Below are 64,665 nucleotides of genomic sequence, written 5' to 3' on the forward strand. Positions count from 1 at the left end.
TTTCTCTCTTTCTACATCCCATTCCATCTCTCTCTCTCTCTCTCCCTCTCTCTCTCCCTCTCTTTCCACATGCCTTTCACCCCATCAGCGGTGGGGTCGCTGCGAGGTCGGCAGGAAAAAGTAGGCGCCCTTGTGGTGCTGCGCTGCACTGCTCTCTGCTCCCTCTGCTGATGAAACGAAAGCCCAACCTGCCAACCTCCCTCCCTCCCTCCCTCTCTCTCTCTCTCTCCCCTCACTCCATTTATTCTCATTCTCCTCTTATCTCCTCCATACATTCTTCCCCCTTCCACATTCCTCATCCCCCCTACCCTCCCTCTCCCCCTCCCCCTCCCCCTCCTTCCTTCCCTCCATCCACCCCAAAATGGAGTCACGCTAGTGATGTGGGTTGGTTCCTGTGGCGTCTGGAAGATGGAGAGCCCCTCCCTGTTGTAAGAGAGAGCGTTCTGCCATAGCGGGGGGGGGGAAACTTACTGTGATTCCCACATATTTACCCTGATTTACACTGAGAGAGAGGTGATTTACCACGGTCTGAGATGCATGGCAGTGGTTCTCACCCTGATGTATGGTGCTGGGAGATGTGAGGGCTGGTTGACGGGATGGATCTGTCTCGATCACATCAGAAATAAGACCTTTGTAGTCTGAGCTAGTTCAGTGGGAGAGCAGAGTGAATGTTAAGATTGATTGGAATTTGGTTGCTTATGGGTACATTGTGTGACTGTGTGTAATAAAGGGTATGTTTGTTTGTATGTAATGATGATGTACATATATATTGTACACTGAATATAAATGTATTTGAGAGTATTCAAGTGTGCGTCAGTCTGTGTTTGAGTTGATATCCATTCTTGGCTCCCTCAAAGTCATGCTATGCTGTGCTAAGCCATACGGCTCAGTTTGAGAAACACCAGAGAGAGAGAAAATGTACGTAAAGCCAGAATCCCATTCAACCCAAAGCCTCACTGATCCCCCATACAGCCCTATAGGTCAAGAGTTCAAGGTCAGAATTTAGTTACATCATCAACATAAAGCTTGAATGAAGAAGATGAAGCCAAATTGTCTCCAAAAACATACTTTTGCTTAACCTTGCCTGTAGCCCTTTAAATTAAGAGAAGTAACGGAATTTCTAAGGAGGTGTTTGTTTTCTCGCTGTTCAGATGATGCATCCATTTACATTCATTTATAGTGGTTCACTCCCTCTGACTGCTCCCAGCATTGAACTGCAGCAATATTCAGCACCACAGAACATTAACCCTATGATTACCGCTCTAACATACGACATACATCCATCTCTACATGTCAATATTCATTGCCTTCTCCTCTTGTTATGTTTCCTAACGCCAACCCCACCTCCTCCTTGACATTCCTAGAACCCCCCCTCCTCCCTCACCCCCCGCTGCCCCCTTAACCAAATCAACCTGGTGCTTTCCACCGTCAAGCCCGTCACAGCGCGGCTTACAGATGGTAGTTTAAGCGTCACGCCGATCCGAAGTATTGACCATAGCGACGGAGTCAAAATAAGTTCAATTGAGCGGGGATGATGGGTAATGGGTTAGGATGAGGCATGGGGCCAAGGTCTTCCCCCTGGAATAGGCTGGCTTGGGCTGGAACACAGTGGGGGGGTTTAACATGGAGGAGAGGGAAAGAGGGGAAAGGGGGAGTGAAGAGAAGAGGAAGTGATGGACCATAGGGGCTAGATGGAGTAGTTTTGAGGGAAGCAGGGGAGAGAGAGTGTGTGGGGGTTGGGAGGGGGTGGGGAGGGGGAGGGGGTGACTAGTAGTCACGAAGTGCAAACCGTACGCTCCCAAACTAACGTCGTCAATGTGTGTACTCTGCATGAACTCTCTCGGCCTCTGTGAAAAAGAGCAGGAGAGGGTGAAAGGGAGAGCGAGCGAGCGAGAGGTAGAGTGTGAACAAGAGGGAGTGAGGGAGCGAGAAAAGGAGAGAGAGGAGAGAGAGGGATAGCGAGAGGGCATACATCAGTGCCTGGGTGCGTTGGCTCGGTGCATCTGGTGATGAAGAAGCATATTAAAAAGGCAGTGATGATCATCAGAAAGCCCTTTTCTCTAGCAGTGGGGGAATGTAGAGAGAGCAGCGCACAGATGGGCCGGGGAGATGTTAAAACTGCCTGTCACAGCGGAGAGCGGGAGCTGCAGGAGAGATGGAGAGAGGGAGCGAGAGAGCAGAGGAGGAGGGGGAATGTGAAAAGGAGAAAGAGAGAAGTTGAGGAGGAAAGAAGGGAATGGAAGGAATGGAGTAGGAAGAAGGAAAGAGAAAAAGAGAAAGGGACTGTGTGTGTGTGTGTGTGTGTGTGTGTGTGTGTGTGTGTGTGTGTGTGTGTGTGTGTGTGTGTGTGTGTGTGTGTGTGTGTGTGTGTGTGTGTGTGGCTCATCATCTTTTCTGCACTTGTTTAATTAGCCATCTTCATGCGACCTCTCTTCTGAGAGTTGGGGCGCCCTCTGGTGTATGTATCTGTCATTACAACCAGAGTCCCGCGTTCTGTTTGCTGCATTGGGGTGCTGGGGTTTGTAGCTGTGTGCAGAAATAGAAGACATTAGGAAACAGCTTTCCCTCCCTAAGTCTTAACCTTATCCCATAAGGGTAGTTGAGTCCAAAAATGACTTTAGATCAATCTGTTCCCATGTATTCACACGCATAATAGAGAAACGTGATCGTATACAAACCTAAGCAAAGTTTTAAATGATGATGTTTTTGTCAAATATTATATTTGTTTGGGCTTCTTACTGTCAATTTTCAGTCTACAAAATATTTGTAATTATGTTCTGGCCCCCCGACCATCCGCTCAAGACAAAATCGGACCTTAGGGTATCCATGCAGCTTTAATCAACCTTGCTCTGAAGCACCACCTGGTGGCCAAAAGCAGCAAAGCATATAGCTGTAAAGCATTCAGTATCGGACAGAGGAGGTATGTTATGGTTCCATTAACGCCTGGGGTGGGAGATTCGTATTAAAGCCTGCTATAAGTAGTGGCTCGGTTTATGGCTTAGACAAGCCAACTGAGATAATAATGTATTGATTTTCTTCTTCATTGTACGACCGTGCAAGCCCTCGACACTCTAGACTAGATAGTATACTACAGGGTAGGGGGAGTGGGGGACAAAGTGATATACTCTCCCAAGGGCACATAGGCTGAGTATGCACTCTGATCTGGTAGTGCTCTGCTTGTAAATATTGTTATGTTTGGGAAATGTTTATATAGTATTGCTGTAACTATACCCAAAGAGGGCAGAAACACTAGGTAAATTGATTGTGTGTGGACACATTCTCATTTACCATTACTGCTCTTGTGACCAATGACTGATTCAGAGGGGTTGTGTTAAATGCAGAAGTTTCCTTTCCATGGGATCTGTAGTGAGAGAGTCAGCACCTCGTTTTAACATCTCACCCAAAGAACAGTTTATATTTGTTTCAACTTGTACTTTAACTGCCACTAGGACACACGTAAATCATCCAATACTACCTCCCCTATTGATACAGCAACATTTTACATGAACCCAATCTCATAAAGCTGCCTTAAAAAATGGGATAACAGTTCTCACAAGCAGTCATGATATTCAATTGAAATACCCCTTGAAACTCAATATTAGGAAGGTGTTCCTAATGTTTGGTATACTCAGTGTACACTACTATACAAATGACAGAAAACCCTATAGTCTGCTTTGCCTATGAAGATGGTGCCACGGCTTCCCATGGGCTGTAGTGTGCCAGAACCCTTTACTTCAGTATCTTGTTAGGCGAAAAAAATCTTTATCATTTTAATTGCAATTGTTCTACATGTGTATTTTATTGTGTCAGTGACCACTCTCAGTATTTGTTGAAAGAGAGCACTCAACACTTTTATCCACAAGGTGGGAGCATTGAATAACCTTTGGAACTCATCCTTCCACATTAACCAGTGTTGACAATGCAATGGCATGTTGAGAGGATGTGCACTGTTTTCCAATACTAATTCATGTGTTAGTTACTTTCCTCATCTCCTGCAGTGCCTCTTGCCCCTTGATGGGTACAAAGTAGGGTTTTTGAGCAAAAAAACTGAGACAGTGTGGTGATGTCATAAAGGTATCCCAACATCATGACAACATGCAGTAATCAAAAGAAAACATAGAATTTGAATTCAAACTGAAATCATCCTAGAACACAATGTCACAAACAACATATTCCAACAACACCAAACATTCTACATTCTAAGAGTGGACCAAAAACTACTTTCTACACCAAATCCAACAGTTCTACTTTGCTACCAAAGAGAAAAGACTCACTGCAATTTTGTGCAAAACATTTGAAGGATTCTTTCAGTCTAATTTCAAGGAAACAGATAATAAGTAAGACTATTATTATCATAAATTAGAGCTTTGAGATTTGCCATTTATCCATAACTCTAGCTTCAGTCTCTAAACTGCCATAGCTGACGGGTAGTGTTGTGTGTCTCTCTGTGTGTCAAAGGATGGATTCATATACATCCTATCAGCTTTGGGGTCCTCTCTCTGCTTTTGAGAAGTCCCTGTGTGGAATGTGGTGGAGCTCGGCCCTGGATGAGCCTTCAGTCGACAACTCATCGGTCTGGGACCTCCATCCTGTCAACACCACTGATTGGCCAGAGAGCAATGAAGTGACCTCAGAGTTTGACCAGGTTGAGCGTGCCATCAAGAGGCCCTCGCCCCTGGCTTTCAGCCGGCCTGTAAAAGGCCTCAGGGAGATGAGCCTCTCTCTCAGCCTCCACTGCTTCAGTGACTGGGCATTAAGCCCCACTGACCAGCACTATGAAGACCTCTGCTCCCTGTCCCACAACCACACTCCATGAGAGCTCTAGCCTAGATTTAACTATAACAGATATATTCAATAAAACATAATTGTTCTTTTTACAGTAACATCTGTTTTGTGCCTTTCATTTAGTAGCTCTTATAGTCAGAATGATGATATTCAGATACATTTCATTTTTATAATTTACATTATACGGTATTATAAACTGGGTGGTTTGGGTTCTAGAAGGCGCTGCAGTGGATAGCAGCTGCCTTACAGGCTCCTGACCAATTCTGCTATTTTATGTGGGGTGTTTTACGCTGATCTTAACTTTTTTTGTACATAATGTCGGCGCCATCAATTCCTACGACCGAAAAAAGCTTCTGGACATCAGAGCAGCGATCATTAACCTTAATTTGGACTAACATTTCTACTTCAACAAGTCAGTAGGTCTGGACGTTCTGCTTACTCTAAAGTGGAAGCGGCGGCGAAAATGAGGCAGGCAAGCTGGCACCCTGATGAGACTACATCGGCGAGGAAGCCATTGCCCTCTGTTCTATTGGCTAACGAGCAATCACTTGAGAATAAACTGGATAAGCTCTGTTCGAGACCATCCTATTAATGGGACCTGAAAACCTGTAATATCATATGTTTCTCAGAGTTGTGGCTGAACGAGGACATGGATATACTGTACATCTTGCTGGTTTTTCTATGCAAGACCGGACAGCAGACTCGGGTAAGAGGAAGGGAGGAGGGGTGTGTCTCTTTGTTAACAACAGCTGGTGCACAATCTCAAATTTTGGCTGGCCTAGAGCATGGTCAAGCAAATTAATGTTTCCGACATTTTCGGACTACTAAACAACTATTGATTTAGAACAATGGACAATTACTACCATTTCAACTTCAACATTTCAACATCATCTAATCATCTAATCACCTATACTTAGTCTAATACAGTGACAACTAAAATACACCAAAAATGATTTAGTCCAATCAATGTAAGCTGAATATGATGTGGCTGTCCATGGTACTGATTTGTGTGTGGGTGTGTGTGTGTGTGTGTGTGCGTGTGCGTGAGTGCGTGAGTGCGTGCAAGTAGAAAAAACATGTTGACTCACCCTATTTGTAGAGAAACGGCAATGGCATCCTCCTCTTTCATGTTGCCTAAACGGTCTATGACTGTCATACAGTACACACTTTTAGTTTTTGTTGTCCTAAGATACCTGGCTAAAATGCTTGCTAGCTAGCCTAACTTCCTTTCATGGGCAACGATGCACCAGGCCAGCTTAACATTAACCTAATACATCTAGCTACATGATGAACTTCCATCCTCTCAGGCCAGGGGCACAATGTATGAATTAATAGTTGGATTAGATTTGCCGTTATAATCATTGGCCAGTACGGAGAATTAAGTAAAACCGCAAGTCCAAATCCCTATCTCCATCTATGGCTAATTTAGGAAAGGGCCAATTTTAGCTAGCTAGCCACCGGAGGACAATGACCTAAAGAGATGCAACAATTCAAGTTTCTTTCTGTCAATTCAGTTTGGCTTCTGGTGTGATGTGATTGGTGTGAAGCCAAATCCAAACTGGCTTCCCTTGACACTTTTTTTTGGGTGCGCCAGGACCATTCACAGCTGAGCTCATTCAGTTTAGCTCAACGCTGATTGTCTTTTATCATTTATAGTTTTTTATCAAGGGAGGCCAAATGCTTGCTGGCTTCCCTTGCATTCAATGCTACAGGCGGCAACAATGTAATACTCTTTTTGACCAGACAGCATCAGATAGATGGGCTACACATACAGAGACAGAGGGGCGCTGTTTCGTTTGCTCAGATGCTTTCTCCAGTGAGATACATTCAGTTTCTTGCGAATTGAAGGAAATGTATGAAACACAGAGAGACTAAAGATAAATAATAGTGTATTTTTTGGGGAAGCCTGGCTTTCCTTGGCATCCATGAATACACGCCACTGCTAATCCGGACGCTTATAAGAAATCCCGCTACGATCTCCGACAAGCCATCAAACAGGCAAAGCGTCAGTACAGGGCTAAGATCAAATCCTACTACGCCAACTCTGATGCTTGACGGATGTTTCAGGGCTTGCAAACTATAACGGATTACAAAGGGAAACCCAGTCGTGAGCTGCCCAGCGACGCGAGACTACCAGATGAGATAAATGCCTTCTATGCTCGCTTCAAGGCAAACAACACTGAACCATGTGTCACGTTGTTGATGTGGATGCGGTGGTGAAGTCAGGCGCAGGACACAGAGGATAAGTCAACACGACTTTACTGAGACTCATGCACAATACAAAATAACTTTCAGTTATTTGAAAAGGAAATAATCTCCCAAATGTCACTATTTCTAAAACAAGCCATAGAAAGTTGGTTGCAATTTCAATTTAATCCTCCAGAAACGACAGAACAAATAATGCAACAAATATTGTGGTTAAATTCAAATATACTAATTGACAAAAAACCTTTATTTTTTGACAGAATGTTTAAAAAAGGTATAATCTTCGTAAATGATATCATCGGTAGGACTGGTGGAGTTATGTCGCACATGCAGCTAACAAAAACATATGGAAATGTCTGCTCTACCCAAAATTACAACCAAATAATTGCAGCCTTACCGCAAAAGTGGAAGAGGAAAGTTGAAGGGGAGAAAGTAAGGAACTTGTCTGTCGGCCTTGCATTAAAGAACATAATTGGTTAAGGAAAACTGTGATAAATAAAAAAGTATATCAGTTTCACTTAAGGACCAAAGGATTGACAGCCGTCCCATATAGATTGCAAAATAGTTGGGAAGAGATCTTTGACGTACCGATCCCATGGCATAGTGTTTATGAACTGACACGCAAAAACGACACCGGATTCAAAAATTAGAATCTTTCAATTTAAATTATTATATAAAATTCTTGCTACCAATAGAATGTTATTTATATGGGGGATACAATCTTCCCAGCTCTGCAGATTTTGCTGTGAAGAGATAGAATCATTAGATCATTTGTTTTGGTTCTGTCCATTTGTAGCTTGTTTTTGGACACAGGTCCAGGAATGGCTAAAGGATTGCAATATTTACCTGGAACTAACCTTGCAGATAGCATTACTGGGTGATCTGAAAAGTCATAGTCAATCAATCAATAATATAATAATACTTTTAGCAAAAATGTTTATTTTTAATTCACAATCTGTAGAAGCAATGAGAATAGAAAGGTTCAGAACTTTTATAAAACATCACAGTACGGTTGAAATATATATGGCAAATAGAAATCCTATATGGATGGTGTTAAGAGATAGATGGGAGGTATTGAATAGAGTTGAAGGATGGGACTAATAACAAATAACAACAAATAATAACAAAGATAGCTAATAATGTAAGCATACTGTGTCCATAATAAGTATATAGGTTGTATGTTGGGAGCTTTTGGGAAAGAGCACAGTTAGAAGGATATGGCATTTAGAAGCAAACCGGATGGACATCATGAAAATGATCGGAGAGGTTGAGAGTAGAAGAAGTTCAGGAGCAAAAAAAATTAAATAAATATATATATATATATATATATATATATATATATATAGAGTTATTGTAAAATTAACTCTGTCCATAAGGTGTAGATAGTAAGTATAGACCGGAAGTAGAGGCCTGGGCGTTGTTGTTCACTAATTTACTCCAAGTAGGGAAAGGATGGTGGGGTTGAAAAGTAATAAAGGGGAATATATATATAAAAAAATAAAAATAAACATGGGGGATTGGAAGTGATGCAGACAATTACATTGATAGAAGATACAATCTATCTGCAATATTAAGCTGATCCATTCCCCCCCAAAAATAAAAAAATAAAATAAAAAAATAATAAAAATAAAAATAATAAAAATAAAGTAAATGGCCTCGAAAACACCGGAGGCGAACTAATACGCGCAATGCGTAAAATACTCAAAAAGTACCGAACCTTGACACCAAACGACAGGCGGACAATAACACACAACTGCAAACAAAACCAAAGGAAACTTATAGGTGACATAATCAATACAGAAGACGAAACAGGTGCGACCAACTAGACAAGACCAAACAAACATCGAGAACATACAAGCGGTAGTAGCTAGTACTCCGGGGACGACGAACGCCGAAGCCTGCCCGAGCAAGGAGGAGGAGCAGCCTCGACGGTATTCGTGACAGTACCCCCCCCTTGACGCGCGGCTCCAGCCGTGCGCCGACCCCGGCCTCGGGGACGGCCAGGAGGACGTGGAGCAGGGTGCGTAGGATGACTACGATGGAACTCAGTCAGGAGGGATGGATCTAGAATGTCCCTCCTAGGCACCCAGCACCGTTCCTCCGGACCGTACCCCTCCCACTCCACGAGATATTGTAGACCCCCCATCCGACGTCTCGAATCCACGATGGACCGGACTGAGTACGCCGGAGCCCCCTCGATGTCCAGTGGGGGCGGAGGAGTCTCTCTTATCTAACTGTCCTGGAGTGGACCAGCTACCACCGGCCTGAGGAGAGACACATGGAACGAGGGGTTAATGTGATAATCATTAGGCAGTTGTAACTTGTAACATACCTCGTTCAATCTCCTCAGGACTTTAAATGGCCCCACAAACCGCCGACCAAGCTTCTGGCAGGGCAGGCGAAGGGGCAGGTTTCGAGTCAAGAGCCAGACTCGATCTCCAGGTGCGTATACTGGACCCTCACTGCGGTGGAGATCGGCGCTCGCCTTCTGCCTACGGATAGCCCGCTGCAGATGTACGTGTGCAGCGTTCCACGTCTCCTCCGAGCGCCGAAACCACTCATCCACCGCAGGAGCCTCGATCTGGCTCTGATGCCATGGTGCCAGAACCGGCTGATACCCTAACACACACTGGAAAGGGGTCAGGTTAGTAGAGGAGTGGCGAAGAGAGTTCTGGGCCATCTCTGCCCAGGGGATATACCCCGACCACTCCTCCTGCCGGCCCTGGCAATACGATCTCAGAAACCTACCCACATCCTTGTTCACTCTCTCCACCTGCCCATTACTCTCAGGGTGGAAACCCGAGGTAAGGCTAACCGAGACCCCCAAGCGTTCCATGAACGCCCTCCAGACTCTAGAGGTGAATTGGGGACCCCGATCAGACACTATATCCTCGGGAACCCCTTAGTGCCGGAAGACGTGGGTCAACAAAGCCTCAGCGGTCTGTAGGGCAGTAGGGAGACCCGGCATTGGGATGAGACGACAGGCCTTAGAGAACCGGTCCACAACGACCAGAATAGTGGTATTCCCCTGAGAGGGGGGAAGGTCCGTGACAAAGTCTACCGAGAGGTGAGACCACGGCCGTTGTGAAACGGGCAGGGGTTGTAACTTCCCCCTGGGCAGGTGTCTAGGCGCCTTACACTGAGCGCACACCGAGCAGGAGGAGACATAAATCCTCACGTCCCTAGCCAATGTTGGCCACCAGTACTTAACACTAAGGCAGTGCACTGTCCGGCCAATACCTGGATGTCCAGAGGAGGGTGACGTATGAGCCCAATATATGAGACGATCACGGATCTCGAGCGGAACGTACGTCCGCCCCACCGGACACTCTGTAGGAGTAGGGTCGGTGCGTAACGCCCGCTCGATTTCCGCATCGACCTCCCACACCACCGGTGCCACCAGACAAGACTCCTTACCCCTAGCCATATGTATACTGAACAAAAATATAAACGCAACATGTAAAGTGTTGGTCACATGTTTCATGAGCTGAAATAAAAAATCAGAGACATTTTCCATACGCACAAAAAGCTTATTTCTCTCAAATGTTGTGCACAAGTTTGTTTACATCCCTGTTAGTGAGCATTTCTCCTTTTCCAAGATAATCCATCCAACTGACAGGTGTGGCATATCAAGAAGCTTTTATGTTTTATAGCAATTGTTTTATAGCATGTTTTATAGCAATTGTCTGATTGGGAACAACCATTGTCTATCAATTACATAATCTACAATTATTTCAATTTGGCATTGGAAGTTTTATTGAAACAGTCAGTAATACAGGAGTCAAATGGCATAAGGAGTCTCATCAGATCAGATGTTATCGGCAAGCCAGAGCCATCTGTGGAAAGTAAAACAAAGATATAAGTGCAAACAGAATAAATGTATCATTCAACATGTTTCCACCTGAGGCGAGGAACCTTGGGTCGTCTCCTCCAATGGGGTTTTAGGAGGCACGATGGTCAGTCCTTGCATCCATAGCTCTGCCTATGAATTTGAGAGTGGTAACATTTCTCCATCTCCATCCCTCAACTTTTTAATTAAACAGGGACGGGGAAAACGCTTTGTTATTGTTTGAACTGCTGATTGCCACTTGAATAAACACATAAATGATCATACACTTGCTATTCTGGATGCAGTGGAGGCTGCTGAGGGGAGGACGGCTCATAATAATATCTGGAACGGAGCAAATGGAATGGCATCAAACACCTGGAAACCATGTGTTTGATACCATTCCACTGATTCTGCTCCAGCCATTACCACGAGCCCGTTCTCCCCAATTAAGGTGCCACCAACCTCCTGTGGCATACAAGTATGTTTAAGCATACATGACTGTTGGGAGTGTAGTGCCATACCTTTAGCTCCCTGGTGCAGCAGAGCTGACACACTAAAGATTAAGTTGGGGCAGTTGTCTTGACCACCCTCTGGCTGTTCTCTAGACAGTGGTAGCGGCTGGAAGGTGTCCCAGACACTGTTTGTGGCCACATCACCTCCCTCAGAACCAGTGAAGATCTCCAGGCTCTTACAGTGGTGCATCAGCATAATCTATACAGAGGGCAGAACAATACAGGAGATGGAATTAGATTTAGTATGTAGTTGAAGTCACAACTTAAAATCCTTGTACAATCCTTAGACATTGGTAAAAAGGTCAACAAACGTAAGGCACTGGAGTTTGAAGAAGGTGGAGCGATACATACACTACCGGTCAAACGTTTTAGAACACCAACTCATTCAAGGGTTTTTCTTCATTTTTACTATTTTCTACATTGTAGAATAATAGTGAAGACATCAAAACTATGAAATAAATACATATGGAATCATGTAGTATCCAAAAAAGTTTGTTAAACAAATCAAAATATATTTTATATTTGAGATTCTTCAAATAGCCACCCTTTGCCTTGATGACAGCTTTGCACACGCTTTGCATTCTCTCAACCAGCTTCACTTGGAATGCTTTTCCAACAGTGTTGAAGGAGTTTCCACATATGCTGAGCACTTGTTGGCAGCTTTTCCTTCACTCTGCGGTCCGACTCATCCCAAACCATGTCAATTTGGTTGAGGTCGGGGGATTGTGGAGGCCAGGTCATTTGATGCAGCACTCCATCAATCTCCTTCTTGGTAAAATAGCCCTTACACAGCCTGGAGGTGTGTTGGGTCATTGTCCTGTTGAAAAACAAATGATAGTCCCACTAAGCCCAAACCAGATGGGATGGCGTATCGCTGCAGAATGCTGTGGTAGCCATGCTGGTTAAGTGTGCCTTGAATTCTAAATAAATCACAGACACTGTCACCAGCAAAGCACCCCCACACCATAAAACCTCCTCCTCCATGCTTTACGGGGGGAAATACACATGCGGCGGTCATCCGTTCACCCACACTGTGTCTCACAAAGACACAGCGAGTAGATTTGGACTCCAGACCTAAGGATACATTTCCACCGGTCTAATGTTCATTGCTCGTGTTTCTTGGCCCAAGCAAGTCTCTTCTTATTATTGGTGTCCTTTAGTAGGGGGTTATTTGCAGCAATTCAACCATGAAGGCCTGATTCACACAGTCTCCTCTGAACAGTTGATGTTGAGATGTATCTGTTACTTGAACTCTGTGAAGCATTTATTTGGGTTGCAATTTCTGAGGCTGATAACTCTAATGAACTTATCCTCTGCAGCAGAGGTAACTCTGGGTCTTCCATTCCTGTGGCGGTCCTCATGAGAGCCAGTTTCATCATAGCGCTTGATGGTTTTTGCGACTGCACTTGAAGAAACTTTCAAACTTCTTAAAATGTTCCGTATTGACTGACCTTCATGTCTTAAAGTCATGATGGACTGTCGTTTCTCTTTTCTTATTTGAGCTGTTCTTGCCATAATATGGACTTGGTCTTTTACCAAATAGGGCTATCTTCTGTATACCCCACTACCTTTTCACAACACAACTGATTGGCTCAAATGCATTAAGAAGGAAAGAAATTCCACAAATTAACTTTTAAGAAGGCACACCTGTTAATTGAAATGCATTCCAGGTGACAACCTCATGAAGCTGGTTGAGAGAATGCAAAGAGTGTGCAAAGCTGTCATCAAGGCAAAGGGTGGCTATTTGAAGAATCTCAAATATAAAATATATTTTGATTTGTTTAACACTTTTTTGGTTACTACATGATTCCATATGTGTTATTTCATAGTTTTGATGTCTTCACTGTTATTTTACAATGTAGAAAATAGTAAAAATAAAGAAAAACCCTTGAATGAGTAGGTGTTATAAAACTTTTGACTGGTAGTGTACTGTATGTGCTGAATTGTGTAAGGCATAAGATGAGTTGGTGACTCACTGGTCCAAACTTGGCGTCCTCTGCCTCATTGGTTTAGTGGTCTAGGGAGATGAAGCCTGATGAGTTCTCTCTACACACACACTGACCTGTCTCCTGAGAATAACTGGAGTGAGAGAGAGAGGAAAATAAGATGCCAGAAAATGTCAGAATTCAATTGGAGTCTAAAGGTGTTAACATCTTAATGTTGCATTCAAGGTGACAGTTCATTTTAAGACTGCTGTGGCTGTATCAAAAGAGGCAACTATGGATGATCATTTAGCCAAATAAGTGATAACACACAATTTGAGACTGGACTGAGCCGAGCTGTAGGGCAATTCCATGGAACAGAGTGATGCTGACACTCAGATTTTTCACTTTTAAATGTATGTCAAACAAAAAACAATGATTTCAAAGTGAAACAAACCATACAACTTTTAACAATTTGCATTAATTGGTTTGTTTACCATACATTTTAAAGTGAAAAATCTGAGTTTCAGCATTACTCTGTAACTGTGGAATTTCCCTGTACCAATCCACGCCATATGTCAGTCGGCATGGCTCAGTATTGAACAGCTTGCTGTCATTTAATGCCCAACCCAACACTTTGAGATTCATTGTTTAACAATGACTATCACATACATTCAGAATATAACCATTTTTCTAACCAAGACAGCAGCTGGTCATCATCCTCTCTATGTGACAAATGTCCTATGGCACAATGCCTCCATAGAGCGTCAAATAAATTTGAGGCTCTCAGTACCACTAATGATTAAGTTAAGGGAGTGATTGGTGGATGTCATGGTTACCTGCAGGAAATCCCCAGAGTGCTGTGCATAGAGGAGAGCCAAGGCAACCTACTTGGAACAGAATGGACTCCTGTATCTCCCGTCTTTGTCAGCTGAGCTTGAACAAATTCACCACTACATTTTAGTGACAGTGGACCTGCATGGAAAGAGGGATGGCGAGAGAGAAATGGTTTAGGGTCATTCTCATTTATTGTAACTGCACAAAAACTGACAGAGTGAAAGTTATAAAATCTTTATTTCAGTCAGATTGTATCTTAAAGTATGTGGTTAGCGGTTTGCAATATTGGCTATTATTTGGTTAAGAGCCTGACCTCTCTTGGCTCCCCCTCCTCAATCACTGACCTCTTCCACAGACCTCTTCCCCTGTCTGTTCTCACCCTGCCTCTCACCCCTCTTCCGCCACTCAGTCATGCTGATCTTCCAAGCCCTCCTCCTTTACTAAACCCCTCCTCAACGTCGGTACAATGCTCTTAGTTAAACCAGAGACAGTATAGAAAACTAAACTAAAGTTTCTCTACTGAAAAACAATCAAACGTACCTCTTTATTATTGTCAGCTATCGTTCACCTTTCACTGTCACCTTTTATCTCTATGGTCAAAAATCCAGTTAGAAAGCAGTCAAGCCGTGATTGGTCCAAAAACCTGACCAAGTGCGTTTCAGTAGACTGCTCAAGGCTATGTTCATTGGCTAGAATTTCACCCTGTTATAAAATGATAGTACGCAGTTGTGAGTGCAAAATGGACTTTGGAGAGCAAACTGGAAACTTGGTGTGAGAGGGAGAAAAGACATCCATGTAGGGACGCAGCGTATTTGTGAGTGCGGTAATTTCTGCGTCTTGACATGTAGTAAGTATTTCTTCAGGACTGTGGGGGGCACATCGACTCAGTACTGGTACTCCCTGTATATAGCCATGTTATTGTTATTCGTTATTAACTGTGTATTTATTCCTCGTGTTACGATTTCTATATTTAAAAAATATATTTTATGTTTCTCTTTAACTCTGCATTGTTGGAAAAGGACCCGTAAGTAAGCATTTCACTGTAAGTTTATACCTAGTGTTTATGAAGCATGTGACAAATAAAATTTGATTTGGATCCTGGATGCTGATTGGCTGAAATAGCATTTCAGCCGTGTGTATATCAGACAATATACTACGGCTATGCAAAAATACAACAACAATATTTATGTTGGTAACCAGTTTATAATAGCAATAATGCACCTCTGGGGGTTGTGGTACTCTATATTGCCAATATACCACAGCTAAGGGCTGTTGTTATGTGTGACGCGGAGTGCCTGGATACAGCCCTTAGCTGTGGTATATTGGCAATATAGTGTACCATATACCACACCCCCTCGGGCCTTATTGCTTAATTATAATAGTAATTCCAATGGTAGCACATAATCTCTTGAAAGGTTGATCTCATGCTGTTATCACTGTATGTAGACTGTAAACACTTTTTTCTACAACAAATCACTTTCTCCCTCTTTCTTTTTCTCTCTTCATCGGACCCTCTCATTTCCTATTACTCTGTTTCTCTATATCTACCCCTCTTTGTCTCCCTCTGTCTCTTTCTCACTCCCCCCCCTCCTCCCCCCCTCTCTCATACACAGGGCAACTGGTCCTAGTGAGTAATGGGGTAATTAGACCAATCATGCTGCAGAGACACAAGATGAATTCTGTGTGCTTTTCTCTTTTGTTCTCCGCTAAAAACCCAATCAGGTTTCTTTCCTCAACATTACCTGAGAAAGACCCTCTCACCCCTTATCCCCCTCCCTCCCCACCCTTCCCTTCACCCATTCTCTCTCTATACCCTCTTTCATCCTACTGGGGTATACTTCACCCCTCTCAACCTCGGTTATCCTCTCCTCTTTCAGTAAGATCTTAAACGTTTCCTTGTCCTCGTTTCCTCCCAGTTCGTTCACAACTTATTTCAATTTTTGTTCACCTATTTCCTCTATTGTGAACCGAGATTAATGGTTGAAAATAGATAAAGAGAGAGAGAATGTTATTTTTTATTTTATTTTTTGACTGTTTTTCAACAGAACATTGTGGCAAGTGGCAGCAACATGCTGAATTGTGAGTACAACTTCCATTTGAATATAAAAATTGCCAATACTAACTAAAACACAATCATCAACTACATAGACTAAGGACATGGACCAGACAATCGGAGCAGTTCTTTGGCCAGCATATCATCGAGACATTATTATTTTATTTTTTTAAATATATACAGTATACAGTTGAAGTCGGAAGTTTACATACACCTTAGCCAAATACATTAAAACTCAGTTTTTCACATTTCCTGACATTTAATCCTAGTAAATATTCCCTGTCTTAGGTCAGTTAGGATCACCACTTTATTTTAAGAATGTGAAATGTCAGAATAATAGTAGAGAGAATGATTTATTTCAGCTTTTATTTATTTCATCACATTCCCAGTGGGTCAGAAGTTTACATACACTCAATTAGTATTTGGTAGCATTGCCTTTAAATTGTTTAACTTGGGTCAAACGTTTCAGGTAGCCTTCCACAAGCTTCCCACAATAAGTTGGGTGAATTTTGGCCCATTCCTCCGGACAGAGCTGGAATAACTGAATCAGGTTTGTAGGCCTCCTTGCTCGCACACGCTTTTTCAGTTCTGCCCACTATTTTCTATAGGATTGAGGTCAGGGCTTTGTGATGGCCACTCCAATACCTTGACTTTGTTATCCTTAAGCCATTTTGCCACAACTTTGGAAGGATGATTGGGGTCATTGTCCATTTAGAAGACCCATTTGCGACCAAGCTTTAACTTCTTGACTGATGTCTTGAGATGTTGCTTCAAAATATCCACATAATTTTCCTTCTTCATGATGCCATCTATTTTGTGAAGTGCACCAGTCCCTCCTGCAGCAAAGCACCCCCACAGCATGATGCTACCACCCCCGTGCTTCACGGTTGGGTTGGTATTCTTCGGCTTGCAAGGACCCCCTTTTTCCTCCAAACATAACGATGGTCATTATGGCCAAACAGTTCTATTTTTGTTTAATCAGACCAGAGGACATTTCTCCAAAAAGTACGATCTTTGTCCCCATGTGCAGTTGCAAACCGTAGTCTGGCTTTTTTATGGCGGTTTTGGAGCAGTGGCTTCTTCCTTGCTGAGCGGCCTTTCCGGTTATGTCGATATAGGACTCGTTTTACTGTGGATATAGATACTTTTGTACCGGTTTCCTCCAGCATCTTCACAAGGTCCTTTGCTGTTGTTCTGGGATTGATTTGCACTTTTCGCACCAAAGTATGTTCATCTCTAGGAGACAGAACGCATCTCCTTCCTGAGCGGAATGACGGCTGCGTGGTCCCATGGTGTTTATACTTGCGTATTATTGTTTGTACAGATGAACGTGGTACCTTCAGGCATTTGGAAATTGCTCCCAAAGATGAACCAGACTTATGGAGGTCTACCATTTTTTTCTGAGGTCTTGGCTGATTTTTTTTTATTTTCCCATGATGTCAAGCAAAGAGGCACTGTGTTTGAAGGTAGGCCTTGAAATACATCCACAGGTACACCTCCAATTGACTCAAATGATGTCAACTAGCCTATCAGAAGCTTCTAAAGCCATTACATCATTTTCTGGAATTTTCTAAGCTGTTTAAAGGCACAGTCAACTTAGTGTATGTAAACTTCTGACCCACTGGAATTGTGATACAGTGAATTATAAGTGAAATAATCTGTCTGTAAACAATTGTTGGAAAAATTACTTGTGTCATGCACAAGGTAGATGTCCTAACCGACTTGACAAAACTATACAGTAGTTTGTTAACAAGACATTTGTGGAGTGGTTGAAAAACAAGTTTTAATGACTTCAACCTAAGTGTATGTAATCTTCCGACTTCAACTGTACCATGAGAGTTAGGATTTGTTGAAAGTTCCCACCAAAGTCACCTCCTTCCTACATGTAATGATGTAATAGACTTGGGGTCCTGGGTGAATAATGGGCTCCCTGTTAAAAGGGGTTGCTATTGGCTAATGAAGCTGAACGTGTTGTCTGTCCTGTCCTCCACCCCCTCCGCATCTCCTTCCTCTCCCCACTTACTCATACTTCTAATGCAGACACCATATGTGTGCATGTGTTTGTGTACATGCAAAAGGGGGTAGGGGTGCATATGTGTGTTTGGAGGGGGAATAGGTGTGTTTGCATGCATGTGTGTGCGTGTGTGTGTGTGTGTATGTGTGTGTGGTGTGTATTCATGTATTTGAAGAACACATATGTTACCCAGCCTCAGGATACAGGGTACATGATCACACCACTTGTCATCCTGCCTGACCCTTAACGCTTCGCCACACAGTCAAATCAATTCAGGATCTACATAAACAAATATACATTATACTGTCCACCTGCCCATATAGACCAATGAGTTCATTCTTTCTCCTCTATTTTAATCGTATCCAATTGATTAAATTAACGGTTTTGATGGGAAATGGAGAGACATTTGCATTTCCATTCAAAAAGTACAGGTATAGTTGGACAGCTAATTTTTTGTGTGTCAAATGAACAAAGAGGATATGACCCTATGTGTGTTGACAAGATCACATACTGTAGATGTGGGAGAGCAGCAGAAGAGATCCTGTTTAATGGCTTTTGTTCGTGCAGATACAAATAATCATCATCATACACACAAACACATACACACACACGTTGGATACAGTGTCAGCTGCAAGGCCAAGCTCTGCAGCAGTGTAGTCTTGTTTTTAACAAAACTTTGACTGGTGCGTGTGCAGGTAATGCAAGCTTTTTACTGATATTTTGTTAGTACGCATCACTGCCCAGCTCTAAATCATTTACACATTAATGTTGTGTTTTTTCATCTGTTCCTTTTTATTTACATGACAACATAATGAATGCACATTTTGTTGTCTATCTCTGGAAGCATTGTTTTTCTGGGCTATTGACTGTTAACTATTATGATTAATCAAACAATTAACAGGATTGCTTCTAATGATATCCCAGAGGACACAGAGAGGGGGAAATGGCAGCTCTCATGGGTGACATCTTCATCAAAGGTGTGAGTATTTTCACATACAGCAGTTTGTCAGTCGTGACAAAATGTGACATCGAAGATGCTATAACTTCAGAATATGTATGATATAAGTGTCAGTGCAGTCATGCAAGTGCAGTCAGTTAAATATACATCTGGCAATGGAGAAGGAAAAGGGAAAGTCTGCCAGTCGCTTTTCACTAACTGAAGTCAGTGAAGGCTAACCAGCCTACATGAATAGAGAGAGATACATGGAGAGCAAGGTGGGGGGAGACGATTTCAGGCTTCAACAACTGGTTGGTGTCATAGGTTTTTGAATTTTTTATGGTACATTTATGAATCAAGCCTGAAATTCTAGAGTATAGAACCAAAACATTGAAAAATAAAGATAATCAAACATCTTTGAATAATATGTTTATAATAGAGAAAATAAAGAAAAAGAAAATGTGTAAAGACTTCATCTCCCATGGTGCCATACAATAACACGCTGCGTAGCCACGCTCTGCCGGAGTTGGCGGGTACGAGGGAGGCGCTGGATGGCTTTTGTCTGTAGCTTTACGCAAAAACGAGAAGAGTGTCCTTTTAAAATAGATTTTACAAGCTGATATTTACATAAGATAAGCACAATTTTTTTTGGATAAAACATTGGTATCCTACTGCTTTTCATTTGATAAAATTAACTACATTTCCGACAATTCATTCATTAGAGTCAATTCTCTGTAAAGGTAAGTGGCTAGTTACTTCACCATAGCGGTTTCCCCCCACAGCGTTAACCTTCTATTATGCACAATGCTTAATAAACATGTTTCAGCAGGCGAATATATTGACATTGCAATGTGCATGTTGCTACGTTGTTGCATGCGGATTCTGTTTTGAGGATTCAATTGCATTGTTTTCGCGCGAGTTCGTGTAGCTTGCTCGTGCTGTGATTCAGGTCAACATGGACGACTAGTCATTCCGTTTCGAGAGCTGTGGGGGAAAAATTCCTAACACCACCATTTCAAACGGGATCGGCTGATGGCATAGGGAAGGGGTTGGTTAATATATTGCAATTGTCTGTAGCCCTTTTCAGTTCCCGTGTATTTGACCCTGTTGTTACTTTGTTGCTCTGCTTGATTGCCCGTTATTGAAGTAGGAAAACAATTAGGTAGCTACATGTCATTACCCCCTTTCAGGCAGGAATGTGGCTCATCGAATTGGCTACTTATAAAAGAGAGGAAACGTCTTGTAGCAAAGAAATGACTGCTTATGAGACAAATATATTTGCATCGAAACGTGGCCAAATTCGCATCATTGATTGGCTTTGCCTGTTAAGAACATTATAGCCATTAGCGAACTGCAGCGTGCACCTAAGGGCAATGGAATCAGAAATGATCACCTTCTTGAAATTACTTACATTTTGAAACAAACTGTTGAATTGCACATCAAAGCTGGCACTCATAAATGCGTTGATTAGCCTACAAAATATTGGATGACATTGAAAAACTATGTCCTATTAAATTATGTTTTTAATACATTTGTGTTGTCAGTGTTTGTATGATAGTGATGCTTTACCCCTGCTTACACCAATGTTCAGTTAGGAGGGGGTGGGGTAAGCGTTTTATTGGTGTTGTGTTCTATAGGGTAAGAATCAGGGGTGTCTGTGTGCCCCCCCCTTTCTTCCTCCAGACATTCTCTTGTTCTCACCATGTTGTTTTCTGCCAGTGGTTTGTAGTGATTGTGTGCTTTAGTTGATTCGACTGTATGTGGCATAACTGGGCATTGATGTCTAGATTAGAAGCTTGACCCCTTCCCCTGCTGAATCTCATGTAATTTTATGTGCTTAACTGCTTGATTGCTGGTCTGATTGAAATGATTGTGCTTCTGACATGTTAAAACTGTCCTACCATATTGGTAGGTGTGCTTTAGTCTACACCACATCAAGGCAACAGCCCAATGGAATATTCAAGAACTCGTATAGTCCCTACCCCCTGCCTAGATCATGTATTCAAGATGGGTACCAACCCTTAGGGCTCTCCTCTGGGAATCACACCAACGGTGTACCATCATTTAGACTGTCTATTCATAAATATTTCTGGAAATAATAATAATAATAATAATAATATGCCATTTAGCAGACGCTTTTATCCAAAGCGACTTACAGTCATGCGTGCATACATTTTTGTGTATGGGTGGTCCCGGGGATCGAACCCACTACCTTGGCGTTACAAGCGCAGTGCTCTACCAGCTGAGCTACAGAGGACAAACCTAGTGATTCTAGTCAACTATGTGTTTTTCTGTGTATTTGTTTGCATTAGTTGCAGACTTGCAGTACAATCCATGCATGCCAGCTCTTTTAATAGAAACATAATATATTGCCGCTCCATGCGTTTTAGTACTGACCATGTAGTAGGAACTGTAGTCAAATCTTTTTTTATAACTAACCCAAGATAGACCACAGCCTGTTGTTTCCAATAGGCGCATATGAATCATAGTGGGCAGAGCCAAGCAGGAGCTAGCGAGATCCTATTGGTGTGCTCTAGCATGTCTGTTAAGGAAAGGAAAGCCTACTCTGAAGTGCTCGTGCAATAACTCATTTCGCCCTTGCGCGTGCAATAACTAACGCCCGTGCACAGAATTTTTTACAACTTTGGCAAAGGATAAAGTTGACAACGTAGTCCATTCTGTTTGTAACAGATTGTAGTTTTGGCACATAACTGTATTGAGATCAAATGTTTTATAGATGAGAAAATTCGCAGAATGTCGGCCAAAATCCGTCTCGCTCCATCTTCTCCCTCTGCCGACCACTGTGAGCTTCCTCTTATCACCATGTTTGGTGGTGAGTGGAAATGCCAACTGGATGCTTCACATTTATACATCCGATGAAACATCTGTCTCATTGTTCTATCTGTGCTGTAGTAGTATGCATATGTAACAGTTTTGCTTCCGTCCCTCTCCTCGCCCCAACCTGGGCTTGAACCAGGGACCCTCTGCAGACATCGACAACAATCACCCTCAAAGCACCGTTACCCATCGCTCCACAAAAGCCGCAGCCCTTTTGCAAAGCAAGGGAAACGACTACTTCAAGGTCTCAGAGCGAGTGAAGTCACCAATTGAAACGCTACTAGCGCGCACCACTAACTAGCTAGCCATTTCACACCGGATACACATGCATTACGCGTTAGTAATCGATTGACTGTGAGAGATGATACCATGTGTTCTTCTTACCAATGCCATTCTCTCCTGCTTTCTGTGATTTCTCCCTGATGCCTCTGATCCATGCCCCCCCTTCCCATCACCCATGCCTAAGTAACCCCCTCCCCTCTCACCCTGTTTAGCTCTGTTGACAAGGAACCCGCTGGTTCCACTGCCTTCTCCCAGCCCGAAAATGAGCGAGCCTACCACTGCAGCTACAGAACCCCCTAGTGATGTGACCCCCAGTGTTACTACTACTACTGGTGTTACCACTGAAGGTGTAGATCAACTTTCTTCTAATGCAAACGGTAATCCATTGTTTCTGTCTTATGAATGTCATAGGGGTGGGTGGTGGACTGGCCAGCTTTGGCAGAACTTAAACGCCCACGAGTGGAAATTCAATTTTTTTAGGTAAAAGATGATGCCCATAGCTTACCCATGATGTTGCACAAGTATTTAAGTCAATTGCTTTAGTCAAAGTATGATATATTTGGGCTTGAAGTGGGAAATCCGAAGTGGTAACTTCAGATATTTTCTGTGTCAATGCGGTGTGTTTCCCCTTGAGATGACGTGCTAATACTTCTCATTTTTTTCAGGGCTGGGTTTTATTTGAATGTTACCACCAACCAGCATGGCATTGTTTAATAATCAGAAACACCTGCAAAGTTAGGGGTTGTTTTTTCACCTCCACATTTCAAATTATCATAATCCATTGGAGAATTTGTCAAGTTTCACTTTATTTTTTAGCTAGTCTGTATAAATAAAAATAAAAGCGCATTTTATAAATAGTAAAATTGCCTGAAATGCATTTTGGAACCCCAGTCCCCCCGTCGCCCCAAGATGAATGATTTTGACCACTAAAGTTTTGGGTGAATTCGTTTTGCATGGCTCGGTGCCACAGGTGGGCGGGGTTTGCTCATTTTTGACCATTTCATTGGTCCTAAGAAGAAATCTCCGCCCACCTGTGACAAGATGAACTTGCCCATTGCTTCACGACATGCTCCACTGCTTTGATTGGTGCAGCTAGAAACCACAATATCCTATAATGAAAAGGCACCCACGAAAGAAAATTCAAGGAACTTGTTTATATATTTTGTTGTGCTGTTACATTTGTATTGGTGTTTCGTGTCGGATGTGCTTGTCATTTGCGGCATGCATCATGAGCAAAGTTATTGTAGTCTCATTTCACTTCCTCTGTCAGAACCATGAGCACGGGCTGGTTTTGCTTGGCTGTACCGCAGCCAAACCCTGCCACTTTCCGTGTCCATTACAATGTAGAAAAACACATCTCTAGACCTTTCATAGTTATCCATATTACCGGAGCGTCATATTAAAACTTTCTATGGTGGATTAGCGGTCGCAATTTATGGAAAATCCCAGAATTTTTGAGACGGCACTAGATGGCTATGTCAAAGATACTGTTTTCCATCTGTGGCAAAGTTCTCTCTAAATGCTTATGACAAATCCAGCTCCAGAACCAGCCATAGCCACCTGGCTAATCATTTGAATACGGTGTAGTTAAAAAGACGTAGCAACAACAGATAACATTAGCTAGCTAGATAAGGTTAGCATGCTAGCTAGCTACAGTGGGGGGAAAAAAGTATTTAGTCAGCCACCAATTGTGCAAGTTCTCCCACTTAAAAAGATGAGAGGCCTGTAATTTTCATCATAGGTACACGTCAACTATGACAGACAAAATGAGAAAAAAAATTCCAGAAAATCACATTGTAGGATTTTTAATGAATTTATTAGCAAATTATGGTGGAAAATAAGTATTTGGTCAATAACAAAAGTTTCTCAATACTTTGTTATTTACCCTTTGTTGGCAATGACACAGGTCAAACGTTTTCTGTAAGTCTTCACAAGGTTTTCACACACTGTTGCTGGTATTTTGCAGATCTCCTCTAGAGCAGTGATGTTTTGGGGCTGTCGCTGGGCAACACGGACTTTCAACTCCCTCCAAAGATGTTATATGGGGTTGAGATCTGGAGACTGGCTAGGCCACTCCAGGACCTTGAAATGCTTCTTACGAAGCCACTCCTTCATTGCCCGGGCGGTGTGTTTGGGATCATTGTCATGCTGAAAGACCCAGCCACGTTTCATCTTCAATGCCCTTGCTGATGGAAGGAGGTTTTCACTCAAAATCTCACGATACATGGCCCCATTCATTCTTTCCTTTACACGGATCAGTCGTCCTGGTCTCTTTGCAGAAAAACAGCCACAAAGCATGATGTTTCCACCCCCATGCTTCACAGTAGGTATGGTGTTCTTTGGATGCAACTCAGCATTCTTTGTCCTCCAAACACGACGAGTTGAGTTTTTACCAAAAAGTTATATTTTGGTTTCATCTGACCATATGACATTCTCCCAATCCTCTTCTGGATCATCCAAATGCACTCTAGCAAACTTCAGACGGGCCTGGACATGTACTGGCTTAAGCAGGGGGGCACGTCTTGCACTGCAGGATTTGAGTCCCTGGCGGCGTAGTGTGTTACTGATGGTAGGCTTTGTTACTTTGGTCCCAGCTCTCTGCAGGTCATTCACTAGGTCCCCCCGTGTGGTTCTGGGATTTTTGCTCACCGTTCTTGTGATCATTTTGACCCCACGGGGTGAGATCTTGCGTGGAGCCCCAGATCGAGGGAGATTATCAGTGGTCTTGTATGTCTTCCATTTCCTAATAATTGCTCCCACAGTTGATTTCTTCAAACCAAGCTGCTTACCTATTGCAGATTCAGTCTTCCCAGCCTGGTGCAGGTCTACAATTTTGTTTCTGGTGTCCTTTGACAGCTCTTTGGTCTTGGCCATAGTGGAGTTTGGAGTGTGACTGAGGTTGTGGACAGGTGTCTTTTTATACTGATAACAAGTTCAAACAGGTGCCATTAATACAGGTAACGAGTGGAGGACAGAGGAGCCTCTTAAAGAAGAAGTTACAGGTCTGTGAGAGCCAGAAATCTTGCTTGTTTGTAGGTGACCAAATACTTATTTTCCACCATAATTTGCTAATAAATTCATTAAAAATCCTACAATGTGATTTTCTGGAGGAAAAAAATCTCAATTTGTCTGTCATAGTTGACGTGTACCTATGATGAAAATTACAGGCCTCTCTCATCTTTTTAAGTGGGAGAACTTGCACAATTGGTGGCTGACTAAATACTTTTTTCCCCCACTGTATACTGACAGCTGTCAGTGACCATATTTGTTGATGTTTCTCCACTCCATGGGGAAATCACCTCTGGAAGATCTCAATTGCATAATCCTCGCATCCTCGTCTCCTTCTCAAAACCCATTGGAGGATAAGGTCAGAGGGGAGGGACCTTTGGCTTTCTCATCCAATGACTTTTGAGAAGGAGACTAGGAGCGATGACGAAAGCATTATGCAATTGAGAGCATTCCCTCTACGTTCCTTCCCACCTCCAATTTATGAATATGTAATTTATCCTGCGTCATTCTTCTGAGGTAGAATCTAAACAAGCTTTTCCGCTCTAGAACAGGAATTACCTCAATGTTTTTTTTGCGGGGCATCCAAAGGATTCTCTCTGACTTGGCTGCTGACCTTGACAAGATTAAGGGGATATTTAGATTTTAGTCATTTAGCAGACGCTCTTATACAGAGCGACTTACAGTTAGTGAGTGCATACATTTTCATACTGTGTACTATATGTACTAGGCTTGGGCGGTATCCAGATTGTCATACTACCTTCATCCCGATCTTGTGCCATACTGGGATATTCGGTAATACTGGCACTGAACACAGGGGGCGCTGTTTTCAAACTCCACTGATACTCTGTAATCCGAAGGTTAGCAATTCTAACAAGTACATGTACAATTCCATAGAGAATGCGAACAAGCGCATTGCAAACATTTTGTACAGTTTCTGACCTAAACTATACAAGTAACTAAAAAATGCTATTCACAGTTTGCTGCACACACAAAACAAATATTAGCCAGCAAGGCTCTTGATTCAGGAGGGGATTCTCTGCTGTTAGCAAGCGAATGCTTGATTTTGGAAAAGCTAACCACTTAGCTAACTAGCTAACTAGCTACTAAATTAGCAAACCTAATGCACAACTGCAGAGCATTTAGCACATTTTAGGCAGTTAACTTAATAGTTATAAGATATCTAGCTGGCAAACATTTAGCTGTGAATTCCATGCTGCAATTAGATCACCTGGCGCATACTGCACAACAGTGAGTGACTCAAGGCTCCGGTTTCTCGTCTTTGTGTGCTTGTAAACAAACACCAGGTGACTGGGGACTACCATAAGCTTCATAATAATGTGACAGCTGAAATGAAGAACGCAATGTTCTTTATCTCCTAACGTATTGCACAAGTTGACTGCAGGTATTTATTAAAGTAGCTACAAATATTCAAATGTATGAAAACATTTCAAATAAATAGTTTAAACAGTATTGAAAAACCATCCCGTGGCTTTTTCCAAATACCCCAGTATACGGTATACCGCCCAAGCCTAATATGTACTGCACTGTGTCCACCCTCTACACACACACACGCCATTCGCCAACTATGCACTCATCTGTGACTGTTTACTTTGATCGTCATCCTTTACACCATCCTGTACATCCTCTTTCAGATATCCATGAATCGTATAGGTCGTGCCCTTTACTTTTTCAAGGGTGCAGTCCAGCTCTTCGGTGTTATGGTCTAAGCTAGAGGTGGACCATAGTTTCAGAAACCTTGGTAACACTTTTTTTGGATAGTCCATCTGTAGATGCTCTACAGACTATCAGTATCATTTCAACTAATTATCTACTAACCCTAATCTTAACCTTAACCTTTATCCTAACTCTAAACGTAGCCCTAACCCTTATTCTAAACCTAACCTTAGCAAGCAGTTGCTTATCAACAGATAGTTTGTTGATAGTATGACCATCTGTAGAGCATCTACAGATGGACTATCCAGATTATTCAAATAAAGTCTGACCGAAACCTTTCATTGGCTGTGATGCCTCTTATCCTTTGCCCAACCTGTATGTCTATTTGGGCTTCAAATCAGCAGCGATAGTGCATCCCTCTCCAGGACAGTGTATGTATGTACAGTGGGGAAAAAAAGTATTTAGTCAGCTACCAATTGTGCAAGTTCTCCCACTTAAAAAGATGAGAGAGGCCTGTAATTTTCATCATAGGTACACGTCAACTATGACAGACAAAATGAGGGAAAAAAATCCAGAAAATCACATTGTAGGATTTTTTTATGAATTTATTTGCAAATTATGGTGGAAAATAAGTATTTGGTCAATAACAAAAGTTTCTCAATACTTTGTTATATACCCTTCGTTGGCAATGACACAGGTCAAACGTTTTCTGTAAGTCTTCAAAGTTTTCACACACTGTTGCTGGTATTTTGGCCCATTCCTCCATGCAGATCTCCTATAGAGCAGTGATGTTTTGGGGCTTTCGCTGGGCAACACGGACTTTCAACTCCCTCCAAAGATTTTCTATGGGGTTGAGATCTGGAGACTGGCTAGGCCACTCCAGGACCTTGAAATGCTTCTTACGAAGCCACTCCTTCGTTGCTCGGGCGGTGTGTTTGGGATCATTGTCATGCTGAAAGACCCAGCCACGTTTCATCTTCAATGCCCTTGCTGATGGAAGGAGGTTTTCACTCAAAATCTCACGATACATGGCCCCATTCATTCTTTCCTTTACAAGGATCAGTCGTCCTGGTCCCTTTGCAGAAAAACAGCCCCAAAGCATGATGTTTCCACCCCCATGCTTCACAGTAGGTATGGTGTTCTTTGGATGCAACTCAGCATTCTTTGTCCTCCAAACACGACGAGTTGAGTTTTTACCAAAAAGTTCTATTTTGGTTTCATCTGACCATATGACATTCTCCCAATCCTCTTCTGGATCATCCAAATGCACTCTAGCAAACTTCAGACGGGCCTGGACATGTACTGGCTTAAGCAGGGGGACACGTCTGGCACTGCAGGATTTTAGTCCCTGGTGGCGTAGTGTGTTACTGATGGTAGGCTTTGTTACTTTGGTCCCAGCTCTCTGCAGGTCATTCACTAGGTCCCCCCGTGTGGTTCTGGGATTTCTGCTCACCGTTCTTGTGATCATTTTGACCCCACGGGGTGAGATCTTACCGTGGAGCCCCAGATCGAGGGAGATTATCAGTGGTCTTGTATGTCTTCCATTTCCTAATAATTGCTCCCACAGTTGATTTCTTCAAACCAAGCTGCTTACCTATTGCAGATTCAGTCTTCCCAGCCTGCTGCAGGTCTACAATTTTGTTTCTGGTGTCCTTTGACAGCTCTTTGGTCTTGGCCATAGTGGAGTTTGGAGTGTGACTGTTTGAGGTTGTGGACAGGTGTCTTTTAAACTGATAACAAGTTCAAACAGGTGCCATTAATACAGGTAACAAGTGGAGGACAGAGGAGCCTCTTAAAGAAGAAGTTACAGGTCTGTGAGAGCCAGAAATCTTGCTTGTTTGTAGGTGACCAAATACTTATTTTCCACCATAATTTGCTAATAAATTCATTAAAAATCCTACAATGTGATTTTCTGGATTTTTTTTCCTCAATTTGTCTGTCATAGTTGATGTGTACCTATGATGATCTTTTTAAGTGGGAGAACTTGCACAATTGGTGGCTGACTAAATACTTTTTTCCCCCACTGTATGTATGTCCTTGAAATTTTCAATCCTTGGGTCCAGTCCCCATACCGGACACCTTAAAACTACCCCAGGAGCATACTAAACTCATCTAACCCCCTCTAAAAACATGGTCAGTTGGAGGATCTCTCTTTGAATACAGAAACCCATTGCCATGGTTTGGTTGGATTTACAGAGTTACAAAAACACAATTGAAAGTGGATCAGCTGGATATTAGTGATTCAGAGCCAGAGATCTTGAGGCACACAGAAGCCTACATCAGAGAGCCCGTCTCAGCATAATCCTCTACAATTCCATGAACCGTAATGAAGAAACGGTTGGCAAACTGGGTTGTTGATAAAAAGATACGAAGGTTGCCATGCTGGCACTGCTGCTTAATTGCAGAAAAGACACAATTTGTATTTTGATTGGCAAATCAAGTTCAACAGATGATTTGGACTTGAATCCTGCATTTTGGGACGAATTCCATCTGTATAATCTGACTCACTCAACATTTCACATTTACATTTTAGTCATTTAGCAGACGCTCTTATCCAGAGCGACTTACTGTTAGTGAGTGCATACATTTTCATACTGGCCCCCCATGGGAATCGAACCCACAACCCTGGCGTTGCAAGCTCCATGTTCTACCAACTGAGCTACACGGGACTCAACCTGACCATAGTGAAGTGTGCCCATAATTATTGGGGCCTATAGCCGTGAACCAAGGCTTTGGAGTCTAACCAAACTGTTCTGCGCTCCTCCCCTTCACTAGAGCCCCCCAAGGAAGAGGTAAAGTTGGCGGCAACAGCAGGGAAGAAGCAGACCAAGAAGAAGGTGGAGGAGGTGGTAGAGGAAGAAGAGGAGGAATATGTGGTGGAGAAGGTGCTGGACCGACGGGTGGTAAAGGGACGTGTGGAGTTTCTGCTCAAATGGAAAGGCTTCTCAGAGTGAGTTAAGACTTAATGATTAATGCTACAGTCACATAAATTAAATTAGCATACATTACATACAATCCTGTATACATAAGCAATTTTTATTATAATTTTGCATCTCTTTATTGGAACCCATGGGGTAGTGGAGCTTGGGGTAGCTGGGGGTCTTGTCGCAATGCAACAGGAGTTGTCATATGCTCTGAGCCCTCCGGATCTGCAACAGGTCGGGCATATTGGTCACCATTTTCCTCACAGAGCATGTTGTGCAAGGTCTCCACTGTCTCTGGTTTGAGACAAATGGTGGTGTGGAACACTTGCCAGCAGTTGGCAAGTATGCCAAATGAGATCTCCACCGTTCTCTGCGCCCTACTCAGCCAAAAGTTGTAAACTCGCCGTTCCTTCCATTCGTCTGCTGGGAAACTGCTTCATGAGGTACTCCTTGAGCGGGAATGCCTCATCTGCGACCATGCAGTGTGGTGCATCTTGTTGACAGCCAGGTAGTGGTTCTGCTGGTAGGATGCTGGCTGTCCTGTTTTCAAGGGCATGTTGAAGAGGGCATCCCCCAAAAACACCTACATCAGAGACCATACCATTACAGCCAACGTCCACATACAGAAACCTGTACCTGAAAGAGAATGGTTGATGACAATTTTCAACAGAATATTGTACAAGTGGCAGCAACAAGCTGAATTGTGAGTACAATACATTTGAATATTAATTCAATTGGCAAAACTAACTTAAACCCAAACAGCAGATGTAGGCAATGAAAGATGGACAAAAAAAATACATGCTGTCAGCAAGGGTCATGAGGGCAATGGAGAATGTGTTCTTGTAGTATGTAGATCCACTGTTGGGTGGGGTCCGTACAGGGATGTGTTTCCCATCAAGAGGCCCCAAACAACTTGGGAAATTCCAATGTTGGACACTGGAGGTTGGAAACAAAATAAATATGAACTTGAACACAACTGTAACCTATAGCTGGGGAATCAAAGGGGTGAACATTTTTGGGTCCCCTGGACTATAGCACAGAAATATTAAGAGTACAACCTCATGTATGATGAATTACACAATAATTCCCCTCAGCCAAAACTTACCTTTTAGATATTGGTCTTTCAACACCTCCATGAATGGCATTGCAAGTCTCTGGAATTATTTTAAAGACTGTTGCATGTTCAATACGAAATTGGAAGGACAGGCTCTGTAGGTCTCACCTGCACAAAGACACAGATTACCAAATAAGGGTTACAAACCCAAGTAGCTAGTTAAGTTTTCAGCTAACAGACAGACCTCGTGTTTTATTTAGCATTTAAGAGCTCAGAACATTACATGGGCATCCTGAGAAAAATACAACCATGAAGCCAGCTGGCTATGTATGCCTAGATGCTAGCCAACACCAAACATTTGAAAAATAGATACAAGAAACATTTTAAATCATGTTAACTAACTAACGTATTGTTTACATGTTTTGTGTGGCTAGCAAGTGAGCATACATAGTCAGCTAGCTAGTTTTTACTTGTCTTCATGGTTCTCTTTGTCACGCTGACCATCTAATATCAACATCAAACAGTTAAACATTAGGTTAGCTATCACTCACCAGTTGCCAGGAATCGCAGAAATGCTGTCCTTGAAATTAGTGTCTTGCTTCCCGATTTAGAGGGGCCACAAACTCCACTAGCTTACGGAATTGTTCAGGATACAACCGGGAAAGATTCTGGAACTGGGGTACATCACCCAACTCCAGCACCCTACACAAGTTTGCGTAGGCTCCTTTAGGGCCCTAGAAAATCTGTAATTTTTTCTGTTCGGGTTCTCCATATTTAATAGGGCACTACTCTTTGGGCTTGGCACTGCATCAGCCAAGGCCTGCTACCTAATCTCCTTTCCCTTGGTTGGATGTTTTTGCTCTTGTTGGTTGCTCTCGTCTTTCTACAAAAAGTAAATAGCCATCGCAAACACTTCCAGCTTTTTCTGGTCCATGGTGACACAGAGATGGACTTGCTTGGTTGGTCTTCAGCTGCATATTTGGCATCCGTCTGTTTTACTACTTTGTCTTCCAGTGTTGCGGTGGTAGTCCTGCCCCCCCCCTGCCCCTGCCCCTTTTTTTCATGCGCTATTAGGACCACATCGGACTGATCTCAATTGTTATATGGGCCATGGGCTAGGGAATAATTGGTTCTGGGGGGTTTAAATTGACCTTTACATGTAGTGTCTTCTTTTGGAAATTCAAGCTGTTGTAGCCTTTTTAACCTGTATTTGTTTGCCACAGTGAGGACAATACATGGGAACCGCAGGACAACCTGGATTGCCCTGACCTGATTGCTGAGTACATGCAGAATCATCATAACAAAAAAGAAAGTTACAAGAAAGAGTCTGGTGGCAAGAGGAAAGCTGGCGAATCTGACACAGAGGCAGGGGGTGAAGAAGGCAGGCCCAAGAAGAGGAAAGATGAGGTGAGAGCCTGTACTTGGTTTCAATATTAAAGAAAATGCCTGATTCTATATACTGTGATTGTAGCCTTGTACTGAACCTTCTCCCCCTTCTCTCCTTATCCATCACTCTGTCAGGCAGAGAAGCCCAGAGGCTTTGCTCGTGGACTTGACCCCGAACGGATCATTGGAGCCACAGACTCCAGTGGAGAGCTGATGTTCCTCATGAAATGGTGAGTTCTGGGCAGCATTGGGAATTTTACACTTTTCGCTATACGGTACTGGGAGAGTGGAAGGTTTGTCAAATACTAGTTGTCCCCTCCAAAAAAGTGGGACAAAAAAACTGGTTCAAGTGGCTTCACCCTTAAATTCTGTCTCCACAGGAAGAACAGTGATGAGGCGGACCTGGTGCCGGCCAAGGAGGCCAACATTAAATGTCCACAGGTGGTCATCTCCTTCTACGAGGAGCGTCTGACATGGCACTCCTACCCCACCGAGGAGGAAGAGAAGAAGGATGAGAAGAACTAGCCACAGGTCCAGGATGAAGGGGAAGGGGGTTCAGAGGGTGGGGTTTAGAGTGGAGGGGTGGAACAGAGAAGCTGATTAGTTTCAAAACCTTCTTTCTGCAAACCCGGACTGTTGAAACTAAAACAGAGGTTGACAGATGGGTAGGGATGAAGGGAAGACTTGTCAAGGAGGTGGGTTGGGGTTCATGGGTAAATAGAACTCGTAAGTCTCAAGATCATTTAATCAGGCCTCACTTTTGGGTGTTATCAGCTAGGATCATGGGATATGTAGTTTTCAGTCCCTGAGCACTGAATTGTTTCAAAATCACCAGCTTCGCCTCAGAAAAGCTTTTGTCAAGATACACTTTTGAGTTAGCGAGGTACCACTACAGCAGCTGAGTTTACGTAATGAAATGGTCAGATTCCAAAACATGATCCAGCAAAGGTTCTCAGCTAATTCAATTGAAATAGCCAATCTTAATTTCCAGTTTTCTTGCGTGAAATGTTGAAGTTGATTTCTAGTCAGAGCATTATCTTGTACCTACACAAGATAATCGAGCAACTTGCAGTGCTTTTTGTTTCTCTTTCTACTTTTTAAGAAACTCTGTTTTAAGTGTTGGCACCTGCCTTCCTTTGCCATATCATTATCATATAATGTGTAAATAGGTTTTATTTGGTTAGTTTTATTTGGTTTTGAGTGCGATCTAAGAAGAAGGATTCTATTTGAGTGTTTTGGATGTTCAGACTAGAGTTAGTCTGGATTCTGGTCTTTAAGTGTTACGCATAGGAGGTATATACAGTGAGGGGAAAAAAGTATTTGATCCCCTGCTGATTTTGTACGTTTGCCCACTGACAAAGAAATGATCAGTCTATAATTTTAATGGTAGGTTTATTTTAACAATGAGAGACAGAATAACAACAAATAAATCCAGAAAAACTCATGTCAAAAATGTTATAAATTGATTTGCATTTTAATGAGGGAAATAAGTATTTGACCCCCTCTCAATCAGAAAGATTTCTGACTCCCAGGTGTCTTTTATACAGGTAACGAGCTGAGATTAGGAGCACACTCTTAAAGGGAGTGCTCCTAATCTCAGTTTGTTACCTGTATAAAAGACACCTGTCCACAGAAGCAATCAATCAATCAGATTCCAAACTCTCCACAATGGCCAAGACCAAAGAGCTCTCCAAGGATGTCAGGGACAAGATTGTAGACCTACACAAGGCTGGAATGGGCTACAAGACCATCGCCAAGCAGCTTGGTGAGAAGGTGACAACAGTTGGTGCGATTATTCGCAAATGGAAGAAACACAAAATAACTGTCAATCTCCCTCGGCCTGGGGCTCCATGCAAGATCTCACCTCGTAGAGCTACAATGATCATGAAAACGGTAAGGAATCAGCCCAGAACTACACGGGAGGATCTTGTCAATGATCTCAAGGCAGCTGGGACCATAGTCACCAAGAAAACAATTGGTAACACACTACGCCGAGAAGGACTGAAATCCTGCAGCGCCCGGAAGGTCCCCCTGCTCAAGAAAGCACATACAGGGCCGTCTGAAGTTTGCCAATGAACATCTGAATGATACAGAGGAGAACTGGGTGAAAGTGTTGTGGTCAGATGAGACCAAAATCGAGCTCTTTGGCATCAACTCAACTCGCCGTGTTTGGAGGAGGAGGAATGCTGCCTATGACCCCAAGAACACCATCCCCACCATAAAACATGGAGGTGGAAATATTATGATTTGGGGGTGTTTTTCTGCTAAGAGGACAGGACAACTTCACCGCATCAAAGGGACGATGGACGGGGCCATGTACCGTCAAATCTTGGGTGAGAACCTCCTTCCCTCAGCCAGGGCATTGAAAATGGGTCGTGAATCGGTATTCCAGCATGACAATGACCAAAAACACACGGCCAAGGCAACAAAGGAGTGGCTCAAGAAGAAGCACATTAAGGTCCTGGAGTGGCCTAGCCAGTCTCCAGACCTTAATCCCATAGAACATCTGTGGAGGGAGCTGAAGCTTCGAGTTGCCAAACGTCAGCCTCGAAACCTTAATGACTTGGAGAAGATCTGGAAAGAGGAGTGGGACAAAATCCCTCCTGAGATGTGTGCAAACCTGGTGGTCAACTACAAGAAACATCTGACCTCTGTGATTGCCAACAAGGGTTTTGCCACCAAGTACTAAGTCATGTTTTGCAGAGGGGTCAAATACTTATTTCCCTCATTAAAATGCAAATCAATTTATAACATTTTTGACATGCGTCTTTCTGGAATTTTTTGTTGTTATTCTGTCTCTCACTGTTCAAATAAACCTACCATTAAAATTATAGACTGATCATGTCTTTGTCAGTGGGCAAACGTACAAAATCAGAAGGGGATCAAATACTTTTTTCCCTCACTGTAGAGTTGTGAACAATGGTATGGAGCAGGGTTTCCGTTAGGAAAGCGTGGTGCTGGACATTTGACTGGCAGCATTTTAATTTACCGGACATTTGAGAAATGTACCCGACCCCATATGCATTGGGTGCGTAACCTGATTAGGGAGTACAGCCACAGTGCTCAGAATGCATCCTTACCAAATTCCGATGCGCACTTTGAAGATGTTAGAATAACTGTCCACATTTTACTTTTTCTCAGCCAACAAGATGAGTAATGAACAGCAAAATCACTAGCCTATGTCAATCTACTATCCCCCATAGTAGAAGATTTTACCTATTTATTGGTCAGCTTGTCGTTCTGTGCGAGAAAGAAATGGCCTACTCCAAACACTGGGACAGTTGTGGGACGACAGATCCCAAATTCATACAACCAGTAGGCCTAGGCTACATCAATGAATAGGCTAAAAAGCATTATTTTGCAATGTTTTTTGTTGTTGTTTTGTTTTTCATACAATTGGCCGGCGCCAATTTCATTTATTGGCTTTTCACTTTTTTTATCGGCCAAAAGCCGGCTATTACCGGCTAACAGAAACCCTGATATGGAGCTACTAACTTTTTTGTAGAGCACCAATATGACCTATGTAACCTGAGTTGTTTGTGGTCTCGTACCCGTGGCTAATAAGACTTGATTGGTGTGATAACATACCCTCAGAAAACAGGCAACAAGTAAGAAGCTAGAGATGAAGTTGGGAAAGATGGGCATTTACTCAGATTCATCTTTGGTGCAAAGCTTCATTTACTATTAACGCCCACATATTCTGTCCTTATTTCTTGTCGAGCTCTTCCCATGTGCAGTACATGCTCACCATTCATAGGCTTCCTTGCGGTGATTGGGGCTTTTAGGAGGTTTGGTATTGGCGTCAAACTGCACTGTAAATACGTGGATTTGGATTAAGGGGGTGGGAAGGGTTGGGCTCAGTCAAGGCCCATGGTTTTATTTTATTGGCAATCAGTAAAAATTGGCTATGTGGTTGCGAAGATGAGGGATCGACAAAAACAAATAATGATGACATTTTTCTTTTTCTAGCAATGCAACCAACATAAGCCAGTAATTCAAGTGTCAAATCTCTCCCAAGAGGAATACAGAGGTAAATGTAGTGTCTATGCCAGGGCTCTCCAAACCTGTTCCTGGAGAGCTACGGTCCTTTAGGTTTTCGCTACAACCCTAATCTAGTGCACCTGATTCTAATAATTAGCTGGTTGATAAGCAGAATCGGGTAAATTAAAACGGGGGTTGAAGAGAACCTATAGGAGAGTAGCTCTCCAGGAACAGGGTTGGAGAGGCCTGGTTTATGCACATGCACCTCTGTTTTACTAAACCCGTGTTTTAAATAAAGATGATGGGCCCCTAGGTATAGTCGATATTGTGATTCAAAGTAAATACAATGGTTTTAAGGTGGTCTGTTTATAGTATAAAGTAAATATATCCAAAGTGTTGGCAGCCATGTGAATGTAGATCAATTTAGCAACTTATCCATCTCACACAACTGACAAACTGATTATGGCCCTTCTGCCCAGGAAATCGCAAGACCAGATCAAGACGACTTCTCCAACTAAGCTAATTCTACTTTCAGACTTTACTTTTTAGCTCTGATGTTAATTCTCGCTGTGTCTGGACCTGTTATATTAAAATGAGCTGCCAATTAAAGATCTGACACACCTCACAGAGGTGGGTGGGTTATATTCAAGTTTGGTTTGTGGGGCTTCATGTCCCCCTGGCTTAATTGCAGAATTGTTCACTGCTCTACTGCGTCTGAATATCCCTCTTCTGGCATCTTTCAAATCCTAAATCGTTAAGTAATTGATTTAGTCGATTCATCACAGCTAACAATAGCTTGAATTAAAAAGTGTTACACGATTTAACTGATTAATCGTGACTAACATTTAAATGTTGAGGTACTGAAGACTGCCACCAGTACCAGGGGTTTTACAGCCCTGGTTATAGAGCCTGTTGCCTTGAATTGATTTTGAATTGGCATTTTACTGCTCATTTTAACATGACAAGTCTAAGAGTGCTGTATATCTTTTCTAATATACCAGACCGGAATATGTCTATATATATACAGTATATCCTAGTCAAGTGGCTCATATGTAACCTTTTAGTTATTTTGTCTTTGACTCTTTCTCGTGTCTACTGAAGATACATCTCTTGTTGCATGTTTCTTGCTTTCAATCAATGTCACCATTTGCAGTGGTTACTTTTACTTGTTTAAATGTTTTTGGACAATAAATCTTTTTTTTAACAATGGTGTTTCATATAATTTGTCGAAACGAGTTAATTTGTAATTCTTTAGTACGTATAAGTATTCTTAGAAATATCACTCAATCATCAAGGCAAAAGGGATCAAAAAGAGATGTAGGTTGAAAATGCTTTATTCACCCAAAAGTAACATCCCTTGGTTGCAAGCAAGTATTCAAAAGTATGAAACAGAATGGGGTGAGAACACCTCGTAAAACAAAATATTGTTATTTTCAAACCAATAATACAATAAAGCACCTCTAATTCAGTGTTTTTGTTAAATACTTTTCTGTTGATGATATTGGACTCTTGGAAAGTGCTTGACAAAACATAACAGTAGTGTGAAGACACAATCACAGTACTTGTAGTGGCATTTAATACATGTTTTTCCTTATTTTTAACGTTTATGAAAATGTAGTGATATGTTATGCAGCTTTAACAGTTGTATTCCAGTATGATACTGGTGATAATTCATTCAATTTCAACTTGTTACAAATAAGTCCACAACCATATCATAAACACTGTTGTTGGCACTGGGCCTGAGTAGATACTATATCCAGGTACTTTAAACCAATCTATTTTCTGAATATCATTGTAACATTGTCTGCATCATGTTGGCATACAGTCACATCCCCTGAGAACCACAGATAGCTGTGTGGGTAACTAAGGCTTTACTAAAGGCACTATCCAACTCCACTATCTGACAGCTATTATGCACCAGTTAATGGCAACTTGTGTTGTGTTCGATAGGCTTTAGACAGGAGCAAACCCTTTTGGTTCCCTTTTGTTCTCAACCAGGCTCCCGTCTTACCCTTCTTACTTGGGTATACACTCACTGGTCAGTTTATAAGGTACACCGCCCAGTTCATGAAAATGGATCACTCCTACAGACAGTGAGTCTCGTGGCCGAGGCTTGCTATATAAAGCAGGCAGATGGGCATCGAGGCATTCAGTTACTGTTTGGTTAAACGTTAGAATGGGCAACGAGTGACCTAAGCGACTTTGAGCGTGGTATGATCGTCGGTGCCTGGCTCGCCGGATCCAGTATCTCAAACGTCCGCCCTCCTGAGCTTTTCACACACAACGGTGTCTAGGGTTTACTGAGAAGGGTACGACAAACAAAAAACATCCAGTCAGCGGCAGTCCTGTGGACGAAAACAGCTCGTTGATGAGAGAGGTCGAAGGAGAATTGCAAGAATCGTGCAAGCTAACAGGCGGGCCACAAACGGACAAATAACGGCGCAGTACAACAGTGGTGTGCAGAACGGCATCTTGGAACGCACAACTCGTCGATCCTTGTCACGGATGGGCAATTGCAGCAGATGACCACACCGGGTTCCACTCCTATTAGCTAAATACAAGAAGCGGCTCCAGTGGGCATGTCATCACCAACAATGGACAATTGAGGACTGGAAAAACATTGCCTGGTCTGCTGAATCCCAGTTCATGTTGCGTCATGCTCATGGCAGAGTCAGGACTTGGCGTAAGCAACATGAGTCCATGGACCCATCCTGCCTGGTACAGGCTGGTGTAGGTGGTGTACTGGTGTGGGGAATGTTTTTCCTGGCACACATTGAGTCCCTTGATACCAATTGAGCAACAAAGGTTTCCGACACCTTATAGAATCCATGCCCCGAAGATTTTGGGTTGTTCTGGAGGTATAGGGGGGCCCGAGCCGGTACTAGATGTGTACCTAATAAACTGTCCAGTGAGTGATGACTTCAAGGAACCTAGGCCTACCCTCTCAATATATAGGCACCTGAAGACCGGAACAGAAATGTGCCCGCATTGCTTCAAGGGCCCGGTCTTGTAGTTGTCTTTTGGCTAAATGCCTTAGGCTAGCCCTTCCTCCTTGTCACCTTAGTGTTTTATGTACTGTATTTCTTTGGAAGGCTGACACGGTCCTCCCAACAGTTATTTTGCTCCTGAGACAGGTTTTCCCTTTGTTTTTCCAAGACGCTCACAAGATTCTTGCATTATCATATTTGTGCTACATGTCCTTTCCAGCAAATAAACTATCAGAGCAGATTAAACCGATTTAGGAAGACCATTTGCATCCTCTTGCATCATTCCTTTTCAGTTCCCTCTTATTGTGAGAAATTCTTGAATCTCTACAGCCATCCCCTTGTCAATCGACTCCTTGAGTCCTACACCAAACCTGACACCCGACTAATCTTTTCACTTTTTTCTGTCCTTGTGGGGCTTGCGGTTTTGCTCACTGGCTGAAACGTTCCGTGTCGCAAGCAGGACCTGTCCATCATTGCCAAATTGGAGGGTGTAGTCAGTGGCAGGCAAGGGTCTTCCTTGCTCATCCCGCAGACGGGAAAAAACCTCCTGGTACAGACTACTGAGCCGCTGCTTCATTTCCCGGACAGAGCGAAGGTTCTCTGCCTTTTCCTTCAACAGGCGGGCCTTGTGGCGGCATAATCCTTCAACTCCCTCCTCGAGCCCAAACAGGACATCAAGCTTGCGTCGGCGGCAGTTCTGAGCGGCCATCTTGTTTTTGCCCCGCCTGCGAATGTCGCGGATCAGGTTGAGCTGGGCCTCACTGAGACGATGCTTGGTCAGAAGTTCGTTGAACTCCTCCACGGGCAGGTTGACGATGAGATCGTTGGAAAAGGGGATCTTCATGGTGCGAGCCCGGCGCTCATCACGGCCCCAAAGCTTATTGGAAATGTCATGCTCATAGGGTTTGCTGTAACGCGACTTTGGTAGCTTGAGGGATTTTCCCTGCGTGGGAGAGTTGGCCCTAGGCTGGTTGTAGGTATGGTCGTGGCCCACTTTTTCCAGCCAAGGGAGGTTGTTGAAACGCCCAGGCTTCTGGTAGCTTGTGCTGCACATCTTGCCGACTTCTGGGGAGTAGCCTCCCACAGCACCTTCCTCTCGCTCCACAATATCCTCCATGTCAGAGCTGTAGCCCACAGCCCCTTCGTCAGAAAACACAGAAGAGTCAGATGATGAAGAGGACGAAGAAGATGAATAGGATGCCTCCGAACCGCTAGGGGATGCAGGGCTGTGGCTGAAGTTCAGAGAAAGTCCAGAGTCAGAGTCTAGCTCCTCCTCAAGTTGGGAGGCCTGTGTTGCGTTGTAGCCTTCCTCCAGAGCCAGGTCCAGGAAGCTAATCTCATCCAGCAAGGCATCATCCAAGAGGGAGCCGAGTGGGTTAGGCAGGACTGGTTCCTCCAGAAAGAGACTTGACTGAATGGAAGGCATGTGGTTGCCAACTGTGCCATTGAGTGCCAAAGGAAGGGTGGTATCTGTCAGGTCAGATGGGCCAAAGGTCAAGTTAAGGTCAAAGTCAGGTCCGCTGGAGGACTGACTAAGCAGGGATGGCTGGAGTGTGGCCTCCAGGGGAACACTTCCCCCGAAGCTGGGATTGAAGGGGTAACTATCTTGGCTGCTTCCGGGCAGGATTGCCTGATGAAGGCTGACATCCTGGTGAACGGGGTCCATCAAGCTGGAACTCTGAATAGATCCAGATTGCATTACATCTCTGTCAAGGTCCATATCCTTCCAAAATAATACAAGAAGTTGGATTGCTCTCAGGACAAGGGTAGTTCAAAGTTTATACACATTTTGACATATTTAAATAAATAATGATTTTGTGATGTGGATAAAATCAGAAACCACTTAGGACTTACTTCTGGCTCCATGATGGCGAGAATATCATGCCACTGCTGCTCCAAGTCCAGAGAGGGATCCTCATGGGACAGCAGGGGGGACAGAAGAAGCTCTCGGACAGGGGTTGGGTCCTCGCCGCTGGTTTCCCTCAGATCTATGCCAACTGGGTCTGACAGCTAAAAACAGAAACATCACAATGGTCATTCAATGGTCAACAAACCTATCAATGGTCATCTTTTACCCTAGTACCATCAAATAAAACAACTGTACTGTACCTCTATCTCCTCTCCAAAAGGGAAGGTGTCTTCCAAGAGCCGTAGACATTCCTGGAAGGACATTGAGGACTGAGCTTCCAAGCTAGCAAACTGATGGAGAAGAGAACAGGAGTGAGCAGAGAGCTACCTGGATGTTCTGGATGGTGACAATGGTTCCTTTCTTCTGAGCTGAACTGACACAGATGGTGGAGATGATTAGGCTTTTACAGAACATGATATGGCAAGAGGGTAAAACTAAACAGTTGGAACAGCGTGGCTTTATCTGAATCATTTTGTAGTGTGGTATCAAATGTTCATTTCATTTCACTATATTGTATTTCTCCTTAGGTCAAGGAAACTCATGCTCCAGCTACACACCACTGAGGAGTGCAAATGCCTTTGTAATGATATGTGGCTGCCCCTGTTCCCAAAATTAGGTATAGCGGATTAGCAAGACTTTCAGGTCTCTTCTAACCCATAGGAGTGCAAGAGATTGGGGTTAGAAACTGCCATATAAAAGGGCAGGTTTCTGGGTTAGGTTCTTATTTTACACACTTGGGAAGGCTGCTTCCTATCTCCACCTCATCTACACCAAACACCCTATCCCGCTTCACGACGCACAGCCAGGATAGAAAACCCATATTTGTTTTCAAGCAAACGGAGTGTTACTCTTAACCAAAGTGCACGTGTCAGGGCCTCACTCGGTCTCTCAGCTGAGGGGGCAAGTTTCCAATGTTTGGAGAAAGCAGCTCCTATTCCATCTTGAATGCCAGTCTTGCCATGTCTAACATTTCAGCATGTGCGTTTATAACATAATTGAACCAGGATGTCGAAGAACAAGTCCAAGTGTACAGGTATGTATGACATATGGACATTTATAAGCCTCAGGACGGAGTCCCACCTGATCAGATAAATCCTGTGCAAGTTCTCTATTCGCACGGTCGTAAGAGCGTCCACCATCCCTCCAGATTTCTCTCCAGGTGTCCCCCACCAGCTCCTCCTCCTCTCCCTCCTCAGACCTCTGATGGCGTCCATGATAAGAGTGATCCTGCCAAAGCGTATCTGTATCCTGTGAACACACAATAATAATTGAAATGTTAGGTGTAACAATGTTATCTACACCTCTTTATTAAGCATAATAACAATTAAATTATCCCTACATTTTACATTTTAGTCATTTAGCAGACGCTCTTATCCAGAGCGACTTATAGTTTGTGAGTGCATACATTTTCATCCTGGACCCCCGTGGGAAACGAACCCACAACCCTGGCATTGCAAGCGCCATGCTCTACCAACTGAGCTACACAATGCCCTATGTATCCTTGTATGTTTGATTTAAGTTCTCGCTGTACTATTATTAGATAGGACAAAAGGAGTAAGGGGATTGCAGCCACTGCGTTCTATCTACTATTGTTTATTTTTCCATACAGGCCAATACATTAGTAGACATTGCATACAAACAGTGAGATGGCTATGAATAGACTTAACCTTTTCCTTAAGTTGGAGCTTAGAGATACCAACTGCTCCAGTTGTGTCCCTAAACCAGTTCTAAATTTGCAGCTGATCCTCTCGCCCTCCACTGAAAGGGACTATCGGAGTTCGGGATGTTGCCCTTTGTAATGCCCCGATTCTAACCTTACAGTACAGCGACCTGAGTGAAACTGACTAACTAACCGTCTTTGGCCTCTCCTTGGCTGTTTACACTTTGACTGTTTGGAACATTCTGAACTTGTGACCCCTTGAACAGTATTTGACAACATGTTTGACCTCTGACCAGGGGTTGGAAACGAAATTATATACTACACATTAGGAATATTTTGGTAACATGTTGCGCATAGAATTAAAAAAGTATTGTCAGACATTATTCATTCTAATCAGACAGATTTTTTACATGGAAAATATATTGGAGATAATATAAGGCAAGTACTGGAAACAATAGAACACTATGAAAAATCTGGGAAACCAGGCCTGCTATTCATAGCAGACTTCGAAAAGGCATTTGATAAAGTACGACTGGGGTTTATATATAAATGCCTGGAGCATTTCAATTTTGGAGAATCTCTTGTAAAATGGGTTAAAATCATGTACAGTAACCCTAGGTGTAAAATAGTAAATAATGGCTATTTCTCAGAAAGTTTTAAACTGTCAACAGGAGTGAAACAAGGTTGTCCACTATCGGCATATCTATTTATTATGGCCATTGAGATGTTAGCTATTAAAATCAGATCCAATAATAATATCAAGGGATTAGAAATCCAGGGCTTAAAAACAAAGGTGTCATTGTACACTGATGATTAATGTTTTCTTTTAAATCCACAACTTGAATCCCTCCACAGCCTCATAGAAGATCTAGATACATTTTCTAACCTCTCTGGATTACAACCAAATTATGATAAATGTACTATATTACGTATTAGATCCCAAAAAAAAATTACATTGCCATGTAGTTTACCAATAAAATGGTCTGATGGTGATGTGGATATACTCGGAATACATATCCCAAATGAAATAAATGATCTCACTCCAATAAATGTTAATAGAAAGTTAGCAAAAATAGATAAGATTTTGCTACCATGGAAAGGTAAATACAGTGGGGGGAAAAAGTATTTAGTCAGCCACCAATTGTGCAAGTTCTCCCACTTAAAAAGATGAGAGAGGCCTGTAATTTTCATAATATGTACACGTCAACTATGACAGACAAATTTAGAAAAAAATATCCAGAAAATCACATTGTATGATTTTTTATGAATTTATTTGCAAATTATGGTGGAAAATAAGTATTTGGTCACCTACAAACAAGCAAGATTTCTGGCTCTCACAGACCTGTAACTTCTTCTTTAAGAGGCTCCTCTGTCCTCCACTCGTTACCTGTATTAATGGCACCTGTTTGAACTTGTTATCAGTATAAAAGACACCTGTCCACAACCTCAGTCACACTCCAAACTCCACTATGGCCAAGACCAAAGAGCTGTCAAAGGACACCAGAAACAAAATTGTAGACCTGCACCAGGCTGGGAAGACTGAATCTGCAATAGGTAAGCAGCTTGGTTTGAAGAAATCAACTGTGGGAGCAATTATTAGGAAATGGAAGACATACAAGACCACTGATAATCTCCCTCGATCTGGGGCTCCACGCAAGATCTCACCCTGTGGGGTCAAAATGACCACAAGAATGGTGAGCAAAAATCCCAGAACCACACGGGGGGACCTAGTGAATGACCTGCAGAGAGCTGGGACCAAAGTACCAAAGCCTACCATCAGTAACACACTACGCCGCCAGGGACTCAAATCCTGCAGTGCCAGACGTGTCCCCCTGCTTAAGCCAGTAAATGTCCAGGCCCGTCTGAAGTTTGCTAGAGTGCATTAGAGGATTGGGAGAATGTCATATGGTCAGATGAAACCAAAATAGAACTTTTTGGTAAAAACTCAACTCGTCGTGTTTGGAGGACAAAGAATGCTGAGTTGCATCCAAAGAACACCATACCTACTGTGAAGCATGGGAGTGGAAACATCATGCTTTGGGGCTGTTTTTCTGCAAAGGGACCAGGATGACTGATCCGTGTAAAGGAAAGAATGAATGGGGCCATGTATTGTGAGATTTTGAGTGAAAACCTCCTTCCATCAGCAAGGGCATTGAAGATGAAACGTGGCTGGGTCTTTCAGCATGACAATGATCCCAAACACACCGCCCGGGCAACGAAGGAGTGGCTTCGTAAGAAGCATTTCAAGGTCCTGGAGTGGCCAAGCCAGTCTCCAGATCTCAACCCCCATAGAAAATCTTTGGAGGGAGTTGAAAGTCCGTGTTGCCCAGCGACAGCCCCAAAACATAACTGCTCTAGAGGAGATCTGCATGGAGGAATGGGCCAAAATACCAACAACAGTGTGTGAAAACCTTGTGAAGACTTACAGAAAACGTTTGACCTGTGTCATTGCCAACAAAGGGTATATAACAAAGTATTGAGAAACTTTTGTTATTGACCAAATACTTTTTTCCACCATAATTTGCAAATAAATTCATTAAAAATCCTACAATGTGATTTTCTGGATTTTTTTAAGTGGGAGAACTTGCACAATTGGTGGCTGACTAAATACTTTTTTTCCCCACTGTACCTGTCAATTTGTGGAAAAATCATCCTGATTAACTCTTTAGTATTATCCCAGTTTCCCTATTTGCTTATGGCCTTGCCTACGCCTAGCGAATAGTTTTTTTAATTATATGAGAAAAAAATATTCAATTTTATTTGGAACGGCAAGCCAGACAACATTAAACGGGCCTATTTATATAATGAATATGAATTCGGAGGACAGAAATTATTAAATATTAAAGCATTAGACCTATCACTAAAAGCTTCAGTCATACAAAAGTTATACTTAAATCCGAACTGGTTCTCTAGAAAATTAGTAAGATTGTCTCACCCAATGTTCAAGAATGGCCTTTTTCCCTTTATTCAGATTACAACCTCTCACTTTCAGTTATTTGAAAAGGAAATCATCTCCCAAATATCACTATTTCTAAAACAAGCCATAGAAAGTTGGTTCCAATTTCAATTTCAATTTACATCATTTAGCAGACGCTCTTAAATTTAATCCTCCAGAAACAACAGAACAAATAATGCAACAAATATTGTGGTGAAACTCAAATATACTAATTGATAAAAAAAACTTTTTTTTTGACAAAATGTTTAAAAAAGGTATAATCTTCATAAATGATATCATCGGTAGGACTGGTGGAGTTATGTCTCACATGCAGTTAACAAAAACATATGGAAATGTCTGCTCTACACCAAAATTACAAACAAATAATTGCAGCATTACCGCAAAAATGGAAGAGGAAAGTGGAAGGGGGAAAAAGTAAGCTTGTCTGTCGGCCTTGCATTCAAGAACATAATTGGTTAAAGAAAACTGTGATAAATAAAAAAGTATACCAGTTTCATTTAAGGACCAAAGGATTGACAGCCGTTCCATATAGATTGCAAAATAGTTGGGAAGAGATTTTTGACGTACCGATCCCATGGCATAGTGTTTATGAACTGATACGCAAAACGACGCCGGATTCAAAACGTATAATTTTTCTATTTAAATTATTACATACAATTCTTGCTACCAATAGAATGTTATTTATATGGGGGATACAATCTTCCCAGCTCTGCAGATTTTGCAGCGAAGAGACAGAATCATTAGATCATTTGTTTTGGTACTGTCCATTTGTAGCTTGTTTTTGGACACAGGTCCAGGAATGGCTAAAGGATTGCAATATTTACCTGGAGCTAACCCTGCAGATAGCATTGCTGGGTGATCTGAAAAGTCATAGTCAATCGATCAATAATATAAGAATTATTTTAGCAAAAATGTTTATTTTCAATTTACAATCTGTAGAAACAATGTTTGTAAAACATCACAGTACAGTTGAAAAATATATGGCAAATAGAAATCCAATATGGATGGTGTTAAGAGATAGATGGGTGGTGTTGAATTGAGTTGAAGGATGGGACTAATAACAACTGACAACAACAAGATAACTAATGTAAAGCATACTGTGTCCATAATAAGTATATATTGAGAGCTTTTGTAAAAGAGCACAGTTAGAAAGATATGGCATATAGAAGCAAACTGGATGGAAATCATGAAAATGATCGGAGAGGTTGAGGGTAGAGGAAGTTCAGGAGTAAAACCAAACAAAATATGATTATTGTAAAATTGACAGTGTCCATAAAATGTATATAGTACAATGAGGGGAAAAAAGTATTTGATCCCCTGCTGATTTTGTACGTTTGCCCACTGACAAAGACATGATCAAGAGTGTGCTACTAATCTCAGCTCGTTACCTGTGTAAAAGACACCTGGGAGCCAGAAATTTTTCTGATTGAGAGGGGGTCAAATACTTATTTCCGTCATTAAGATGAAAATCAATTTATAACATTTTTGACGTGTTTTTCTGGATTTTATTTTATTTTATTCTGTCTCTCAATGTTCAAATAAACCTATCATTAAAATTATAGACTGATCATTTCTTTGTCAGTGGGCAAACGTACAAAATAAGCAGGGGATCAAATACTTTTTTCCCTCACTGTATGTATAAGCTGGAAGTAGAGGCCTAAGCATTGTTGTTCACTAGTTTACTCCAATTAGGGAAGGGGTGGTGGGGTTGGAAAGTAATAAAGTATAGTGGGGAGAACAAGTATTTGATACACTGCCGATTTTGCAGGTTTTCCTACTTACAAAGCATGTAGAGGTCTGTAATTTTTATCTTAGGTACACTTCAACTGTGAGAGACGGAATCTAAAAAATCCAGAAAATCACATTGTATGATTTTTAAGTAATTAATTTGCATTTTATTGCATGACATAAGTATTTGATACATCAGAAAAGCAGAACTTAATATTTGGTACAGAAACCTTTGTTTGCAATTACAGAGGTCATACGTTTCCTGTAGGTCTTAACCGCAGCAGGGATTTTGGCCCACTCCTCCATACAGACCTTCTCCAGATCCTTCAGGTTTCGGGGCTGTCGCTGGGCAATACGGACTTTCAGCTCCCTCCAAAGATTTTCTATTGGGTTCAGGTCTGGAGACTGGCTAGGCCACTCCAGGACCTTGAGATGCTTCTTACGGAGCCACTCCTTAGTTGCCCTGGCTGTGTGTTTAGGGTCGTTGTCATGCTGGAAGACCCAGCCACGACCCATCTTCAATGCTCTTACTATGTACAGTTGAAGTCGGAAGTTTACATACACCTTAGCCAAATACATTTCAACTCAGTTTTTCACAAGTTCTGACATTTAATCCTAGTAAAAATTCCCTGTCTTAGGTCAGTCAGGATCACCACTTTATTTTAAGAATGTGAAATGTCAGAATAATAGTAGAGAGAATTATTTATTTAAGCTTTTATTTCTTTCATCACATTCCTAGTGGGTCAGAAGTTTACATACACTCAATTAGTATTTGGTAGCATTGCCTTTAAATTGTTTAACTTGGGTCAAACATTTCGGGTAGCCTTCCACAAGCTTCCCACAATAAGTTGGGTGAATTTTGGCCCATTCATCATGAGAGAGCTGGTGTAACTGAGTCAGGTTTGTAGGCCTCCTTGCTCACACACGATTCTTCAGTTCTGCCCACTATTTTCTATAGGATTGAGGTCAGGGCTTTGTGATGGCCACTCCAATACCTTGACTTTGTTGTACTTAAGCCATTTTGCCACAACTTTGGAAGGATGCTTGGGGTCATTGTCCATTTGGAAGACCCATTTGCGACCAAGCTTTAACTTCCTGACTGATGTCTTGAGATGTTGCTTCAATATATCCACATAATTTTCCTTCCTCATGATGCCATCTATTTTGTGAAGTGCACCAGTCCCTCCTGCAGCAAAGCACCCCCACAGCATGATGCTGCCACCCCCATGCTTCACGGTTGGGTTGGTGGATTTTTGTTTCATCAGACCAGAGGACATTTCTCCCAAAAGTACGATCTTTGTCCCCATGTGCAGTTGCAAACCATAGTCTGGCTTTTTTATGTCGGTTTTGGAGCAGTGGCTTCTTCCTTGCTGAGCAGCCTTTCAGGTTATGTCGATATAGGACTCATTTTACTGTGGATATAGGTACTTTTGTACCTGTTTCCTCCAGCATCTTCACAAGGTCCTTTGCTGTTGTTCTGGGATTGATTTGCACTTTTCGCACCAAAGTACGTTCATCTGTAGGAGACAGAACGCATCTCCTTCCTGAGCGGTATGACGGCTGCGTGGTCCATGGTGTTTATACTTGCGTACTATTGTTTGTACAGATGAACGTGGTACCTTCAGGCGTTTGGAAATTGCTCCCAAGGATGAACCAGACTTGTGGAGGTCTACAAAAAAAATTCTGAGGTCTTAGCTGCTTTCTTTTGATTTTCCCATAATGTCAAGCAAAGAGGCGCTGAGTTTGAAGGTAGGCCTTGAAATACATCCACAGGTACACCTCCAATTGACTCAAATGATGTCAATTAGCCTATCAGAAGCTTCTAAAGCCATGACATCATTTTCTGGAATTTTCCAAGCTGTTTAAAGGCACAGTCAACTTAGTGTATGTGAACTTCTGACCCACTGGAATTGTGATACAGTGAATTATAAATGAAATAATCTGTCTGTAAACAATTGTTGGAAAAATTACTTGTGTCATGCACAAAGTAGATGTCCTAACCGACTTGCCAAAACTATAGTTTGTTAACAATACATTTGTGGAGTGGTTGAAAAACTACTTTTAATGACTCCAACCTAAGTGTATGTAAACTTCCGACTTCAACTGTATGTTGTGGGGGGAAAAAAGTATTTAGTCAGCCACCAATTGTACAAGTTCTCCCACTTAAAAAGATGAGAGAGGCCTGTAATTTTCATCATAGGTACACGTCAACTATGACAGACAAAATGAGGAAAAAAAATCCAGAAAATCACATTGTAGGATATTTCATGAATTTATTTGCAAATTATGTTGGAAAATAAGTACTTGGTCAATAACAAAAGTTTCTCAATACTTTGTTATATACCCTTTGTTGGCAATGACACAGGTCAAACGTTTTCTGTAAGTCTTCACAAGGTTTTCACACACTGTTGCTGGTATTTTGGCCCATTCCTCCATGCAGATCTCCTCTAGAGCAGTGATGTTTTGGGGCTGTCGCTGGGCAACACAGACTTTCAACTCCCTCCAAAGATTTTCTATGGGGTTGAGATCTGGAGACTGGCTAGGCCACCCAGGACCTTGAAATGCTTCTTACGAAGCCACTCCTTCTTTGCCCGGGCGGTGTGTTTGGGATCATTGTCATGCTGAAAGACCCAGCCACGTTTCATCTTCAATGCCCTTGCTGATGGAAGGAGGTTTTCACTCAAAATCTCACGATACATGGCCCCATTCATTCTTTCCTTTACACGGATCAGTCGTCCTGGTCCCTTTGCAGAAAAAACAGCCCCAAAGCATGATGTTTCCACCCCCATGCTTCACAGTAGGTATGGTGTTCTTTGGATGCAACTCAGCATTCTTTGTCCTCCAAACACGACGAGTTGAGTTTTTACCAAAAAGTTCTATTTTGGTTTCATCTGACCATATGACATTCTCCCAATCCTCTTCTGGATCATCCAAATGCACTCTAGCAAACTTCAGACGGGCCTGGACATGTACTGGCTTAAGCAGGGGGACACGTCTGGCACTGCAGGATTTGAGTCCCTGGCGACGTAGTGTGTTACTGATGGTAGGCTTTGTTACTTTGGTCCCAGCTCTCTGCAGGTCATTCACTAGGTCACCCTGTGTGGTTCTGGGATTTTTGCTCACCGTTCTTGTGATCATTTTGACCCCACGGGGTGAGATCTTGCGTGGAGCCCCAGATCAAGGGAGATTATCAGTGGTCTTGTATGTCTTCCATTTCCTAATAATTGCTCCCACAGTTGATTTCTTCAAACCAAGCTGCTTACCTATTGCAGATTAAATCTTCCCAGCCTGGTGCAGGTCTACAATTTTGTTTCTGGTGTCCTTTGACAGCTCTTTGGTCTTGGCCATAGTGGAGTTTGGAGTGTGACTGAGGTTGTGGACAGGTGTCTTTTATACTGATAACAAGTTCAAACAGGTGCCAGTAATACAGGTAACGAGTGGAGGACAGAGGAGCCTTTTTTAAGAAGAAGTTACAGGTCTGTGAGAGCCAGAAATCTTGCTTGTTTGTAGGTGACCAAATACTTATTTTCCACCATCATTTGCAAATAAATTCATAAAAAATCCTACAATGTGATTTTCTGGATTTTTTTTCCTCAATTTGTCTGTCATAGTTGAAGTGTACCTATGATGAAAATTACAGGCCTCTCTCATCTTTTTAAGTGGGAGAACTTGCACAATTGGTGGCTGACTAAATACATTTTTCCCCCACTGTATGTGTGTATATATACAGTGCCCTCCACAATTATTGGCACCCCTGTTTAAGATGTGGTCGAGGACTTCCAAAAATTCTCCTTTTTTTTTTAAACAACATAGAACCCAAATGCAAAAAAAGAGAAAAATCCAACCTTTTATTTAAGTACATTACTTTGGTGTAAAAAAAATAAATCACACATTTAGAAAAAAAAAAACTTGAAATCATGTGTCCCACAATTATTGGCACCCCTGATGTTAATACTTTGTACAACCCCCTTTTGCCAACAAGACAGCACTTAATCTCCTCCTATAACATTTCACAAGATTGGAGAACACAGAGAGAGGGATCTTTGACCATTCTTCTTTGCACAATCTTTCTAGATCATCCAGTGTCCTGGGTCCTCTCTTATGCACTCTCCTCTTTAGCTCGCCCCACAGGTTTTCGATTGGGTTGAGGTCTGGGGACTGAGATGGCCATGGGAGGACCTTGAGTTTGTGACTGCTGAACCATTTTTGTGTAGATTTTGCCACATGTTTTGGATCATTATCCTGCTGAAAGACCCAATGACGACCCATATTCAGCTTTCTGGCAGAGGCCATCAGGTTTTTATTTAAAATGTCCTGGTAGTTCAAAGCGTTCATAATGCCATGCACCCTAACAAGGTTCCCAGGGCCTTTGGAAGAGAAACAGGCCCACAGCATCACAGATCCTCCACCATACTTCACGGTGGGCATGAGGTGCTTTTCGGCATACTCATCTTTTGTTTTACGCCAGACCCACTTAGAGTGTGTGTTGCCAAAAAGCTCAATCTTAGTCTCATCTGACCAAAGCACACGATCCCAGTTGAAGTCCCAGTGCCGCTTAGCAAACTCCAGACGTTTACGTTTGTGAGTGTTAGTGAGAAAAGGCTTTTTCCTTGCATGCCTCCCAAACAGCTTGTTGGCATGTAGAGAGCGTCTGATGGTTGTTTTGGAGACTTTGTGACCCCAAGATGCCACTCTTTGATGCAATTCTGTGACAGTGAGCTTAGGACTTTTTTTTACTTCTCTTACCATCCTCCTCACTGTGCGTTGTAGCAAGATAAACTTGGGACCTCTTCCAGCCTTGTTTGTCACTGTTCCAGTTGTTTTAAACTTCTTAATGATTCCTCTGACTGTAGATACGGGCAAGTTAAGGCGAGTGGCTATTTTCTTGTAGCCATTGCCTGACTTATGAAGGTCGACACAAATCTGCCTTACTTGAATGGTGTGTTTTCCATGTCTTTGCCATGTTGACAAATGGGTAAGAGAATTAGGCCTCTGTGTCACGTCATATTTATACCCCAGGGAAACAGGAAGTCATGAATTACTAATTAAAAGTTCCTAGATACCCTGACCAACTTTAGCAACTACAGAAAAATTTATTTAAAAAAAAAAATCAATTAAAATTTTCAGCGGAATTGTTAGGGGTGCCAATAATTGTGGGACACATGATTTCAAGTTATTTTTTTTCTAAATGTGTGATTTTTTTTTAACCACCAAAGTAATGTACTTAAATAAAAGGTTGGATTTTTCAATTTTTTTGCATTTGGGTTCTATGTTGTTTAAAAAAAAAGGAGAATTTTTGGAAGTCCTCGACCACATCTTAAACAGGGGTGCCAATAATAGTGGAGGGCACTGATATATATATATATATATATATATATATATATTTGCGAGAAGAAAAAAAACATATGGGGGATTGGAAGTGATGCAGACAATTACATTGATGGAAGTTACAATCTATCTGCAATATTAAAGCTGATCTACCCCCTAAAAAAAACATAATAACAAAGATAAATAAAAAAAATAATAATATTTTGGTAACAGAAAATAACATTATTAACCGGTTCTCAAGGTTAGAAAATAACGGTTCTGTTCCGGAAGACTAGAGATCACTTTTGTTCCTGGTTCTGTTTCCCTGCTACTCTGGCATCACTCTCATGGGTTTGGATCAATGTGTACCTAAATGTGTTTTCCTCAAGCATAAGCACAACATGAGAAGTGTTAGGTAAGGGGGATGTGAGGTCAAAGGCAGCAGCTCTGGACAGATTTGGGCAGTGGATGGGGTCCATAGGGCTATGTGTAGAGGGCTCTGGGTATAGGGCTATACATATACCTGCTCCTGTCTGAAGAGGTGATCTACTACTAGCCTAAGCTAGTAAACAAGCGTTGCGAAATCAAAGGTGTGAATGTGTGCCAGAATGATGCCACCTCGTGTTACAAAACAAACAAGCTGTGGTCACAGGGCCAATATTCTGAGTGAAACATACCTACAAAGCTATTTGAGCTCTGAGTCCAAGTTTCCAAGACAAACATCTGGGGTCACAGCAGAGCTGGCGGGTCAAGACGTTGTCAGTTTGCCACCTTCCACAATATTGACATGTCACAATATTACTGCCCTGAGAGGCTCAGACAAATGAGCCTGGCAGCACTTCAGTGTTTCATTGAGCAAGTCAAGGTAATAGAGCAGAGATGAGTTGTAATAGAACTGAATAACAAGTCTAGGAAGTTAAGACAAATTATAGCACATGGCCTTAGGAGAGGTCCTTGACCCCTCTCTCTGTATGAATGCACAGAGAGAGGGGAGGGCAAAGGGTTCACTGAGCAGTATCCCAGAGGAAGCTTTGTTGACCTTTCTCCTCAAACATAATACTGTAGGACTGGTGATGTCTGGCACTTTAGACATGTCCAGCCTGGTGATTGTCTGGCACCCTGTAGCAATAGCAACACCTATAAGAGGGGGAGATGTGGTGGCATGCCCCAGACCCAGACAGAACCACACATTGCTGCCATAATATGATGCAGCTGGAGTTAAAAAATACAGCCCAGCTGTCTCTGTGCGGTTGCTGCTTCCCTGATGAGTTAGTCTGGGTGAAGGTCGTTATCAGGGACGATTAGTTCCTTGGAGGGAACTAAGAGTATCAGTATGTCTGAATCGTTACATCATGATTGCAGCACCTAACTTGGTCTCAGATGCTCAGTTCAATATCACTTACTAGAATCTTGTTTGACCCAGAAATCATAACCATCTATGGAGGAAGAGCACTGTGTTCCAAAACAAAATATTTGTCAACAGGACTATATCCATGGGGGGTTGGTGGGAAAACATGAGGCATGTACATTTTACACTGAGTACCAGTTAGCAATGCCAAAAAACATGCCCTCCTGTCCAGAAATAGCCAACAGGGCTACACATCCAGTCTGAACTGCATACTTGGTCAACTGTAACAGTGGACAGGCCAAATAACACCACTTTCTTTGCCCTGAGAGTGGCAGCTGATTTGGGAGGCTAAAATTAAAGCATCCGGTGTCTGTGGATGTCTGCAGTCACTGTGGCCCAAAAGACCAGAGGCCAGGAGATGGCAATGACACACAGAGGACTAAAACAAAACAACCCCCATACTTTTCCCAATCCAAAACAATCCCATTATGGAGTGTTGGAGAGTCCAGTGTAGGGTGCATACTCAGGCATGTTGCCAAGCAGATATATATTTAGACCCTACAGTGGCTGAAAACTCCCTACACTCCCAAAGTGACTAATATTGTACCTCAGTGCTAAATGAAAGTGATTTGATAGGATTTGGAAATTCCCCTTCAAAGTCTAGGTTAGTGCAGAAAAATCTGTCCCCCGTGTTTGCAATATTTTAGGTATCTTCAGATAAGTTTATTTCCATAGTAAAATCAAGTATTATTGTGATTGCAATTCTAAATATGATTGGTGTCCAAATACAATTAGCCTACACGGAATGTGTGTACTTATGATGACTATGCCAGCCAGTTTATTCCTACACCAAATCAGCTAGGCTGCGATGGGCGTGGATAGCTGTATGTATGGGGCAAGACTGAACAGCCAGTGGCTAAAGTGGGACACATTTCCAGTCACACACCCCTCTCTGGCCTCCTTTCCCCTGACACGGAGCAGCCTGGGCCCGGTCAGCGCGCCCCTCACAGTTAGTGGAACATATCAACAAGCAGCTCTCCCTCAGCTGTTGAAAAACAAGGGGAAGTCCAGCCAAGCTTTTGGCATGCTGCTGCACTAACTCCCCGTGATTCTGTCATTCAATGCCCCACACTGTTGCTCAATTAGTGTTTCGGCTGCCAAAACACAAGCTCGAACAAAAGTGAGCACCTGCTAAAACATAATGATGGGGTTGTGACTTGGGTTAATTGTAATTTCTTACAATTACTCAAATGTAACTGTTGCAATACAGTTGGATATCCACACTTATCAAAAATAGACTGGATAAAACAACACTGTTGATATTTGTCCTGTCTTTAAAGTGATTTATGTCTTGTTTTCAAGTTCAGCAAGACCTCAGAGAGTAAACATTGACTACTAATGTCCTAAATGATTTGCCTCGTCATATTGGATATTATACTTCTGCTATTGAAATCTGAAGAGGTCAGCCCACCAAACACCATGCTTAATATACAATCCCCTTAACTTTTTTACTAGAATAAAACAAATGTTATAACAGGAAAAATATTTTACTTTAAGGCCTTTCCACACTGTTCGTCGGATTCAGTATTTTATGATTATTACCAAATCAAAATCTTTATCAACCTGGCATGATTGTATGATTTGCTTCAGTTTTGTCGTCACATTCTGCGATTGGCTTGAGAGGTTACGTCAGCTGACGTAGGCTAGGCCAACTGCAGCAGTGTATTTGATCTGCGCATGTGCCAGCACCAGCAGTGCACGCCTCCTTCTACGCTTATGCACGAGTGAAGTGAGTTCGGTAAAACTGAAAGTATGAGTCTATTAATTGTTTTCACATACAACCTTTATATGTCAGAATCAAATATGCTACCCAAAAATAACATGGTCACCGTGGTAAAAACGTTTATTTTGACTTGTGATTTTGTGCATTTATCAAAATCCCATTAGGTAGCCTGATTTCTGATGTCGTGTAAAGATTATTAGAGAAATCATTCTTCTTGCAAAGCATGTAAATGTTTAAGTCGAACTATTATATTAATCTGACTATTCAATCATGTTATTGTGTGTATACTCAGTGTTCTATTGGTCAGTCACTGGGATGGGCTCGTAACACCAGCCACACAACACGATAAAGCAGGGGTGTCAAACGTCCGGCCCGCGGGCCGGATCAGGCCCGCAAACGGGTTTAATCCGGCCCGCGAGATGATTTTGTAAAGTATAAAAATGCGCTGCAATTTTTCAATAAAATAAACTGCTGTTCCAATTGCGTCCACTGGATGGCGCAATAGCAATTGTGTTAAGCAAGCAAACTGTTTATACCGGGGCAGAGCAAGTAGGTCAAGTCTGTGTTTACTCACAGCCGAGACATCAGTGACGCTGCAGTGAAAGCTAGCTACCTCATTGCTAATGAAATCGCAGTGGCTTCAAAACCATTTAGTGAGGGTGAATTTGTAAAAACATGCATGATGAAGGCAGCTGAGATTGTGTGCCCTGAAAAGCGGCAGGCTTTTGCAAATATCAGCCTGACAAGAAACACAGTTGCAGACAGGATTTCCGATCTTTCAGTGGATTTGGACAGCCAGTTGAACCAAAAAGTAAAGTCATTTATTGCGTTTTCGGTTGCAATTGATGAAAGCACGGACATTACAGATGTTGCACAACTGGCCATTTTCATCCGCGGAGTTGATGACACATTGACCGTCACCGAGGAGTTCGTGGAGTTGGTGCCGATGACAGATACAACGACAGCAGCTGATATTTTTACCGCACTCGTCGGCGCGCTAGACAGGGTCGGAGTGGACTGGTCCCGCGCTGTCAGCCTGGCTACAGATGGTGCGCCCTCAATGATCGGGGAAAAAGCAGGCGTTGTGACAAAGTTCAGAGAGAAAGTGCAATCTGCAAATGGAGGACGTGATTTTTTGACTTTTCACTGTATTTTGCACCAGGAGGCTTTGTGTTGCAAGTCATTAAAGATGGATAACGTCATGAAGGTGGTCATCCAAACTGTTAATTTCATCCGATCCAGAAGCCTGAATCACCGTCAGTTTGACAGCCTTCTCAGAGAGAAAGACCACATCTATGGCCTGCCATACCACACTGAGGTAAGATGGTTAAGCCGAGGTGCTGAGGCGTTTCTTTGATTTACGAGAAGAAATTGAACAGTGTTAGAATTCCATTCCGCAGAATGGATGCAGGACCTTGCATTTATGGTGGATGTTACAGAGCACCTGAATAACTTGAACAAACAGCTGCAAGGGCGCAACAAAGTTGTCACGCAGTATTATGACAGCATACGTTCTTTCAAGTTGAAGCTGTCATTGTGGGAGACGCAAACTTGCCGGTGGTGATGCAGCTCACTTCCCCTGTCTGAAAAATGTGTGCGCGACCCAACATGTGGCAGACATGAAGCGGTTCAAAGATAAAATAACGGGACTGTTACGGGAGTTTGAGCAACGCTTTCAGATTTTTGGTGAACTGGAGAAAGACTTCAACGTTTTTTGCTCGCCATTCACCGTGAATCCCTCTGATCTGCCCGTCAGCATCCAACTTGAAATAATAGACTTGCAGTGTGACTCGGATTTGAAGGGCAAATTTGCCGCAGCTGGCTTGGACACATTTAATCAGAATCTCTTGCCAGGTTACCCCAACTTGACAGCCCTCGCTGCAAAACTGTTGTGCATGTTTGGAACCACATATCTTTGTGAGCAAGTTTTCTCTGTAATGAGCATAAATAAAACAAAGCTGCGCTCAAGGCTCACGCACAAGCACTTGAATCACATCCTGAAGTTGGCTGCCACTCAGGATGTGACGCCTGATATTGATGCGCTGGTGAAAGCTAAAAGATGCCAGGTATCAGGAGTCAAATAAACTATGCAACCCCACTTAAAGTGCTACATGAGACACCCTGATATAGTTCTGTCTGTGATCTGTGATATACTTCTGTGAATCACTGAGGCATTGTGTGTTTGTGTGTTCTTTGTCCTCAGAACTTTCAAATAACTTGAGGTGTTTTATGATTGATAGTGATGTTGTGCTTTTGGACACACTGTCCTCAGGCTCCAGCTTTATGTTTATATGTTTTTATGTTGATGTGCTATTGTTTTTAATTGATTTTATTTTATTTGTATATTTAACCTATTCTTGACTCGGTGGTTCTTGCACTTGTTTGGGGAACAGGATTTCATTCTTTTTATCTACATTTCTGCCTGAGAAATGACCCCCTGATATAGTTCTGTGATCTGTGAAACAGTTCTGTTAATTACTGAGGCATTGTGTGTTTGTGTTCTTTTTCTTTAGAATTTTCAAATAAACTTGACGTGTTTTATGATTAATAGTGATGTTGTGCTTGTACTATTTTGGACACACTGTCCTCAGGCTCCAGCTTTATGTTGTATGTTGATCGTATTAAAACAAAGAAAACAATCTGAAGTTGTTGTTTTTAAGTTATATATACCATGATTTTTCCGGTCCGGCCCACTTGGGAATAGATTTTCCTCCATGTGGCCCCTGAGCTAAAATGAGTTTGACACCCCTGCGATAAAGGCTCAACACTTTGTCAGAGCCTACAACCAAACATTGTGGTACTTCATCTGCAGACCTTACACACAACAACCGGATGTTCCGGTTTTCAGGGGAAATGGAAAGAGAGCGTGTGACGCGACTTTAGCTTTTGGACGTTAACAAGGCGCCACTCCACCTTAACTCCTCCACATTTACTAGATTGGTTGAACAGTGCAGAATGGAACCTCCCCCAACATTTTTTTCCCTTCTCGTCAAGAGCAGTATGTAGGGGATGTAATTTCAGGCATGTCTTTTACGCCTGCTAAGTTATGTTAGTCACACTGAATGAGCCAAGACATCTGACAATCGTTTACGACCTAAGAATATGCACAATTGTGCATATTGTGGCATAAGACGGCTAAAATCGTACAGTCTGTGTGGGCCATTAGGATTAATTATCAGTCACTTATTCTGAAAAGTAACCTACACTTATTCTTGACTTGCAATCTTAGATGCATTCCATAATGTTGTAAATTAAGGGAGTTATAAATAGTAAATATATTGCCTTGTGTGCATTGCAATCTCTTAGCTATGCAGGTTTGAAATTAACAGCATGATACAGCAAATACAACCAGGAAACTTTCGCTTGCTTGAATCCGAGGAGGGTGGGAATCGCCACTGTGTTTACTGAAAGGCTGTTCTCATACAAGGGTGTTCTTCTCTCCCAGTTAAGCCTCCTTTTATAGAGTGATCTCAGCCTCCGGTAAGTCCTGCCTTTGATCCCTAATGATATATTACAGGCGTTTAATTTGCCTACTGTAAGTCAACAGTTTGATAGGTGCCTAATTGAACCCACTTCTCCAGTGGCAGAGTCTTGGACTGATTTGCAGTAATGTAGTTTACACTATTTCACATGTGATATTGTGTATATTCTAAGGATGGAATTCATTTGTTTCAGGCACTGCATTGTATTTGAACATTCCATCAGCTCTGAATCAGCCAATTATCTTGAACACCACTCTACGCTGCCACTGCTCCTACTGACAGAGTGTAGAAGAGTGCACCATAGTTTACCTCTTCATAGAGATCCTCATCCTTATCCTCCTCCTCCTCCTCATCGCTTCTTCTTAGAAGGGGTGCCATGGTGTCCAGACTGTCCTCTCTGATCGGCCCGTAACCCGACTCCGGCGACCCCGCCCCCACGCTTGACCTCATGACCGACCCCACCTGGTCACCCGCATGATCCTCCAACCCACCTGCCCCTCCCTCCAGGGGGGCTGGCTGACTAGGAGCCCCCACCACCAGGGCATCAGGCTCGTGCCGCACCAACCAGGTTTCTAGCTCCGAGCTGGGCACCCAGAGGCGGTCTAGGGAGCGGACCCAGCCCAGGAGCCTCCGGGCTGTGAAGAAGCCGTCCAAGTCCACACTCTTGGGGTGGAGGTCCTGGCCGTCCAGCTGGTTGGGGAGGTTGTGGAACTGTGTCTGGGTGAGGGCCGAGGTGGGGCCCAGGATCATCTCGTGCCAGGGGGGCAGGGAAGGGCCCACATCTACTCTGACCCCAACCAGGCTGAGCAGGATGGCTACCTGGATCAAGCCTTCTGTGAAATATTTCTTCAGACACACCATGTCTTGTCTTCAGAGTTTACAGGGTGAGTGCAAGTAATGAGGGGAAAGGGAATGGAGATGTGGTGGGTGGCAAAATACCAAGTGTCAGCCTCCGAAGACTTATTGTCTGTTGATGGGTTATCTATAGCTTCAAGTCAATGTCATAAAGAGGGAAAATAAAGCTATTTTAGATACACCAAAATAGACACTATGGTGAAATAAAAAAGTTACGTATCCAAAAATCCTCTCCTCTTCACTCTTCCAAATATCGTTAAATTCTATATAGACAAACACAACATGAAATAATAAAGTTAGATAATACAATTAATTGATGAGTTATTTCAAAAGAATATCAAATTGAAAATATAAATAAAAAGTAGTAAATCCAAGGTAATTGATGTAACAGCAGAGGAAGAGGCTGCTGAATTCCACACCATGCTATAACATCAGGGCCGGTTCCAGGCATAAGCTACATAAGCAGTCGCTTAGGTCCTACGGCTGCTAGGGGGCCCACCACCATTTTTTTGAATATTCAGTTCCAGTCAAAAGTTTGGACACAACTACTGATTCAAAAGTGTTTCTTTATTTTTACTATTTTCTACAATGTAGAATAACAGTGAAGACATCAAAACTATGAAATAACATATATGGAATCATGTAGTAACCAAAAAAGTGTTAAACAAATTATTCAAATAGCCTTGATGACAGCTTTGCACACTCTTGGCATTCTCTCAACCAGCTTCATGAGGAATTATTTTCCAACAGTCTTGAATGAGTTCCCACATATGCTGAGCACTTGTTGGCTGCTTTTCCTTCACCCTGCGGTCCAACTCATCCCAAACCATCTCAATTGGGTTGAGGTCGGGTGATTGTGGAGGCCAGGTCATCTGATGCAGCACTCCATCACTCTCCTTCTTGGTCAAATAGCCCTTACACAGCCTGGAGGTGTGTTTTGGGTCATTATCCTGTTGAAAAACAAATGATAGTGGGACTAAGTGCAAACCAGATGGGATGGCGTATCGCTACAGAATGCTGTGGTAGCCATGCTGATTAAGTGTGCCTTGAATTATAAATAAATCACAGACAGTGTCACCAGCAAAGCACCCCCACACCATCACACCTCCTCCTCCATGTTTCACGGTGGGAAATGTGGACTCATCAGACCAAAGGACAGATTTCCACCGGTCTAATGTTGATTGCTCATGTTTCTTGGCCCAAGCAAGTCTCTTCTTATTATTGGTGTCCTTTAGTAGTGGTTTCTTTGCAGCAATTCGACCATGAAGGCCTGATTCACGCAGTCTTCTCTGAAAAGTTGATGTTGAGATGTATCTGTTACTTGAACTCTGTGAAGCATTTATTTGGGCTTCAATCTGAGGTGCTGTTAACTCTAATGAACTTATCCTCTGCAGCAGAGGTAACTCTGGGTCTTCCTTTCCTGTGGCGGTCCTCATGAGAGCCAGGTTCATCATAGCGCTTGAAGGTTTTTGCGACTGCACTTGAAGAAACGTTCACAGTTCTTGATATGTTCTGGATTGACTGACCTTCATGTCTTAAAGTCATGATGGACTGTCGTTTCTCTTTGCTTATTTGAGCTGTTCTTGCCATAATATGGACTTGGTCTTTTACCTAATAGGGCTATCACTCCTACCTTGTCACAACACAACTGATTGTCTCAAACGCATTAAGAAGGAAAGAAATTCCATAAATTAACTTTTAACAAGGCACACCTGTTAATTGAAATGCATTCCAGGTGACTACCTCATGAAGCTGGTTGAGAGAATGCCAAGAGTGTGCAAAGCTGTTATCAAGGCAAAGGGTGGCTACTTTGAAGAATTTCAAAAATAAAATATATTTTACATTACATTTTAGTCATTTAGCAGACGCTCTTATCCAGAGCGACTTACAGGAGCAATTAGGGTTAAGTGCCTTGCTTAAGGGCACATCGACAGATTTTTCACCTAGTCGGCTCGGGGATTAGAACCAGCGACCTTTCGGTTACTGGCACAACGCTCTTACCCACTAAGCTACCTGCCGCCCCATTTTGATTTGTTTAACACTTTTTTGGTTACTACATGATTCCATATGTGTTATTTCATAGTGTTGATGTCTTCACTATTATTCTACAATGTAGAAAATAGTAAAAAATAAAGAAAAACCCTTGAATGAGTAGGTGTGTCCAACATTTGACTGGTACTGTATATTATTATCATTATTATTATTTTTTTTTATGTGAACTCAGTTGGGGTCTCAACTTGACAGTAACAATAGTAGAATACACCAGGTGCAATTTCAAAATGTGATTGTGCATCAGCAATTTTCTCGTACAGTTGAAGTCGGAAGATTACATACACTTAGGTTGGAGTCATTAAAAGTTGTTTTTCAACCACTCCACAAATGTATTGTTAACAAACTATAGTCTTGGCAAGTCGGTTAGGACATCTACTTTGTGCATGACACAAGTAATTTTTCCAACAATTGTTTACAGACAGATTATTTCATTTATAATTCACTGTATCACAATTCCAGTGGGTCAGAAGTTTACATACACTAAGTTGACTGTGCCTTTAAACAGCTTGGCAAATTCCAGAAAATGATGTCATGGCTTTAGAAGCTTCTGATAGGCTAATTTATATAATTTGAGTCAATTGGAGGTGTACCTGTGGATGTATTTCAAGGCCTACCTTCAAACTCAGTGCCTCTTTGCTTGACATGATGGGAAAATCAAAATAAATCAGACAAGACCTCAGAAAAACAATTGTAGACCTCCAAGTCTGGTTCATCCTTGGGAGCAATTTCCAAACGCCTGAAGGTACCACGTTCATCTGTACAAACAATAGTACGCAAGTATAAACACCATGGGACCACGCAGCCGTCATACCGCTCAGGAAGGAGACGCGTTCTGTCTCCTAGAGATGAATGTACTTTGGTGCGAAAAGTGCAAATCAATCCCAGAACAACAGCAAAGGACCTTGTGAAGATGCTGGAGGAAACAGGTACAAAATAATCTATATCCACAGTAAAACGAGTCCTATATCGACATAGCCTGAAAGGCCGCTCAGCAAGGAAGAAGCCACTGCTCCAAAACCGCCATAAAAAAGCCAGACTATGGTTTGCAACTGCACATGGGGACAAAGATCGTACTTTTTGGAGAAATGTCCTCTGGTCTGAACTGTTTGGCCATAATGACCATTGTTGTGTTTGAAGGAAAAAGGGGGTGGCTTGCAAGCCGAAGAACACCATCCCAACCGTGAAGCACAGGGGTGGCAGCATCATGCTGTGGGGTTGAGTGGCGCAGTGGTCTAAGGCACTGCATCGCAGTGCTAACTGTGCCACTAGAGATCCTGGTTCGAATCCAGGCTCTGTCGCAGCTGGCCGCGACCGGGAGACTCATGGGAGGTGCACAATTGGCCCGGCGTCGTCCAGGGTAGGGGAGGGAATGGCCGGCAGGGATGTAGCTCAGTTGATAGAGCATGGCGTTTGCAACGCCAGGGTTGTGGGTTCGATTCCCACGGGGGGCCAGTATAAAAAAATATGTATTCACTAACTGTAAGTCGCTCTGGATAAGAGCGTCGACTAAAATGTAAAATGTAATGTAAATGTTGCTTTGCTGCAGGAGGGACTGGTGCACTTCACAAAATAGATGGCATCATGAGGAAGGAAAATTATGTGGATATATTGAAGCAACATCTCAAGACATCAGTCAGGAAGTTAAAGCTTGGTCGCAAATGGGTCTTCCAAATGGACAATGATCCCAAGCATACTTCCAAAGTTGTGGCAAAATGGCTTAAGGACAACAAAGTCAAGGTATTGGAGTGGTCATCACAAAGCCCTGACCTCAATCCTATAGAAAATTTGTGGGCAGAACTGAAAAATCGTGTGCGAGCAAGGAGGCCTACAAACCTGACTCAGTTACACCAGGTCTGTCAGGAAGAATGGGCCAAAATTCACCCAACTTATTGTGGGAAGCTTGTGGAAGGCTACCCGAAATGTTTGACCCAAGTTAAACAATTTAAAGGCAATGCTACCAAACACCCAATTAGTATATGTAAACTTCTGACCCACTGGGAATGTGATGAAAGAAATAAAAGCTGAAATAAATCATTCTCGCTACTATTATTCTGACATTTCACATTCTTAAAATAAAGTGGGGATCCTAACTGACCTAAAACAGGGAATCTTTACTAGGATTAAATGTCAGGAATTGTGAAAAACTGAGTTGAAATGTATTTGGTTAAGGTGTATGTAAACTTCCGACTTCAACTGTATGTCAATGAAATGTTTTGAGCGAGGTGGGGGACCCCCCAACCAAATCTTAGGGCTCCCAAACGGCTAAAACCGGCCCTCCATAAGATTTTTTTTTACACTTAAGAGTATCACCCATTTTGAATTTTGAAACGTTCCCCCTAAAGATAACAAATAGGGC

At 42.5% G+C, this 64,665-nt stretch overlaps 2 protein-coding genes across 4 annotated transcripts; one reads left to right on the plus strand and one right to left on the minus strand.

Annotated features, from left to right (window-relative positions):
- The first annotated feature begins 19,605 nt into the window (after window positions 1-19,605).
- On the plus strand, window positions 19,606-37,449 carry LOC121569676 (chromobox protein homolog 1-like). Of its 2 annotated transcripts, XR_006001370.2 has the most exons (8): window positions 19,606-19,834; window positions 22,427-22,591; window positions 29,673-29,847; window positions 32,099-32,282; window positions 32,397-32,491; window positions 32,642-32,792; window positions 36,231-36,291; window positions 36,722-37,449. XR_006001370.2 is itself a non-coding variant. In XM_041880818.2 (7 exons), exons 2-6 carry the CDS (start codon window positions 22,477-22,479, stop codon window positions 32,784-32,786), a joined length of 714 nt encoding a protein of 237 aa, XP_041736752.1. In that variant the 5' UTR covers window positions 19,606-19,834; window positions 22,427-22,476; the 3' UTR covers window positions 32,787-32,792; window positions 36,231-37,449. The 2 variants fall into 2 exon arrangements, 1 of the variants encoding a protein (XP_041736752.1); XM_041880818.2 differs by having other exon boundaries at window positions 36,231-37,449.
- Window positions 37,450-39,510: 2,061 nt separating this feature from the next.
- LOC121569677 (endoplasmic reticulum membrane sensor NFE2L1) lies at window positions 39,511-60,520 on the minus strand (the record flags this gene model as incomplete). Of its 2 annotated transcripts, none has more annotated exon segments than XM_045215803.1 (5): window positions 39,511-40,907; window positions 41,084-41,239; window positions 41,339-41,428; window positions 42,219-42,386; window positions 59,712-60,520. In XM_045215803.1, coding segments are annotated over 5 exon segments (2,253 nt in total). In that variant the 3' UTR covers window positions 39,511-39,620.
- Window positions 60,521-64,665: the final 4,145 nt, after the last annotated feature.

Source organism: Coregonus clupeaformis, unplaced genomic scaffold (genome assembly GCF_020615455.1).
Source record: "Coregonus clupeaformis isolate EN_2021a unplaced genomic scaffold, ASM2061545v1 scaf0521, whole genome shotgun sequence".
In the NCBI taxonomy this organism is placed as follows: domain Eukaryota; kingdom Metazoa; phylum Chordata; class Actinopteri; order Salmoniformes; family Salmonidae; genus Coregonus; species Coregonus clupeaformis.

Excerpts from the sequence above, each read along its gene's own strand:
- LOC121569676 (XM_041880818.2), top strand. The coding sequence starts at position 22,477 with ATGAGCGAGCCTACCACTGCAGCTACAGAACCCCCTAGTGATGTGACC. Across the intron at positions 32,283-32,396 it reads CCAAGAAGAGGAAAGATGAG|GCAGAGAAGCCCAGAGGCTT; the intron begins GTGAGAGCCTGT and ends TCACTCTGTCAG. Across the intron at positions 32,492-32,641 it reads CTGATGTTCCTCATGAAATG|GAAGAACAGTGATGAGGCGG; the intron begins GTGAGTTCTGGG and ends CTGTCTCCACAG.